The following is a 60948-nucleotide window of genomic DNA, read 5'->3' as shown; positions in this document are numbered from 1 at the left end:
CGTGTGTTTTGGTGAACGGCAGTTTTAAGGGCATAAAGGGTAAATATGCATTGATCGGTATTTCTAGAGTGTAATTTGCCATGAAATGAGAATTAAACTATATAATTAATCTGCATTTGATGGAATCCATATTTTCCTTCAAAAAAAAAAAACATTATAAAGGTGTAAAAAAAAAACTATAGTGACAGACATTATTTAAAAAAATTACTAAAATAAAACAGCTACCTACGATTACAAAAGTAAAAATGCCTTTCAAATTGTAATAGGGAGTGGATCTTCTGGGCAATATCAATGCAGAATAGGTCACAGTCTAAGACATTTACATTCACTTCTCCTGTGGAACAGTAAATTGGATCACAGCTTCTCAGGTTGAGATGCCTTTGTTTGCAGTTAAAGATGGGAACTAGAAGACATCCAACACTGAGGACTTACTGCAACATAACATGTTGATATCCATCGATCAGCAGTGGTAGCTAAGTTATGTTCATGACTCTTTGATCAATATATGGTATTTCTACAAGGTGATAATTGATAAATGCACCGGAATATTACATTGTTCTCTTCTGTAGACAGGTTTTTTTTTTTTTTAAAGCAACAAAATGGGTCCTGCACGTGAGCAGACCTGCTCTTACATTGAACTTCACACATTTTCTCTTTCTGTGGATGACAAACTTCCATCCAGTCTTTGCCTTATTTTTTAACACTCTTGTCTGGCACCAAATGGTCTGTGTAAATGACTTAATTTATATTTAGAGAAAAACAATTGTTCATCGCTACACGTTACTTTGTCAATCCTTGGACATGGGTGTAAGACGTCCAGTAATTGTTGTTTAGGGGTTAAGAAAGGGTATCACAGTTTCTGAACAGTATTGAGTTCATGCTAGTTAAGATCCAAAGCTTATCTGTTTTATTGTTAATGTTACTGGTTGTGGTTGTTGCTGCTCTTTGGTGGTTATGTCTCATTCCTATCTACCACTCACTGATCGGCCTTGAAACAGTAGACGCCGTAGAGCTTTTGATCCTTGTCTGGGAATCCAACAAAGCGCACAGCGGCTTCTGTGGGGCTGCAGTTCTTGCGGGGTCTGGAGATAGGGTAGCGAACGCTGCCGTCAGCCAGCCAACCAGCATCGCAGCGATCGAAGCCCTCCAGCTTCCACGCAGCGTACATTTGGCCCACCTTGGCGATCTCTGCTCCGTCATCTATGCACGCCTGTACAGCCTCATCAAAGGACAGTCTTTCAGGCTGGACCAGCCAGTAGAAATGTCCTGATGGGGGACAAAGCAAAACAGATGCTCAGGATAGGTAGTGGTACTGACAGTACTAGTAAAGTTCCTATGTACCAGTCCAGCCAACTTGTGAATGTGTCTCTTAATAGTGAAATCCTGCACCGGACCACACAGGTCAACAGCTGGCTTATCTCTGGCAGCCAGATGTGTCCCGCTATGTCATCCATGTCTGTCTCTGTTTATCCATCCATCTCACCTCACTCATCATACACCTCCACACCCCAGTTCTATTTAAACTTCACATATACAATTTGTTTGTGGACAGGCATGGATGGCAAAAGGAGACACACCTGGCCATTGGGTCTGGGCCAGCTGTGGACCGTCACTGGGCCAGACAACTTCTCTATGCAGGTAAAAATGATCATTCAAACTCACCTTTGAGTGCAGAAGCATAGCAGAACACATCGAAGCGGCTCAGTTTCTTGTCGCGCCTGCCGTAGCTTCTGACACCAGGTCCATTCTTGGTGCCACCACAAGGCTCTCTGGGATTGGTGATGGGGTACTGCACTGTGCCGTCATCCAGCCAGCCGGCATTACACCAGTCAAGACCGTCCTTCCAGGCCTCATACAACTGGTCGAAGGAGGCAACCACGGCACCCTGGCTCTCACAGGCCTCTACAGCTTCGTGGAAGTTCACGGAATAGCGTCGGACAAAGGGAGTGTATGGGAACACGACACCTGAGTGAAGAGAATCAGAGCAAAAAAAAAATTACTTGCGACATTTATGGCTTTATATCTGATAAATGCATGAATTGGCAGTCACGGTAGCGGTACTGCAGCGGTCGAAAGATCAGCCTCAGTCAGAAGATCTAATTGGAGTTATTCATGTCGCTGATTCACATCAGTTCCCGTCCGTCGATTAATGAAGCCTGAACAAGCATTACAGCGTCTGCAGGGAAACCGGCTTAGCTAGAATGTGATATGTTTTGTTTCATGTCACTGACTGTATGCCTATTAGTCAGCCAGGTCCAGTGGCTTGCAGAGTGTGCGCGTCGTCTCCAGAGGCTACCGCTAACTCATTAATTTAGCGTTTGTCGACTGCTGTGCATGCAAGAAAAAATTATCGTATGCAAACTAGGTGCTGCTTTCTGCTGCATTAAAGAACAAGGCTATGCGCTCTAAAATGTTGTAAGGGCATCATTCCAGCGAGACGCAGTTCCAACAATAGTTTCATTTCAAAGCCAATTTAAACATCATTTCAATCAAACTCAATAGAGTTCTGTTAGAATGGGAGAGGAGTGCAGAAATGATAGCTCAGTTACTGTCGAGACACAACACGTCATACTGGCGTGTCCAGTGCTCACCCACACTGATCCCTCACACGCGATCAACAACAGGTAGGTGGGAGCTTTAATAACACGCTGCGGTGATTTAATATGTTGTATATTTCAACAATTTATGAAGACATATGTAAATAACTGGCTTTTATAAAAGGCAAATTATCTTTGGATGAAGAATAGCAACAAAAAGGGTTTATTAATTATAAATATATGAGTAATTCAGATGTTTGAGCTATTTTAATTGTGACTAATTCATTTCTATGGTTTGGATAAATCAACAAAAGCTGTACTTATGATTTTCTTTTTCCACAAGGAAAAAAAAAAACAGATGTGGAAGTTTTCAATAACCAGGGATCATCTGGAACATCCTGAATACATAAAAGTCCAGGTGAAATGTCGATGTACACTCGTGTCAGAACAACTGGAACTTTCGCTCCATAGACTGAAGATTGATTATAAATGTGGATTTACCATCAGTGAGGCCACCTTCCACCTCCAAGAAAATCTCCTGAATGGTGTCTTCCATCCCGTTGATGATCTCACAGCGGTACCTTCCCATGTCATCCTTAGAGACGCTGTTCATTACTAGGGAGGCGTCTTCGTTGCCACTAAGGAAGACACGGCCATCGAAGCTGCCGTAGGTCTTCTTGTGGAATCCCATAGAAACCAGCACATCTTCGTTCAGATCCTCATCGTCTGCCAACTTGGTCCATTTGATTCGTAAACCAATGTTACCCATGAAATGATTGTTTTTGGTCGGGAGCAAGCAGGGCAACGTGACGTTGGCCCCAAGGTCAGCGATGACCTTAGCTGCAAAAGAAGAGAACATGATTGAACCAGACTATTATTTGATTTTGGAATTATACTGCAGAATTATTCAACAAAAACTAGAAAGTCCATTGCAAATTGCAATCTTGTTCCAATTCCTTTCAACATACTCTTATGTGGGATTGTTTTTGTCTCTCAAACCAACAAAATATCTCATCCTGATTTGGTTTTATTCCCTCTTGCACTGCTCTACCCATTTCTCTCTTCTAAGCAGGCCACCCTTTAACTTAAAATGGCAGGTCATTTGTGTCTCAGCATGGGTTCCCACAATCTCTATGACCTCCATAGTTAGACCTCACAGAGCTTGCTTAGTTAAGCAGACCTGAACCAGTGAGGGGTGCCCTGTTCCAGGCAATAATAGGCACCAGATGGGCTAATGTACACAACCTTTGACCCCTGGTCTCCACAGGTAGAGCCTTGAACACTCAGGCTTAAATATGATCAGGATCTGCAATGAACAGGAGTTTGAATCTTGCAATTTACAGGGCAGTCTGGAGAAATACTAGGTGTCTTTGGATGAATCCAGGTTCCATGCTTGAGCAGCAGCCTGTTTGTGTCTATACCACACAAACCAGCGATCTAAACATTGCCCAGGTGGGGTTTTTTTATGTTCCTCCCACTCACTTTGGTCATGTGTGTCTGCGCCAGCCTGTCTCACATTTCCTACACAAGCAATGCAGGAAATAATTGGAGCCACTGGCATTCTGCCCTCCACTCCCATCAACACACAAAGGAGTGACATTGAAACAACTTCCCATCAACCAAGTGGCCCGATCCTCCATTGTAACCACCCGGTAGATGTGTCTGGACTTCATTCATCGCTTGTCAGATCATTAGTATTGAGCCCCACTGCAGAAGGATTTAATTGGCAGAAGCACTGCTGACGGACCTAATCCACCTTTCAGTCACACTGCATGCCATGTTTTTTTTCTTTCATAAGGCTGCATACGCCAGAAAGTGTTGCTGCTGTTACTAGGAACCGCCCAGTAGCCTCACTTGTTTCTTGACGGGTCAACACGATGCCAGGTTTTTTTTTACGAGGTAGGAAACACCCTACGGTCACTGCTTATTACGTAGGTCCTCTCTGCCAGTTTTCTCTTTGATTATTTTGTCAGAAATGAGGCAACCCTTCGCCTTGCCTCATAAATTCTCTGCATGAGTTACAGTTGCATGAAGTGTGTTTTGAAAGCCGAGCGATTCAGACTGACTTCACAGCTAATCAAACAGACCTGGTGCAGCGGCAGTGACGTCAACTCAACAAATGTGATGCCATCCATTTCTGCCTAAAAGTTTCCCAATTTCTCATTTTTACCAAGATTTACTGGAATAAAGAGTTTCATTGTACTATGTGACATCAAAAAAAAAAGTTCCATCCAGAGATGGATAGCAAAGCCACCTGGGTTTGGATTAATAACCCTAAAATCTACATCGCAGTTGAAAAAAAGAGACATCTTGAACACATTCTGAACTTAAACTCTATTAATAACCACGATCTGGTGATAACATAACAAAGCAGTTAGTCTGTTAGAGATATTATGAATGATGCCTGAGAGACATCAGTAGCAGGAAGCTTCCTGGTGAAAGTAATTCCATACTCCTGCTCTGGCAGTTACCGGCAGTCACATATCCCACGGGGGAATGTTTCCCAACCACGTGGGGCACGCTAACCCCATAAATAAAGTTGTGTGTACGTAGTCTTTCAGGGACAGGGAAGGAAGCCTTTTTCATCTTTGTCACACTTATTTATATACAAGAATTTACATAAGACTCCCATGTCAAAGGTGCAGTCTAATTGTTCCATTTATTATACAAATGGATCCCCAAAGTCTTTGGAACATTTTCCAAAGACTGTAGCTGGCACAGTGAGAAAAAAAAAGTAAATTAACCCATGTGCATTACAATAAAAAAAAAAAAAACTACGCAGCTGCAGCCAAGACCTACTACCATTTTATGACTGAGCAGGCACAATTCTCTCTCCCTCTGTAAAAGGTTGCATTAGCAAGTGATTGGAACCATCTGCTCCTTTGTAACACTGAACTGTAAATTAACAACATTACAACGGTCCAAACCTACACAGTAACCTTTATATTCTCAAACTACAAGTTTAATTATGCTGTTAAAACCCTAAACATCTCTCGCCGGGTTACTGCTATCTAATTTACTGAATGAATGAAATGTTTAATCAGCTCAAATCTCTCGTCTATGAAAGGGTGCACGTCTGCGGCCACACCCTCTGACAGAGCAGCAAGACACAAGATGCTTTACAACATCTTCGCTCACTTTTTGCTCCTGGCCTGCTTGTGTCAATATGGAGAAAAAAATTAACAAGCACAGCTGGGACCAACACAGCGGGCCAACTCCTGCACACTAATTCCAATAAACTTGTTCCTGCCCTCTATCATGCACAAACAAAGTGGAGGGGAGAGCTCATTTTTATGGGAGCGCACACCTTTAATAGACTTGTCAGCAGTCATTTGTTATAGTTCACTCATGTTTAATTAACACATATGCGCTAAACAGGAATTCATCAATGTCTCTTCTCTCAGCCTAAAGACATGCTCAATTCAATCCCCCAACCTCAGCTTAATTCCAGCCAAGCCCCCTTTTCACCACAAGCCCTGGCAACCAGGCCAAGCCTCAGCAACCAGCAACCACGGTAAGCATTAAGCGACTATTACCTCACAGGGAAAGACACAGTCATTTGGCTGCAGTTCAGCATGGGGCTCTATACATTGACTGCGGGTCATTAATCTTAACTTTGCTCCTGTCAGGCTGCCTGTTACTGTGGCAGATTTCCAAAAGCTCTCAGCACCAGAATGAGTCAGTGGGCACAAGGACGGACAACACCCCAGACAGAGACTGCACTCCTGATCTGGTCCATGAAAGGATATACTGTAGGGGACGGAACAATGATTTTGAGGCGGCCTGAGCTGTGCAAATGCTCTGACATAACACGGACGGTGAAGTCTTGTATGCAGTACACACGCAGTCTCACCTGACCAATGGGAGACGTTTAAATGTTTGAATTTAAAAAAAAGAAAAAGAAAAAAAGCGTCATCTCCTCCCAGCGCTGAGTTAAACTATTTTTCCCACAGACAAACCATTTCCTCCCACCCTGGAAAAGCGAGAGCTCAGACATCACTAATTTGACGTCCACTGAGTCAGCTTGCTGGGCTGCTGAACGCACATTAAATATCGCTCAATACATGGAACATGAGACATGAGTTTCACGCCAAGCAAAGCAGCAGGTCTATTCTTGTATTTCTTAGTTTGCAGTTGCAGCAGTGTCATGATTCACGGTGTTATGATGGAGTCTAATGCTAAACAAGGATTTTATCTTCTGTCAGAGGAAGACAGAAATACAATAAAAAAAAAAAATTCACAATACAAATTCCAAAGGTTTTCATTTTTTTTCTTCTCTGTATGTGAGTAAAGTTTTACATCCTGGCTCAGCTACTGTGATTCATTTTAGAGTACAACCCAGACTATTAGTGGTCGGGTCCTCATTCAGTAGTGCGGGTAGTGAGCCTCTTTGACAGGGTGATTTATTCAGCAGTGGTGGTCGCACGCAGCAAGTCAATGAGCCAATGTTGAGTCACACTGTGTCTGTGAGTGTGTTACACCAGAGACGGCTCTCCTACCTGCTGCTGCTGCTGCTGCAAGGACCCGTCGTTACAAAAGCTTTTACTCTGGTGCTCATTACATGGCTCATCTAACTGTCCCTCTTTAAAGATTTATACAATCATAATGGCTCTCTCTCTCTCTGTCTCTCTCTCTCTCACACACACACACACACTCACACACACACTTGCTTTCAATCATGTTAAGAGACAATATACAATCATGACATGCGACTTCTATATTAAGTGAAACTTACCTGCGAGTGGTGGGGGGGTGCTCATCACCTGACTGCACACACTGCCAGCCAGGGTCAGGAAGATTAAAGTGATGCACAGCAGACTTGTCATTTTCTCTCTTTTTCGATACAAAAAGGCCCTTTTCAATGAAAATATAAATAAAAATCAAAAGGTTTGAAAGAAAAAAACTGCACTTGGTTGTCTAAATATTTTTGGGGGGGAATCTGATTTTAACTAAATTTCTTCTTGTTTAATTTTCTTGAATTTTAATTCATGCAGCCTCTGTCTTTCTTTCCTTGTTTCTTTCTTTGCAGCAGCCGCCTGTGGTGCTACTGGAAAGTTTGGGCTCCTCAGTGGTCCAGACAAGTGCCTTTTATTGAATCCTTGCATGTTTGAGACCACTCCCCCTCCCCTCAGCCCATCACCATGCACAACTCTATAGCTGCCACATTATGTAGAAAACAAACCCCCTCCGCCCCCTTGGGAAAATGCGGGATATGGTGAAGGTCTCCGATTATTCTATGGTGGCTGAAAGTTTGAGATTTTAATTACTCCAGTCATAAATCAGTTAAAAAAAAAGAATTTGACAGACACGTAGATTAATCCTCATTAGAGGAAACAGGATCTTAAACATTTACATGAATGACTCTTGGTATATTTCCACTAACTCTGATTTAAACTCCTCTGCTTCTTCTTTTTCCTTTTGTTTGTAAAAAAAAAAAAAGAAAAGAAAAAAGATCCGATGTATTGTTGAGGCATGAGCTCATCTGCTGGTAAATGCCCTGCAGCCCGTACACCCTTAACTTTTCAGCCTTGTTGGATTATGTATTTGATTCGAGACCATTTAACACAATAAAGTCACAAATCAAGTTTGTACTCTTTTTTTCATCCTCCTTTGCTTCCTCTATTTATTTCCTCCCCTCTCCTCACCCCTCGAGCGTTCCCTCTGCACATACATTACAAGCTACATTTTCTATTTCACTTTCTCTATTTGATAGTTGTTTGAAGTTGTTTAATAAACATCTGTCATGATGCAGGCAGGAGACCAAGCCCGCTAATGCACCCACCCTGACAGACATTTACACTGTGAGCACGCTTGCATGCTCTCATGCTGTAAAAAGAACAGAGGGAGGCAGGACGTGGATTTGCGACCAGTCATGAGCAAAGTGGGTCTGTGTGGTCCCTCCTAAACGTTTTCTCAGCCGCCGGATTGTCTTTGAAAGATAGCAAATCTGGGAGTGGAGCAACACTCTTTAGATGCTCTTCTTTGAGCTCTCCATCACTGGAGTTGTTACAGCTGTGGAAGCCCATGTTTCTTTCTCTCTGCCCGTCTTACCTCGTTCCTTCTCTGCCCTCTCTGTCTTTCCTTCAAACCCCACTGAGATGACAGCACGGTGGGCCTCTGTTGTATACTCTTAGCTTTCTGCAGCCTTCAATCTTCCAATCCTCAGGGGGTCTGAGGAGCCGTTCCATAACACAGCCTGTATGCTGGGTGGAATTATAAACCTGCACGAGCCCCGGAGTGAAGCCACAGGTTAAACCAGAGCTGCAATCCTTTACTTGACTGCAGCATCTCTGAGATGCTGTGATGCTATCAAAGCCAACACAGCCCTCATGTTGAACCAGTTCCACTCTTAATGATAAAATTGCTGCAGAAAAGCAAGAAGTTCTTTTGTTCCCAGAAACCAGTCTAATAGTCTGGCAAACATGTGTTTGAAAGAATTGTCTTTTGTGCTACAATAATCCCATTCAGCACTGCCTGACAAAGGATTTCAAAGAAGAATACATTACAGCAGCATTGGCAGCACTTAATGCAGAGTAAGCAGAGGGTGTATGTATGTTGGAGCGGGGAGGAAACCAGCGCAACAAAAAGTGTTAGTTGGCTTAACATGGGCTGCCAATCCATCAACAAATGTCAAAGCCACATTGTGTAACTGTAAATATTTGGGTAGTCAACATAATTACATTTCAGGCCTGGCCATCCGTGTGAGAACTATACACTGCGGTGCTGGATTTTAGGGGGAAGTGCATGACTTATACTCATTGTGGGATTCTAACTCAACAAAAACTCCTCTGTGTTCCCCTCAAATGAAACGTGAGCGTGATGAATTAGTCTGTCATATGTGGATATTTCCTCAACATGTATTTCCGTTTTTTCCCCCACCTCTGCTATTGGAAGCACAGCTACTTCCATCTGCATGTCCTTCTCATCCAATGGATCAATAAAAGATCTCTCATCATGTCGTGTTCCTCTAGCCATGTGCGATGGTGTAATGGAATTAATTGTTGTCTTGGGAATTTCTGATGAATTGTGCAGAGGCAGACCAGGTTAATAAACCTTGAAATGGAACAACTGAAAGGTGCGGTGGAAAAAAGATCAGAACCTCACATTTTATCAGAGAAATTACAAACACTCTAAGACCTTTACACATGTAGTAAATGAGAAAGATATGAATCCCAAATGCAGTCTTTCCTGTATGTGACAACAAGGGGTTAATTCCAGTGCTCAGTGGTGAGAAAGTGCGTTAAGAAAGCAACGCTGGAGATTAGTGGCAGCTCCATGAATACCACTTTTCCAGAATTGGCAACGTCAGCTAAGATTTTTCATTCAAGTCTGACCACTAAAGCAAGCATGTGTGTGTCCACTTTTGCATATTTCCTAATGTTGTGTGATCTTATGCGACTGTATACGTGCATTACTGACAGTACAGAATGTACTGGCCTGTATAGATGTGTATTGAGTGTCTAGAGGCTGAGAGGATTTTGGAGTCCCACCCAAAGGCTCTTTCACGGGTCTGCTGTGCCGGAGCCAAGTCTCAGGGCCATGAGCACATTCACAGCTGGCTCTCTGCAGATTGAGCTCCCAGCTCTTGGCCGGGTGGGATGATTCCTGTTAACGCAGAGCAGCTCCCTCGGTCCCGGACAGTGGAAGGATAAGGGCATGATGATACGTCGCATCTGAAGAGTGACTGTCATGTCCTCGGGGGAGTCTTTCAAATAAAACTCCCCTTAAGGCTGGACAGGAAAGGTGGAAGCTGAACAAGCATGGGTTATCTCATGTTAGCCAAATTCACATTGACTGCCGCCAAACATATGTTTCACATTATTTGCATCAGCTCAACACGTGAGTCAGCTCGAACGTGATCTATGATGATGACATGAGGACAGTGCATTGTTCACTCTTGGTAATGAGGCTCTAACAATTAAACAAGCGGGGGCTTTAATGGGTCCGGGTGGGATGAGAACGCTAATGTGCTGGATGTATACATACCTGAGCCCAGCAGCTCTGACACCACACAGCTGCTGTGCACCACTTTCATCCCCTCACTGTCAGAACAGGAAGGAACAAAAGGAACGTTTCATCCGATCCTGATTAGAGACGACTCAGACACATGGTGGCCTCGGTTCCTCTGCGGTTCTTCAACAATTTCTCTGCTGTTTCTCTGTGCCATCTGTGCGCGACGCCTGCATGATGCCCAGGGTGGCAACAACAGCAGCCCAGCAGGCTTGTGCTTAGAAATGTCATCCCTCTGCTGGCTTTGACAGAGATGCACACAAACCACACCGCAACAGTGATGGACACCCGAGAGGCTCAGATGTTCCCTCAAAGCCAACGTGTGCCTGATGTCCAACGTCAAGTTTGGCTTGATGCTTGAACATTATTTATCACTTTCCTTTTCTGCTGCGCAGGCAGTTTTGTGTTTGATTTCCTCACATATTTTCCTTCATTTTTTTTATATTTGGCAACTCATTGGAATTATTAATAATCTAAATTTATTCAGGGATTTTTGTACATAGAAATTTCTACAACTTGAGTACACTTCCAAGATGCTTGCGTCAATCCAATAATTTCATTTTCCACGCCACGACAATGTTGACGGCTGAACTTGGTTGTTTCTTTAACACGAAGCACATGCTTGTCTTAGATGATGATTATATATTCAGCATTATAGAAAGACGGTAAAATGAACATTTCAATTCTGCTACTACAACTCTTCTATTAATGATAATCCCAATAAGGCAGGATTCCCAATTACTTTGGATTCTTTGGCACATTTTGCTGGTATATTTTGGTATTTAAGAAGTAGCATGATATTTTTTAACTTTACCCTGCATGTAAGATTACTCCACCATCGTACATGAATGTTACAGTTCCATCTGAACAGTAATAATGTTGAATTTTGGACTGCATGAATAATTAAGGTTTTCACTTCTTCATCTTGATTTTTGCTTATTTGTTCCTTGTTTTAATTTACTTTAATTACGTCCCTCTTTTATGTGTTGGTGTGTTTTGCTTCCTGTCTTTGTGTGCTTCCGTCCTTGTTCATCACCTGTATCTTGTCATTCAATCATTTCCTTGTCAGCTCAGCTTTGTTCTTGCCGTTTGGTTCTTTGTCTGCTGTTATTCCAGCTGCTGTTAACATCTCATTAGTTCTGTTCCCCACTGATCCACTGTTCCCCCTGCAATACAGAAAGTGTGGATTATTAAATCATCCTACGTACTCAGGCCCAGCCTTGTCTGCAGTGTAAAAAAAAAAACCCAAAACCAAAAAAACCCATTTCTGAATAATGTTAGTTCTGTTTTGAGATAAGAAATCCTATCGATTAGTAATCGGAGCAGAATATAAAATGTCTTAACATAATTTGGATCATCATATATTGCAAGAAATTTATGTCAAAAGCAACTATTTGCTTTTGTTCCTCGCTGTTTCCGTTGTGTCTGGTCATCTCCGGTCATCATTGGATGGTTGACCTTCTCTTGGTCCAAGTTCTCAACGGGTGGGGAGCAGGTGGGTGTGCAGCTCCCGCTCCACCACAGCTGCAGTAGACAGCTACCAATATTAAATCAAGCAGACAACAATGGATGCCTGAATATTGACGGGAGGGATAAATTGTCGGCAGCCACTTGCATTGCAGAGCTGATAATATAAATTCTATTGTATCTATATTGTTTCCGATATCCAAACAGTCTTTTTTCTTACAACTACATTAGTAAAACTGTGAATGCCTTGTTACGTCAATTCAACATGTAAATCATTAATCTTTAATTATTCAGTATTAAGAGTTATTTAAATGTAAAAGCTTGAGTAACAACATGTGCGGCACAGTTGTACAAGTAGTTGCCACACCCTCCCAGAACACAAACAATGAAAAGACCCTTATTAGGATGTGACTCAGAGCAGCATACGTATATCTGAGTCATGCCTCGCAACACAAAAGCCCCTTGGTCCAAATGCATATTGGGGTATGACTGGAAGCTGTAAGTGGATTCGTCTGACGGGTGTTCTGAGGTGAGCTAATGGAGCCACAACATAGTGAGTAACATGTGGCGACTGCTGTGATACAACTGGGCAGAGCAACACACTAATACAGGCTCAGGCATCATGGATGGAGGAAGAGGAACAGATGAGAATGTTCCGATCAACGGTGTGTTTGCCCACAAAGCAACGGCGGTCCGGCCCAGCAACAGGTCACACAGCCGGCTCAGTTGAGTTCCACAGGTGGCTCGGATCCGATCTCCACACTGAAGTTTTCACAACTGCAGCACTAGTCTGCATCAAATTGAAATTATTTGCTCTTGAGCTAATTGGTTTCACAGGAGACAAATGTTAGCGGCGTGGAGCCAGATATGTGCTCACTGCAGCCTCACTAACTGGTGCACTGGAATAGTGACCAGATGTCTCATTCAAATCAGACTTTATCAGGTCTGGGTCGGTCGTCTTCCTGCATGTTGCCTGTCCTTTTACTTCATCTCAACAAACGCATTGCAAGAGTGATGCACCAATCAGCTATGATCCCAGTCTGCATGTAGGCTGAGCATAACTCACCCGCCTGCCAACCACTCCCTTGTAATTTCCACCGATATATAACCTGCGTCCCCACAGACAGTTCACTCCACCTGTTGCCAGCGTCTAGTCCGTATGGGAGGCTCAAGGTCATCAGCAGTGAAAAATAGTCTGTTGGAATCCACCCAGTGACACTTTTAACAACTGTTCCAACATCTTTGATGCTGATAATCAGAGATGGAAAAAGAATGTAAAGATAAAATCAGGTGATGGCTGCGTCTCTCCCTTCCCAGACTTTGGAGGGTTGTGAGACCGGGCTGCAGAATGAAGAACCTTCTCACTCCTCACTGATGGGGTTACTAGAATATTTAGCCCTCAAGCGTGCTGTCTAGCTCATCAGTGGACCCCACCGATGCTACTAATTTGGAGTCTGTTGCGGTGATGTCTCTGAGCGCCTCAAGAATTCCGTGAATGAAGAATGTTGCCTGACTTCCAGAGTCCTGAATTTATACCGGGAAGATCAGAGTTAGAAAAAGCTTCGAGTGACGTTTGCAGGCACAGCTGTCGCACTGCCATTAGCGTTGTGATTTCTCACAATCAACTGGGACAAATATTTCTTTTTCTTTATGATTAAAAACCTGTTAAGGTGCATTTTTATTCAGAAATCAAATCAAAATCAGTTACCAGGAATGTGGTACGCATGTAAAGATTGAAAAAAAAAAGAAAGAGTTAACACACAATAGAAAAGCCGGCAACATGGCCCTTTAAAGCAACAATAGTACATTTGAGTCATTTGAATAGAAAGCTATAAATTCCATCCTGATGCAGCTGTGTAAAGGTTAACGAATGGGAGCCGTGGAAACCCGGATGTAATTATAGTATGTTGTCAAAGCCCACAAATTTCTCTTTAGGTTTTCCTGGATGTTTTCACAGACCGCATGGGCACTTCTAGAGAATTTATCATTGCCCCATGTAATGAATATGGAGACATCATTATGGGAAACCAATCCGCTTTCAGTTTTCTTCTGGCGAGGGCACAAAAAAAGAGCAGAAAAAAACATGTTAACACTAATAGTGTGACCCGTGGTGTGTCACCGTAACTGATTACTGCCTTCTCCTCTGTGGTTCCTGCAAGCTATTTTCTTCATTAAGCTGCCTTTTCTGAGTAAGACCTGCTGAAATAACTGGAAGTACCATTTTATCAGGAATTAATTAATGTTAGTTCTACCGGAAAAAAAAAAAAAATACTGCACTGAAGGTTTTTTTTTTTCTAACCAGGAATTTCTTTAAATGTCATTAAGTCATTATTGCTCAGTTTATACAATTTTCGGAGTTGCATGCTTTGGTTTTAAATAAGAGAGAAACTGAAGCCTGGCGTACCCTGTTAAGCCACACTGATGCTGGATTCCAGAATGTGGTCAATGTGGGAGAAAATCGGCATCGAATGGCAAATAAGATATTACGGGTGGAGTGTGGGTAGATACTTTGGGTGGATTACTACACCCATACCAATTTCATGAATAACTCAGGACCCAAAACAAAACCAGCATTCAAGCCACATGTGCTTTTTATTCAGGGTTGATTTAGCCGTAAAAAAAGTCCTACAGTCTATTCAGACTTCAAGGTCCCAGCCGGAGCTCCGGCCAAGGACACGGGCGGGGTCACTCAGCCACCTGGCATTGTGAATAACACACAGACACTAACTTCAATCATTCCTCTGACATAGCGTTTACATTTAATTTGAAACTAAGCAGCGTTATAACACTTCTTCATGGAAGTGAATAACCAGCAGAGCATGGACCAACGCAGCACTGTCTGTTTCCAATTGGAAAAAAAACAACAAAAAAAAAAAACCAAAACAAGGTTTTCAGCATCTATTTACAGATTGGAAGCAGATGGTGTCCGAACTTCACAAGCGTCAGCACAATCAAAAGGATCAGAGCAGAGGGAATCACGAAAAAGAAGGAGCCAAACACTTTCAGTTAATCACCAGATCGTTTTAGTTCCGGAAAAATAATTTCTTGAACAGCAAGAGAGACATCAAGTGGAATCGAGAAATCTCTCCCACCCCGGTAGTCGAGTCAAAGATGTACTGCGATCATAGTCTTGGGTGACTTAAGGTGAAGGATTACAGGAAGGAAGTCAAGACCCCCCCCCCCCAAGTTAAGACTTAAAGAACCATCACACGTGGTACAGAACGAGTTCAGGAAATAGTGTGTGATGTGTTTCACTGCCTGTTTAACAAAGAACTCTGATTACTCCAGAAATCTTCCCTCATAATCAATAAAATATAAACCCATTTAATGAACCACATACACTGGAAAAAAGAAAACAACCAGTAAAAGCTGCCGTTTCTCAGAAATGGACGGCCTGTGAGACGTCTGAGATGATTACCTTCTGTTTCGTTTACTATTCAAACATTTGAAAAAGTTTTGGCAATATTGGAAGTTTGAGGATCATACGATAATATCATTGCTGACTCAAGTAAGAAGTCATGCTGAGTCACAGAGATGTCACAATCGTTCTAGCTCTGGAGCTCACTTCAGTCAAGACCACTCTTGTCAAAAAGAAGCTTCATTACTGTTGCACAAAAACGGATTTGGAGGTATGGCTCTGTTCTGGGGACCTCCCTGTACTTCCATGTTACAGCAAAGACCCCCCATACAGTCCAGAACCCAGTCTGCATCAGCAGTTGTCATGCATATTTGTGAACTGTGGATGTTTCTCAAAACAAACAGGAAATGAGCATTAATTTGGTTTCCATCGAGTGGTGTGAAGCCAATAAAAGGGAAACACTCCGCCACCAGAAGATGGCGGTGGAGGCAACATCCTGCATGCCTGCAACAAAGTAGAAGAAGTGACAGGCGAAGTCTGGCGGAATTACAGTTGGACAAGTAGTGTTGGATTATTGCTGCCTGCTGTCCAGAGACAAGAACAAAATTTGGGAATAACCTTTGAAGACGTTGGCAGCAGAAACAGTTTGTTAGTCACAAGCTGTTTAAGATCCGTTATATTGGCGCTGAATGGCAGGTTTCCACCTTATGTTTTATGCATTCCTGGTTGGAAAAATAAAACACCTCAAGCAAGAGTAGATCTGGACAGGTTTTGTTTTTTATTTTTATTTTTTTTACAGAACCTTGGAACATGTTGATGGAGGCTCCAGTAGTTCACATCCACTGGACCTGACTGGGGGATCCTGAGGTATTCCCAGGTCACCGCGGAGATGTACACCTCCCAGGGGGCTGCCCAGCTTTAACACAAGTGACGCAGATTACGTGAGATACAACACGCAAAGGAGCAAGTTGGGGAGAGGGTGTGTATGTGTGTGTGTGTGTGTGTGGGGGGGGGGGGTTGCAAAAAATGTTGACTTTGATGTCATTTGCAGAATCAGCTGAGCAAATTATTGTGGTGAATGAAATAATTGGGCAGCTGCAGCTGATTTAACATGTTGGTGAACTTAGTTTACTTCATGTTCCATTATTGGCGACGATACATAAACATGCTCAGAATGTTGCATTCCCATTAGGGCTGTAAGGTCAGCATCATGATATCTCCTGGTAGGCATAATTTGCTTGAGTTTACTGTATTAAGACGTTCAGTCTGATGGAGTAAAACTTTTACGCATCTGTTTTTGATCATCATGCCATTCTGCATAACTTGTCCCAACCTCTCCTGATGTAACTGACAATGACACAGAATATCTGGCCCTGGAGGCTGTCTCATCATACTGCAGCCAGGCCAAAGACGGTGACGCTGATATTAAGGGCGTCATTGATAATCAAATGTAGGTGTCGCTGGTTGAAAGCAACCTGCGACACACTCCAGCGCATTTCTCCTTACCAGCCAAACCCCTCGCCCCTGCCCTGCCGTGAACCTTTTACAGAGGAACCTTTGTGTAACAGGAACCAGGAAGAAAAGGGAGAAAAAAATGGATGAAGGAGTAAATTTCTCACATCCTCTTCTCTCCTGAACCGCTGTACCTCTCCTTTCCACACCTTCGGTGCAGGTCCACATGGCGACCTGGGTAACACCCTGCCTGCTTTCCTCGAAATGATTTACCACCTTAGAGCTTTTCTCCAGGAACAAGGTAGAATTATGAGTCGTTGTAATCGTAAAAAGCATGTAGGAAAATGAAAACACAAATAAACACCCTTGAATTATTAGTGCAAGGGCAGAGACTCCGACTGTAGCATTCGGATTATTTACTCAAACTGACTCTGATGACTGGTTTTATAGGAATGTTGGATCCCAGCATCAAAGGAGGCTCTCGGCTTGCAGTGTTGTTCTTATAGGCGTCTGGGATCACACTTTAAGGTCTTTCATTGAGACTTTGATGTCGGTTACAGAAAATGCAGAGGAAAAGTGTAACAATTCTGCCTTTTACAAGGAAGCCTTAATGCACCCCACCCTCCCTCCCGCAAAAATGACTTGCTAAACAGGATAGTTTTGTGGGAATCCTGAATTTCACTCCTGTAAACAGGAAAGCTTCCATCTGGACACTTACAGAAAGATATATCTTGTTTTCTCTCCGTGCTGCCATGTAAACACCATTATAATAGAGGTGCCTCTGAGTAGAGAATGGAGGAGGGGTGGGCCGGGGGGTGTTGAGGTTTGAGGCCCACCCTACAATACTTAAGCATCAGCATAGACAGGAAGGCCACCCTCAAACCCCATGAGTTCAGTGACAGTGTGATGGTACAGTGCCCAGCTGTTTTCCTCTGCGGTTCTTCTCCTAAGGGTCTACGTAACGGACATTCACCTCCAAATTCAGAAAATGAAAAATATATGCTGGAATTGAAGCTTTAATTTTAACAGAATTGACCCCTCTTGGTCTCCGCTGACAAACCGGGAACATTTTCCCAAGGCGTTATGCAATGTAAAACACAGAAGCAATGCTCTGTAGTCAGTTTGGATTTTAACTACAGCTCCCCCAGCCCACTCCCTCATAATCAACGCAGTCTTTTGCGCATCCACCCTTGGCCCTCCACACCTCCTTTCTTGTCACCCACAAAACACAACACGTTGACTCATGCAGCCCCACCTCTTTGGCCCAATTAGATAAATACTATCATGCAAACAAGTGCTTTAAAAAATGGGCCGGCGTCCATGCAGCTCCCTTTTGGAACATATAGCATTGCAAATCGAGATGAAAACTATATCAAAGATGGATGGTTCTTGAATAAAGTTTTGTCATTGCCCTTGAAATGATTTCATAGCTGCTTCCTTTGCATCTCTGTTTGAAATTGGACCTCTAACTGCTCTGCCATTGTACTAGTGATGTACATCTGCGTAGAGCCGCTTCCTTGTCCTGGGGTCTACACGGAATCACAGGAATACCTTCCACATGTTCACTACAGAGGAGGGCACTGAGAGCAGTTTGAGGGACGAAGAGCACCAGAGACACTGTAACAGCTCTCAACGTTTGGCTCGCTAGAGGACTTTTGTGTTTGTCTGATAACTAAGAAAGATTATTTTCGAAAATTAATATTTGTTATCAGAACCAGTTGTTATCAGTTGGTTCTGTTTGTTTGTTTGTTTGCTTTGTTTTTTTTTTGTCCTCTTTTTCCAAATTTGTTTTCAGTTATTTATTAGAGCAAACTATGATCATGCAAATGATGCCTTTTTTCATGAGGGAGACAAGAAATCTCTGGTTCAGCAATGTACTGGCTGGGCTTAATTTTGGAATTTAGAAAGTTTATTTCATTGTTATTTACTGTCAACAAAATTCACAATCGGCGTTGCAAAATTGTGCTTCGTGATGCGTCGAGGCCTGGTTAAGTTTAGACACACACAAGAGCTCGGTTTGGTCTTGATGAAACATTGTTGGTTGCTTTAAAAGTCGTGACCCGTGTCTTCACAAACAGGATCTGAACATCCGTCTCCCCCAGTCGGGTTTGCTGTTGGTTTAGGAGTCGGGTGTTTGATGTATATCAGCCACCACCAGACACGGTCTCTGGCGCTGACTTTCTTTGTTTTGCCAACCACTGCACTTTGTTTGCCCACCAAGACAAATGATTGTAATTGATTTAAATTCCCATTATTTCCACCACGCAACTTTAAAACAATACTCGCCACATCCACACAATGTGGTGTTGAAGGATCTGTTAAATCGTCCTGTTCCTGCTGGCACTTTATAATTCCAACATTTTTCTCCCTTATGCTCACCTTTATTTAATAAAATCTCCCTGAAATGTCCATATTTTCTTTAAATACATAAGCAAATTTCTGTCTGTCACAAATGTTTCCCTCTGGGTCTTACAATGAAAAAAACAACAACAAAAAACACCGAAACCCCCTGCAGCAACTTCAAACCACAGTTTCTACAAGAGAGAGCCAAATACAGTGTTTGCATTGGCAGCTTCTGTTGGCTACATGTGACAAATACAAGCCAATGTTCTTAAAGTATATAACAATGGACCACCATCATGATATTTCAAAATGCAAAGTTGTGTAACTGCAAACTTGTCATCCATCTGGAAGGGAGGGATAATCTCCCTGGTTGAATCACAGATGGCACTGTTACATTTTTCTAGCCATATCTGAATAATGATCTTTGATTTCATTTCTGGGATATCACCATAATGAGTATAGATATAAATGTTCAGAAATAAAAAAAAATAAAAATCAATCAATCAATAAATAAGCCCTTCAAAATTCATGTCAACGATACCAAAAGTCAGTCAGCAAAGGTAAACCTGGAGACGAAGGAAAAGTCCATCGTTCAAAAAGAACCACGCACAATTCTTTGTGCAGCGCTCGTGTACAGTATGTTAAAACTCCACAGTTTAATTTGAAAAAGCACTTAATAACAATAAAATGTTTTGTGTAAAGATGGGTGGAGGTCCGTCTTGCTTTCACAGAGTTTATATCAACAATATTTCATCTGTCTTGTATAAAAAACCAGATGCTGCTGCTGAAGAAAACACGTCACACTGAACTGTAGGATGAAGTTACCTCATGGAATTCATAAAGATATCCCTTGTGTACGATATGCAATATGTTTAAAGTTTGCTTCCAATATCAATATGATTTTTTCCTCTCAGGGGTCTACAGTATACTTCTAAAGGCTGTAATTCCCTTGGACTACAGCGGAGGATGGGGTATTAGGCTACTGGGCCATAATGCTCATTTTCTACTAGGCATTAAAATGTTTCCACTCTATTTCCTTTCTCACCAGCAGGCACTAATGTGATAGAACCACACAGTGCTGTAAAATACGTGACTGTTTGCAATTAAACATTTTATTGATGAAGTAGCATAGGTGGAAAACACATGGGAGCAACAGAGAGAAGACAGAGCAAGGTATTGACATCTCTCTCTCTGTTTCATTACCAGTTCTGTTGGCAGCCAGACAGCTTGGAGCTTCAGAGAGGTGATTTTTCTTTCAGAGACATATGACGCATTGTGGAAACTCAGAATGTGACTTTTGGTTCACATCAGTATCCCTGCATATGAGTAAGACAACATGCACTCTGATGTTTGGAATCTTTGCCGTGAGTTTGCCAGGGTTTCCGATAACGAGGTAAACGTATGTAAAAGTAATCCCTGTGAGGAAACTTTTCAGCTTTGAGGCTGCTCTGGATATGTCTCCAACGGTTTTTTTCCTTCTTTTGCAATGAGCTGACGTCACAGATGTCTTTATACAGTCATCTGCTCCAGGCACGGCACGCCCGTGAAGTCGAGGGACACGCCCCATCCACCCACTCAGTCTGTCTCGGAAGCTTTTCAACTCCTCTGCAGAGAACTACTCTTAAAGTTTTTGGAGGATGTTCAGTAAGTCTTGCAGAAAGTGCTTTTTTTCATTTGTGAAGGAAAATTGCAAAAAGGACTCCTGAGCGCTGAATTCTGCCCCTCGTGGGCTTTTAGGGAGTGTAGTGTTAAAAAGACAGCAGCTATAACACTAAGTTTCAGACCACAGAGACACTCCAGGTCTGAAAAGTGGAAGCCAATGGTCAGTGGTTAAATAAAAAAATTCAGATTGTATAGAAATCTATAAGAAAATGATTTGTCTCACTTGATTTATGACCTAGATAAATCATCTCAATCACTAGTTTCATGTTTTCTTCAGTACAGCGTGGCATTTATTTTGTACATTGTGGTCTAATTTGGATTAAAACAGGCGGTAAAGCAGGGTATATTGAGGCATCACACTGAGACAAGGCTACTTTGTGTTTAAAATTATATTCTTTTTTCAGCTGATTGTTACCAAACGTCTATTTTATGCTTTTCGATCTTACTGCAGCTGTTGATGCATTTCACCATGGGATTTTCATTAATCACCCTAAGCAGTGGGTTGGCATGTCAGGCACAGTTATAGACTGATATTATTCCTATATCAATAATAGGAATTTCTGTTTTGCCGTTGGTGGCAGCAAATCCTGCACCTCCCAGCTGTCCTACGGAGTACCACAAGGTTCCATCCTTGGCCCCCCCCCTTTTTTTTTTAATTTACATGCTGTTAGGTCAGAGCTAAAAAAATAAAAAATTGAGAACAAGCTTTCCTCGTCCAGGTCTCACAGCTACCTTACCAACCTGCCAGAGAAGATCAGGCACGCTAGTTCTGTTTCTTCGTTTGAATCTCTTAAAAACACATTATTCATTTCAACACTTTTTACTTATGGTCTGGTCATCATAAGATCAAAAATGCTAGGTCAGACTTATAAAGACATTGTGGCTTGTAAAGTTACAATTTCCAAAAGGTTTGCTTATGTCTGTTGTCACGGTCCCAGTAATAATCTTATTGTTAAGATTAGGAAACAGTCATGGTTTTAAAAGTGTGCCTCAACTTGCAGATGAACATGTGAAACTTGAATGTGAAAAAGAGAACCATTCCCTCCAGTGGCAAAGTCTGGTGCTTTACTTAAACATTTATCACCTCTCTCACAATATGGATGATCACTAGGCTTTCATCAGCACTAAAGAGGAATCTCTCTGACCCTGTCCACACTGGAGCAGTATAGTTGTAAAGAAGGTGGTTTTAACAAGGTGGAGATGCTAACCCTGGTCCCCAACCTTCCTCATTTATCTGGGTTTAGGATTGGAAAGATGACCCATAATGGATACCAATGTCACAAGGCAAGGGTCAGGTTGGGTACTGCAGTGGAAGAGAAGGTCTGGGTTGCCCGAGCAGACCTGGAAAGGTTAATTTAGGAGTGAAGCAAATACTGCCAGACTGACATGGGCCCAGCTGTGAATAATTGCCCAGTATGGAGACCACTAGCATTATGAAGTTTTGGCCATATGATTTGCTTAGGAGCCTGCAGGATTAGTGTAGTCTGGTCAAGGCCACTAGAGGATATATGTTACACACTGTACACCTAGCGTTAGGAGGCAGGATATGGCCTCAAACCAATGTTATGGCGAACAAGTGATAAAAATGAGCTGATATTATCTACACTCACGGCCAAAAAACACAATGATAGATCAAAACACCTAACTTGAGCCAAGGCTTCATAAACCAGTGAGGCAAAATCCACTTTGTATACATTCGGCTGGATTCAGTGGACTTGCATAATGTTTTTTGTTCTGTTTTGTTTAATTATGAAACAAAATTACCCTGCAAATGAGCTGCAAATGACAGTGAAAGATTCCCTTTAAACCTCTGAACGTTATTATGCTGTATACAGTCAGCTGTATCCATTTTGGTGTCCTGGGACCGTCTGCTTCTGGTTGACCCTGTAGCCTTTTGTAATAACCAGTTATTATGTGTCTATGGGATCCTTAACTCCCTTCCGTGTCCCCATCACTCAAACAGCAGGAGTCCAGCGTAGCAATCCAGACTTCTTCTCTATTGGATTAATTCCACGGCAAAACAGTCACGGCTGATCTTTAGGGTCGTAAACTGTCTCACCATGTTGTATGTTCCCTGCACAAATGTAAAGAAACTAAATCACCTCAGTAACTATTTCCCCCTGAAACCCATCACAACATTCGCAACCACAATCATCTAAATAGTTGATATCCTTTTCCATATTTTATGGAACATTCTAAAGAGATCTGCGTCATTTGTACAATGCTTTTCTTCCTCAGGTCAAAGAGATCGTCTCCTTGTGGACCACATGTATCTATGATTGATTTCATACATACAGCGGTGAGGGAGCAGCTCAGCAGGTGACAGCAGGTTCTGGCTCATGCTAGCTTATGTAAGACTTACAGCTGACTCAGCAGAGAACAAGTTCATAAATGTTTGTCTTCGCAGAGCCATTTTCATTATTGAAAGCTGAAGTTGAAAGGACACCCAGATTTGCTGTCAGTAATAAGGGGATCTCAGCAGGGCTCAATGAGTTTACATAGTAGATGTCTTGAAGTTCTGCCATACATCACACCACCAGCAGTAATATAAAGATACATATATATATATATATACTGATGGTATGCTTTGAAAATATCTTAAATTTCCCTTATAGCTAAAAATATGTGGGTGATTGCCAAAGCCTCTCAAGTCACGATGTTCCATCCTTTAATGGAAGACAGTCAAAGAAACTGTTAAGAAAACTACACTAAAATGTGTGTTTTTAGTACAGTAACTTTCTTACATATGTTTTGAATTGTCTTGGCAGCCCATCAATGCCAATTAATAGCTGATAGGGGGTACTTTTGTTCTTTAAGATTCATTGGCTTCAACCACAGACACAACTGCTACTCTGCTGTGAATAACCTACACCAACAGTCAACACTGACCCATTGTTATTAGAAAAATGGGGGGAAAAACATTTGGTTCCACTTATTTCTGAGGACTTCCATATGCTTCCTTTAGCATTTAAGACCGCGAGACAGGACACCTGAGATTTGTCTTTATCTGCTCATGTTCTGTGGGGATATTTATCTGATCAGAGCAGAAAAACACCAACAAATCGCTCATATCGATTCAGTCTTGAGGTCTGAAACATTGGAAGTCTGAAATGGTAATTTTTTCTAGCAGATCACATCTCACAATCCGTCCGTCCTGGCTCATTGCCCCTCTCTGCACTGTTGCCAAGCTGACAGCACGCTTGGAGACCGATGACAGGCCCACTGTACCGTATATGTCTGTATTGTTTGTGCTTCTATTCCTGTAGCTTACTTTAACGGTTGTAGTTACTGGTATACTGCACATTTTTTCCTTTAATGAGTCACACACTCACATGCTGGAATAACCTATATACTGGAAATAATAACGAGACCTGGCTCGATGGCCGGATTCCATGGGAAGACTCCCTTTTATGTTATTTGACTCGTACAGAAAACTCAAAGTGAGTAGTGACAGTAAAAGGTGGGACCGGGGTTGGTCTGGCGGTGGTGGGGGACAGGTGGGTGGGGATGTTGCTGCTCTGGGATTCCTTCAAGTTCAGGAAACAAGTACGAGTCATTCTGATTTCATGACATCCTGCAGGTTTTGTGCTTTGGGGTTTAGTGAGACATACAGCTGTAGAACTGGATGAATATGGTTGATGGTATTATTTCCATTAGACTCTAAGTCGCAAAAACAATGGTACATTTTTTCCCCCTCTGAAATAATAAATATCCCATCTTTCTGTACATATTCAAGTTTTTTTTTTCCAGAATAGAACATGTCAGAGAATAATGAACTTCAAACATTTTTTTTGTTGTCATAAAAACAAGGAAAACGAGCCTGAACTAGATTGTTTAGGACATCAGGTTTGGGGCTTTGGAGGGGGTCCCCGGTTATTGATTCAGTTTTTACCACTGGCTCTGTATCCTACTTGTCTACAGCTATAAACTCAATACCCTATTGCAGATGCAGAAATGTGACTGACCATAACAACTCTTCATTCTTTTTGATGTGCCACTTTGAAAGAAGAGGTCATTCATCATGTGACCTCATTCCTATCCTTCCTCAGGGCGTTCAAAGTCTGTTGCAATCAGTTCTTGCCCATTGATTGGCTGTCCCTCTTGTCATGTGTCCAGCACAGCAGAGGATAGTCAGCATCATTGAGTGGATGAGCACAGTTATGAGGAGAATGCAAAATTTTGATTTCATGTTGGTTTTCTGAACAAACTGAATTGGTTTGCATTGGACAAGAAACAGATCAGTTCAAATTGTTTTTTTTTTTGCTTTTGCCCGACACTGACTTGCGTGTCACTGGACTGTGTAGAACATGATCAGACGAACAGGGAACATGTGAACTCCATGGATTCGAGGTCAAGACGTTTGGCGGTGAGGTGTCGGTATAATAATCACTGAACAGCACCATCATAGGCATTCATTAAAATGTATACAGGGATAGAACAACACTTAATCCCAAGAGTCCTGAACTAAAATGGTAATAACAAGTTAATGAGTCATGAATGTAATTAGATCTGCCAGAGTGCTTCCTCTTAATACAACTATTTATGTGCCCTGGCCTCTACTGGCCCTATAGGTACACAGCACTTAATTAGCCAAGCAACCCCCAGTTTAGACGACTCTATAAATTATAATTATGATGCTGGCTGAGGCTGATGTTTCACTGGTTTCACTGGCACAGATGTATTATGGCTCATGGAGATCCCATTTATTAATCACACATCATTAACAACATGTTGCCTAATTAAAAAAAAAAGAAGAAGAAGAAGAAGAAGAAAGGAAAAGTTGTTTTTCCAGTCGCCTACTTTTGTCAGCTGTAACATGAAGCATAAACAACTCTTGGATACACATAAAACTGGAGGGTTGAACATTGAGTTCTGTTAATTGTACATGCAGTGAAAAAAACAGAAACCACAGGGAAGAGTCTCACGATGACGTCATTCCATGAGAGATGTACAAATAATATAAGCTATTTACTCAACATTGTGGTTAGTTGCAGGCCTAAATTAGAAACAGATGCTTCATTTGTTACAGTTAAAGACTGAATTCTGAATCAGATCTACATTCTCTAAATCCGTCATCACAGCAATGAGTAATGATGCTGTCATCATCATATTTGGGAACAAATGCGAATGAATGCTCCTTATCTTTTTTTTTTCCTCCAGTGGATGCAGGTGAGAGGATGCCACTCACTCAAGAGTTTGAAAACACATCTAACTTTCAAGTACACTTTTGTCTTTTAATATGTTGTAAATATATTTAGAGTCCAAAGCTGTTTCTACTCTCTGAAACTGCACCAATGTTTACGGCATGCAGTAACCATTATTGATTGCATTATTAGTGGGTAATGCATACTTTAATTTTGGGTGATTATCAAGTAATTGGGAGGGTAGGCCACTGCTTCGATCCCCATATACAATGTTTCAAGGAATAGTTCATCCAAAAAGTGAAAATTCAATCATTTTCTACTCACTTTGATACTGGTGGACGGTATGGATGAAGTTTTTTAGTCCACAGGACACAGGAAAAGGTGTTTGAGTAATCTCATGAACAACTGAATTGAATCCTTTCCAGTTCTTAAATGCAATAAATTAATTAATAAAGTTTAATAAAGCCATAAAATGCCATCAGGCATTCAACCGCAAGACCTCCTCCTGAGATCTGCCATCAGTGTGAGGAGTGACAAGTCATTTTCGTTTTTGTCCTTGATCAGAACACTGAGCCCCTGATACGTCCTGGTGAGTGGGGTGGCAGCTTGCATGGCAGCAGAGAGAGAATGGGAGTAGAGAGTATCACAAAGCTCGAGAAGCCACTGTAGAAATGAAGCCGAGTTCAATTTTCTTGTATTTTATGGCCCTTCACTGTTTGCAGTAAAGTTTGCAGAGTGACGCGTAAAAAAAAAAACAACTGTCCCCCCTCAGCAGAGGAAGGCGGTTGTAACTCCTCTAACAGCCTCCTGCATGGCCGTGCCCCTGCCAGGTGTTGCCCTTTGAATGTTTTATGTTGCATCTTTACTGTATTCATTGTACCTCTGTAAATTGCCCTCGCGACCTCTGGTAAAGAGGTTAACTTGGGTTTTGCGGACATCGTTAATCATTAAACCACCAGACATTTTAGTGCAGCGACGAGGCCTCGCTATCGCTACAGGGAGGGTCTGAACAAGATGTTATTTTCTGTTATTTCATTAACGTCATCTGTAAACTTGGCATGATATACGCTTTGCCTATGTGAAGATTTAACGAAAGTCATCTTATGGCTTGTAGCTCTTGCTAATGACTGTATGATGCAGTAATGGCTGATGTCATTAAACTAACACCCAACCACACTTGCTGATAAAGAACCGGACCGTAATTGTCGTAGCTATCAGGACACACAGTATAGGTGATGTAACATAGAATAAATATGCATGTAATGCTAATCGTGCGCTATTTGGAGAGCAGCCTGCTTCAACACACCGATGAAAAACATATGTGATCGCAATAAAGATATTCATCTATATTTTTACTACAAATCGCATTGGGAGAAGAATTGTGAAATGTCGAGCACACATTGTTCTTGGTCACACTATGTACCGCCCAATGAGATGCATTGCAAAACCCCAGCAGTGAATAATACATCGCATAATTGGCAGTTGTGTGCATGCAGCTGTGCCATTTATCAAAGTCTGCTCCTGTTCTGTCTTTTTCTGTGATTGTGCCATAAACTCACACAGCAACTATCTGGACTTGAAGCTAGTTTGCGATTCTTGTTTGAAATTGTTGAATATATATATATATATATATATATATATATATATATATATATATATATATTCTGATATATACCTGATATATATACCTGAGTCTCAGACCCTTTATAAAGAAATGATAAATGCAAACTTGGGATATAACAAGACCTTTTTTGTAGACTTGCATGGTGATATCTTTGTTATTTCTGTTGCACAAACGGGGCTCAGACATTCTGTGAGCATGTAAAGTGTAGCATGACTGTGCAGTGACCATGTGAACCTCAAGTGGACTTTGTGACGCACTGATACATTCTTGAGTGCTGATTTTAGTCCTTCGCTATCGACGCCAAACTTTTAAATTCAACATTTGGTTCAGTGAGATGCTGCTCTTTTACATATACGTTAATGGCAAAAACATTTTGTTGCTAAAATGAAATACGACTGTTTTTTTATGTGTGATTTTGGCTCAAAACCGACTGAGGAGACAAGATGGATTGCTGCTGTGACAACCAGCAAAACACACACAGGAAACCTCAGCAAGGTTCCTGACTGCAGAGTTGCAGCAGCACACATGGACATGCACAGACACAAAGCCAGAGATAGAGTCTTGCATGGATTTAACATATGTTTGCTTGGAATACACACATACACACAGCTTACACTTAAAAGTTTATGTTTCAGGATATTCATGGATGTAAAGCTCTCTCAAGAGCTCTCTACTCAGCAAAAGCAAACCACTGTAGCACAGAGGAGCCGCGGGTGAACCTGAGGGCTGCACTCATCGAAAGTGAAGTTACTCTACTATGCTAACTCCCTCGCGCTCTTCTGAGCTCAGCTCAATGTGCAAAGTGAAGCATCGCTGCAGCAGTGGCCAGCAATGCTATGAAGAAAACTAATTTGGACTGCCCTCTCCCACCAGGGGTTTCATTCTTTCAGTCACCCTTAACCTTTAGCTCATGCTACAGACATTAACACCAACAACTGTCTGGCCCACAGGAAATCTGAGCATGAAATAGGAAGTATTCACTTCTCAGATCATAACTAATGCAAACTAAATGCCTCATCGCAACTAATTCTAAATTCAAATCTAACAATCTACTCATTCACTACCAGTGCCACTGGTGTCACATTTAATTGAGAATAGAGGAAACACCATACATTTATATGTTGTGTCTTGCATCTGTATTTGTTCATAGTGCCTTTCTTTCCACGTGTGGTGATGGTGGGACTCTGAAAACATCCCTTTGTCCCTAAATGCACTCGCCTTGGATCAATAAAAAAGCCCTTATTTTATAGTGGAGGCTGTTCTCATTGTTTTCTGGATGCTCGAAAAGACAAACACCCTCTTCAGGCTAACGACCAAGAATGAAAACATGTTCAACAATAGAGAAATGCAACCAGCTTGACGTAACCACGGTGACAACTTCTTCCTGTTTCCCAGGGAAATCGGCAAGGGTGTCCCAAAGCTGTTACCCCCTCAATAACGAGTGCCATCCGGTGGTTAAGAGGGTGACTTCATACTGAGTGACACTCACAGCGAAAAGTGAGAGGAAAGGAGTCAATTTTGGATTGAGACAGAGAGACGGCCGGAGGCAGGGAATCCTGGATTAGAGCTAAAGTAAAATCTCAGGGTGAGAAATAATTCTAAGGCTGCAGAGGTGAAGAGGTAAGCGGGCAATTTGATGATGAGAGGCTCAGAGACTGGGATTCCTGATTGGAGAAGATGGAGAGCAGGTGTCCAGATTGCAAACAGGTGAGTGGAGGAGAGGAGGGGGAGTTAGCCACGCCCACTAAAGGAAAAACACACAAATACAGGCAGGCATGGGCGGAGAAAACCCGATGTGATGTCACACCTTGTGTGACTGAATCAAGAAAAATTAAAATTAACCATAAACAGTATTTGCTGAAACATCACATACTGTATGCATGCATACAATTGTAATTTGTTCAACGAATCAAAGCAAAATCCCCAAATCTGCTTTTCCTTAAAAAAATAAAATAAAATCAAGTACATATGGTCCATATCAATATTTCAGATAGAGAAAAACTAAAACTCTGATTCGTAATGAAAAACATTTTCATTTAAAAGAAACTGCAACGAAACTAAGCGGATACAAGCTGGAACAAACGAGAACCAGCCTTGTGAGTGTGTGTGTGTGTGTGTGTGTGTGTGTGTGTGTGTGTGTGTGTGTGTGTGTGTGACATGTTCACATTAAAACCCAAAGTTACCCTCGAGGAAATGACTTGATAATTGGAAACAAACTTCAAAACAAATGTCGAGTTCAAAAAGCCCCTCCCCTGCTTCCTCCCTGGGTGTAATGACCCTCCGTCACACTGGGCACAAAGGGACATTCATACCAACACAACATCAGTTTACCCCAGGTTGCTCCCCCTCCCCTATTTTTGAGGTTCGCCTCCACATTTGCAACATTTACTGTCAAAGTGCAGACATTAAGAGTTCAGTCCCCTCACAGTGACTCTCAATACAGTACAAATGTCATAATTCGTTATTGCACACGACCATTGTCTTTGTCTAAACTATTAGCGATTCAAAGCCTCTGTGAAAGTGTTCTTAAGAGACTTTTCCACTCTTCACTAAGTTGTTACTCATACCGACTGCATGGGCGAGGATCCTTCGGCAAAACAACTCCAGGAATAGCACCAAGATTGTTCCTCAACCTGACAACCAGAAACAGCTTCAGCAACACTTTTTTTCTTTTTTTTTTTTTTTACTGCAGCAAAAATAAGATGTTTGTTTAAGCTGAGCTGTGCAGTGGAGCCGAGACGAACCAGGAGACGCTGAGCTGAATCCAGGTGATGTTCTCTGGCTGACTGCCCTCCACCCTGGGGACTAATCTCACACATTTGAGAGGCTCCTGCACACATTTTTCAAAGGCAGGGTGGAAGCAGCTGGAATGGGTGGTAGCGTTTGATTTCCCACGTGTGAACCTGATGATAGGTCTGGTGTAGAGAAGTTTGATACATTATAGAAATTGTGAGTTTGCTGAAAGCTGCTTTCGCAAGGTGAAATTACTTCTCTCTGAGCAAAAAAGAGGAGACACATCTGGTGTGTTAGTTTAAAAAAAGGAATCTCAAAAGTATCTTTTCTCTTTTTGCACCTTTGTTTTACTCTTCCTCATCTTCCTCCTCCTCCTCCTCTTCTCTCAGACACTCAGGGAATAACAAGAGGAGATGACGGAATACACTGCAGATTCAGGAGACTCTGATACAGGAGTAACACCAACTCTGTTTTTCTGTCTGAATTCTTATGAGGATTATCTATGGTTATGTTTCAGCTATTTGACAGGTCGACTGAACAGCGCTAGTTTGTTTTCTCTCCAAAGATCGGACCCATAGCAATAGAGAATACACTGGCTGCTATCATCAAAGGCCACAATAATCCCTTGTGTTGAAATTCGTACAAGTGCTGTCATAAGAAAGCAGAGAAGAAGTGAGTGGACATGATATGAATGCAAAACTAAAACAGAACAGTGCAGAAAAAACTCCATTTGAATGTTTGGTAGAAAGAGTTTCCAGAGGGTTTCGGTGCTTTATCCACACGTACGTGACGAATCATTCTACGATAAAAACTCAACTATTAACATATATAACGCAAGAACACGATTGGTGCCGAGCAGAGAAAATCACAGCTTGTAGAATGTAAGAAAGCCCCTTCAGAGGCTCCCTGCATCCTGACACGGAGAACGCCAGGGGCAGAGAAGCTGCTGAATATGAGCTGGTGTTAGAATCCTTTCAAGCTCCTTGTAAGTGCCACTAAGGTTTGCGCTTGGGAGTGTTTGGTCCCACATGATTTTATATCTGTCAGTGTGAGAGGAGAAACACCAGCTGTACGAAGGCCTTAATGAATGAGCCCATTCTGCTCCGATTTGCTGCAGGTCAAAAGGTCAAACGCAAACATTTTGAATTAGTGGGCTGTTTGCAAACAAAGCGGCGTGTGAGAATTAAAAATAATGGTCGGGGCAAAATTGAAGTCAATTATCTTGATAAACAAATCATTTTAGGAATCTGTGCGCTGAAGAGCGAACGCCCGTTCAAAGATTCTGAAAGTTACACAACTATAAGCTGTACAATCCACACTTCCTTATTCTACCTTCCTGTTATGTCATTGTCATATCAAAGCTGAAATGTACGTAACATGTACTTATGTACTCATGTATTCTTTTACTCATAGAAGATGTATATTTTTCTTTGATTCTGTTCTCAGGATGTCCCAGGAACGCGGCAGTTTTTTCTCACCTTTGTCTCAGAGGTCAACTGGGAGTCAAGGATGAACTGAAAATGATAAAGAAGCAAAACGTCAAGCGTTGCAGGAACGCCTTGAGGACGATTCTTCAAATTTATTGCAAACATCCACCGACTAGAAGATGACTTGAAAATATTTTGGTGGTCAAAGGTTAAAGGTCTGTCACTGAGACAGACTCACATTCCGGTGGTGCACAACCATGATGTTATGTTTCTATTTTTGTTTGACGCACATCTCGGTGTCTTTTTTTTGCACCACGACTTTGCTGATGTGTATTTTCAAATCTCTGTCTACTCATTCATACATTCAGGAATAGCTATGTAAACTGAGTATCCTTGATATCATTTTTTACCGTGATTTATCTCATGTCCCCCTCGTCTATCAAGTGAATATTATGGATTGTGGGTATTTAAAGATGATGATGCAGAAGCAGTTCGAGGAAGAGGAGGCGGCTCGAAATGCCGCGCAGATAAAAGACAAGCCCTTTTAAGTTTCCCTGTCTTCCTACTTCTATGTATTTCCACCTCTCGTCCTACGCAAATTATTTTGGAATGTGCATGTCATATGTTGAACCCTTATTGATTATGAGAGATATTAAAAAATGTCCTCTGCTTTCATCATAAGACAGTGATTTAATATCGAATTTAATATTTAAAATGAAACTTTATACACGGTATAGAGCTTAAAACCACAAGAATGCTAATTAAAAATCTAAATCTTGCACAAGAGACCATCTTAAAGATATTACATCAGAACCGCTAGATTACTTTACACACCCAATGCAGTCAGTTCATCAACTTGACTGCAGCCAGAGTTTTTATTTGCTAAACAGAATGAACTTAAGATATACACTCTGAAAAAAATGCCATTCTTTTTCTTGAACGCACGCACGCACGCACGCACGCACGCAGACACACACACACACACACACACACACACACACACACACACACACACACACACACACACACACACCGGACACATAACCGGACACACAACACCTGAGAAAATTCCACAGTTAAAAGAGTTTGTGACCATACAAACACATGCGAGGAAGGTCGGAGGTCAAAGGCACCCAGTAAAGGTGACAAAGAAGGGGACTTGGCTCAATATTGACTCTCTGTCTGTAAATGCATTCCTCCTACTGGGAAACCTGGAGCTGACAATACAAGGACAGCACATTTCTCTTGACCTTTATCTCCCAGCGCACAACCCAGAGTAATAATGAAAGGCGGGAGACTTTGAAGCGAAAGTTAACCGGCTGTATCCGCCAGACGTGATTTTTTTTTTTGAAGAGACAGAAATCCTTGTCACTCGCTGAAGAGTTGACAATTACTTTGAGGAGAAGGTTGTCACAGTGTAAGACAAAGAAAAGGAAAGGCGACTGTATTTCTACAGCACTTTTGATATACCCAAAGGCAACTCGGGTGCTTTACATAATACACAGGCAAAGAGGACAGAAGCACAAAAACAAACATAAATGTTTGCTTCAAGAAAGCAAACAAAAGCCCACAGAATCAACACAATAAAAAAAGCATATAAATGCATTAAAAGCGATGGTAGACAGGAAGGAGCATTGTCTCTGGTTTTCTGGCAGTTTGATCCTAACGTACTTGTTCCTCAAACGTTTGTCCGCGCTGTGTTTGAACAAGCAAATGAAAGCAAGAGGAAATCACACACATGTCCTTTTGGTTACAAGCCACAAAAGAGCAGGAAACAAACAGCTGTGTAAATGCAGGTTAACAAGTTTCTTCCCATCTTCCCTCCATCCTCAAATCCATCTGTCCATCACGGGTTTTCGATCCCTGCAGGATCTCCAGACACCACAGGGACACACTGTTGCACCCAAATATACACACGTGCACTTTCACTGTGACTATTTTGTGTTTCTTTTTTTTTGTATGTTTTTTTTCTTCTTTCTGATTATCTTTACTGTTGTTGGCATCTCTATTTATTTATCTATTATCCCCGATCTCACCCTCTTACTCCAGACCCAAACACAATTAAACAGAAACAAATTAAACCATAACACCCTAGCCACCTCTCTTCGTCACCCACACAGAAACGAGCCTGACACCTTCCTGTTTAGCGTGGGCCTTATTGAGCTGTGATTGGCTGCTCAAACTGACCTCAGCACATCATCAATCACTGCCGCCTCCAGGTGCCCCAGTTTTTTTCTCCCCATATTAGTCTCTGAAGGGCCAACGCAATGATGGATATCACCATAAGGGTATCGTTTATCTCCTTTGGGGGGCTGGTAATGGGGTGGGACCACCCCCACATTCAGGCGCAGAGATGAAGAGATGAAGAGCATGTAGACAACAAGGAGGGGTGGGAGACGGGTTAAACAACAGAGTGTTTAGGGCTGGATGTGTTATGATACATCAGGGGCTGAGGGTATTTACCAAGGAAGATGTTTGTCTGCCTGGGCGGCGAGGAACAAGCTGAGGAGGACTGCACTCAGCTCCGTTATCGCTTACCCAAGGATATTGTGTTTAAACGAACTCAGACGAAGACAGATGCAAAGACAGGATATCCATTCAGTCCGCTCGGTGATTCAATATGCAACAGGGATGCGAGTCAATAAAGTTGAAACAGCAGGTGGAGCTGTCGATACAGTTAAAGATCCAGAAGAAGATGCACGTGTCAGGAGATGCCTCTCCTCTCAACTTCCTGTATCTCCTTTGGGAGCAAAACCAGATGTTGTGTATATTTAACTCTGCTATCAGGTTTAGTGAGGCTGTTGTGATGGGGCATTGAGTCAAAGAGTACTTTAACACTTTGACTTGATATAACCCAACACTGCTACGCAGCAACAATTAGATCTGCAGCTCTGTCTGACTGTGAGAGTGAACATCCCAACAGCTGCTAATACTCATGTCACCAGTGTGTGTTTGAGTGCAGTGTGACACGCTGACCACCAGATAGCACCATTGGACACATCATCTTCCACTCAAGCTTGGCTCAGGAGCTGTGTGTGTGTGTGTGTGTGTGTGTGTGTGTGTGTGTGTGTGTGTGCGCGCGTGTGTGTGTATGAGAGAGAGAGAGAGAGAGAGAGAGAAAAGGGGTAGGTGGATGCAGTCACGATTCTCTGCATGCACTAAATTTCCTTTTCATAAAACATCACCCTGTCTGCTTCAATTCCGATTTGTTTGATAATACTAAATACAATATGTACACCAGAAGCTCTGTGATACCTACAGTTCACGCGTGTTCCTGCAGGGATGAAATTTACAGTACATCAAAAGAAGCATGAACACCAGAGTGAGCTGCGCTGGGAGAAGGGAGGGATGGGAGTGGGGTGTGTGCGCGTGTGCGTGTGTGTGTGTGTGTGTGTGTGGGGCGGGGGGGGGGTTGATATAGACTCGGTGTACTGAAAAACACTCACTATGTGGTGCGTTGCATAATATTTCACTGGTGTGACTCATTATATAAATACATGTGTGCTGTAACAATGCTGCAAGAAAGTCAAAGTGTGAAGGCATGCAGTGAGGATGCACTCCTCAGATGTTTGTCAGGATCAGTTGTTTAAATACTGCAAAAATAGGCATTGTGCTTGTTTTGTTTTTTTCATAGACACAAAACTTCCAGCGGCACGTGCAGACAGGCTATGATGTAATGCTAGACAGTGTATTTACCTTAGCACTTGTGCAGTTTTAAGGTGCCGTAACTTTTTTTTTTTTTTTACGAGTGAGACATTGTAGGCCAACAGTTGTTACCTTGCAGATTGATTAAACATGATTATACTTTTTTTTTTAAATGCACGTTACAAATCAAATCAGGATGATCACAACAATTCATAAAATTAACGTCACCGTGACCACGTACGATTAATTAATGAACTTCTTACATGTCAAGCTGGGAGGTATTTGACACTCACATGGAAATGAGATATACAGTAATCAGTACTTTCACTTTTATCATTTACATATAAACATATTTTAATTGATAATGCATGTACTTTAAATTATTAAGGCACCAAAACTGACACACGATCTCTTTTAAAGAGTTCAAAATCAAAACCCCTCCTACTCATCTTTGTATTCACCTCACTATTTTTCAAGAGTGAAAGATTTGGCAAGTTTAATAATGTAGGGATAACAGCTTTTACCTGGACTGCCTCCGTTGTAGACGACCTTGACTTTCACGATAGTCGGTTTGTGAGCGAATGCAGAGTAAACTTTTCTTTAAATTCAGTTTTTGATAGTTTTTCGGATAGTCTCTGGAGACCTCCCTGTACGCACGTTGTTGTTCACTGCAAAGTCCTGAAAGTGCTGCTTTGCTGTCTGGAACCGTATTCCTGCTTTTATGTCGTCTTCTCTCTAGGGACCGCATGACAAAAGATACAGTTAATGAGATTATATGAAAAGGACAAAAAAATACATCGAATGGAAATTTACTTTATAATAGTGATGGGATGAAAAGGCAATAGCTGTGAATAGTGGCTTTCGGATAGAAAGCCTCTTCCTCTTTCCTTCATACGATAAAAATGTAATTTTAAATCTTGGACACTTTCAAACATTCATACTGCCGGCTGGATTTTCCTCTCATGAGATGGACTCATTGGAGAAAGAGACTTGATAAGCTAAAGGGAATGAGGTGTCCTTTATTCTCACAAACAAGCCACTTTATTAACAACAACAAAAAAAACCATTTATGATGTCTTTTTAAAGGCAACCCCTACGGTGGTCTGTCTCATAAACCCACACGGGAGAAAATACACGTTTGTTGATGTAAGTCAACATTTTGTCTTTTTTGCTCCTTCACATATTTGGACAACTTCTCTGCACTCACTCATGTTGTGTTTTGTCTAGAGCTTGTTAAGATATCCCTTTCCCTGCCTGATCTCTTCACCTCTCTCTCTGTTTGCTGAAGAAGGAGTGAAGTGGTATTGAAGACCCCCCCCCCACACACACACACACACACACACACCAGCCTCTCACTGAAGCCTCTCCCTGCATTATTGAACACGCTGCAGCACGACCAGAAGGCAAGATGCCAGGTCAGAGTCACAGAATCAGGATCAGTTGTAGGTGGGTAAAGCTATATTTAAATGAAGGGCCAGGACTGTTCTGAGACCAGCTTTCTTTACATTACCATTCGTTAATAGTCTCCGAATAGATCCTGTCTGCCTTTTTAACATTATTGATGTTGAGTTCAGGGGCGCTAATCCCTATCAACAGGAGTTAATGTGAAGAAGAATTGCAAAACAACGGATTAAAGAGCCAATGAAACTTTGTTTTCTTCATGAACGGAGAGAATCGAGTCCATATAGTCCTTCCAACAAAGAACATAATTCTTACTATCCTCGCCATTGATTTCTTCATCTTGTATGTTGAGCCAGGAATGTGTGCCCTCAAGAAGGAATATCAACTCAATCAGTGTTGCTGCCAAGCACGGCTTGGAGGCCACGAGATGCAGGAACATCAAGCTTTTCCTCCTAAACCCCTCCAGAGCTTCCCCACACTTTCACACATGAGTAAGAAAACCTTCCATTATCCAGCAAAGGGGTTCAGAATTCGGAGGTATCTGCACTGCACAGGTCATCTAATGCTACACTGCAGCTCTACTGATGTCTAATTTCTCTGTGTTCTTTCTTCCATCTGAGTGTTTTATTCAGGAATTCAGTCTTCGCAGACTGTGACTGGTCAGGTCGGCTATGTGATGCTCATACTAAAAGAACCTTAAGGTGGAAAAGGATCACTGGGAATGCCAAGGCAATTAATCCTGCGACCTCTTCTAGGTCACTGGGAGACAAAAACTAAAAGAAAGTAGAATTACTGCTTGATGGTTGCGTTCCTCAGCAGGCAAGGTCAGCTGACATCATGTTTGTCCAGACACATAAAATATTTTATGTGATGCAAATTGTAAAGGGATTTAATACAATGGTTATGACTTATTATTCCATCAAGATGAGGGATGACCATCAAAATACAGTCAATCCTTGAGTTCAAGTGAGCATTTGCATTAAATCTGAGGGAATTACCTTCAGATACTCCACATACATCGGGGCCCAAAAATGTGACCTTGATCTTTGACCCCTGAAACCTGTTGTTCATCATGGAAGCCCAGTGAACATTTGCCCATAATTTGCGGAGAGTCACCCCCAAGAAGTGGCAAGCAACCTAAAACCCTACTTCCTCCTGCCATGGCTGTTGCAGTGCTGAGCATCAGAATATGGAGAGGTGGCGAAAGGTTTGTTCGTAGAGGTGTTGGTCGGCTCCAGACCAGTAGAGGGCAGCATATCATTCGTTTGCCCTTTGCATCAATTATGGCTACACGTTTAGCAGAGGTGTGCAGGTTTATCTCACTCAACAAAGCGGCAACAACACTGCAATTACAGCTGACTGTCAGAGATCATTGTTCAGATCTGATGCAGTAAAATTACTCCCTCCTCACTTTTTATCTGCTCATTAATTCAATCATTCATTAGTTATGCTGCTTATCCTCGGGTCAGTGGGAGCGCGAGCCAAACCCTGCTGACATCACAAGAGATGTGGAGTTCAACCTGCACACGGAGACACACAACTGCATTGCCATCGTAAGCTTGTTAAGCGACAAGAGAAGTAGTTCAGAATTTGCAATTATCTGCATGTTCCTGTTCTGCTGGAAGAAGCTGAAGAAAACCGGAACAGGCACAGAGAGAACGTTCAAACACAGAATCCCCTTGCTGTGAAGCGCCCGCGCTCACCACTGTGCCAAATCTCACTCAGCCAAAGACTGTCCAGGGTTTTATCTAATATTCCATTACTGCATGCATTATGATATGTATAAAATTATTCAGAGTCAAGATGTTGAGATCTCACTGAGGAACATTAGCATGCCCTGACCCACTTATGATGGAACGTTCACAAGTACAGTTGCAGACCCTGGTAGTTTTCTCTTTACATGAATATGCTGGAGTGTGTTCTAAATGACCTTCCTCTCCACCAACTTAACCTACAAACAAAAAGCGTTGAATACATAACTTCCTTGTATTATCACATTTGAAAAGGTTTATCAACAATTTACTTGACAATTAAATGCAACAGATTCCACGCGCTGCCTTTGAGTAAAAAAGGGGTATAATGAGGCAGGACCCACAATGGCTAGCTGATTAGCATACTAGCTAACCTGAGTAGCCATAGCATCTCTGCAACACCATTCCTGTATATACAGACACCTTTAATATTATTTTATGGCTGTTATTGCTATACTTTCAAATTCTGTTTAGGTTTTTTAGTTTTTTTAGTTTTTTTAGATGCTGTAAATATGTTCAATGAAACCTTGTGTTTCCCTCAAGTGAGACTCCAAACAATCTAAGGAAAAATACCCAATAACACAATAGAGAAATCCATTTGCGGACCTTGGATTGCTGCCCTCCATTCAAGGACTAACACAAAAAAATGGGGATTGGACACTCTCTACCAAAGCAGATCGCTCATCTCTGTGGTGCCTACTGTGACAATAATAGCTGAAACAACTTGTGCCTAGATTTTCAAGTATTTACATATTAGTCGTCATTATCTAATCACCGCCACACACGAATGCACTGGAAGATGAGGGGTTTAGTGTGATTCACTGGGAAACACTGAGCTGGAACGTCTGTGAGTTTGGTGTGCGTGCGTGTGTGCGTGCGTGTGTGTGTATGTGTGTGTGTGTGTGTGAGCGTGTGATGATGCCAGCAGCAGTGACCGAGCTGTTATTATGACTGGTGGAACAGTTGGATCTAGGGGGGGGTGGTGATTTTTTTTCCCTCCTCTTCCTCCCTCAGATGCTTTTGTTTTCGTAACATCTATGTGCAACAGTCTGCTCCGAATCTGTTATCTTCAACCCAGCGACCAAATGAGAGAAAAAAAGAACGTCACGGCTGGACACCCAACATCATATGACCATGCTTCAGCCACTTGTTTGGTGCTTGAGGTATAATACACGAACTGAATATGTGGGTGGACGTTTTTACACTCACAGACGCTGACAGCCGTGATCAGACACCATCTTTGTCCGAGTCTCGTTTGTTGAAATGTACAATTCATGGCTTGATGCCGTGAGAATTTACCAATTATCCATGTGTGCCATCGAGCAACACTGTTTGACTTGGACATAACGCACCTGTTTGGCTCCACAGCCCTGATCTGAAAAGACAGGCCAGACAGTTCAGCCAGCATTGTAGCGAGCAGGAACAAGCAATTTAAATCAGTGTGTGTCCGATAAACTGGCGCTGCTGCGCGTAGACACTAAATACAGTACAATTAATGATGCTTTTCACTGTTACAGCTTGGCAGAGGAAAATCTATAGATGATGTTCCCCTGCATTGTGTCTGTCTAAACGCAGATTTTGTTTTATTTTTAAATGTAAAAATTGTGTACTTTGCCAAGGGAACACTGGAGTCCAAGGCTGCGGCTCTGCACAAAGAGCTCATGTAGTTTGGAGGAAAGGAATGCAAAATTATTTATAGTGACAACTTCAATGAAGATGGATCGATATTACCCATAACCGATGACAATAATCAAAACAAATGTATTAAAACCGACATTTAGAAACTCTCTCTCGAAAAAACTTATCAGGAAACCAGAGGAGAAAAAAACCAACAACCAACAAACATGAACAGAGTAATTGTACTTGTACACGAAAAACATGGTATCGGGCTGACATTAAAATTCTGAGCTCAGGGTTGTTATGGTAGACACAAGAAAACATGTACTCAGCTGTGCTCCGGATTATCAGCTTAAACCTCGTATCTTTATTAATGGAGCACTCCTAATCACACTTATGTGATATTCACAAATTGAAGAACCACTTAAATTTACAGAGGAATGTTTACTGTACACAGCCATCCATGCCTTCCTGCAGAATCCAAATATTAGTTTAAAAACTGTTTTGCTCGACAGGAACAACACAGTAACTGCCACACACCCCATTACGTTAAGTAGCATTAAGTTAAGTAGTGAAATAAAGTATAATTGAATACATTACAGGCAATTTGCTCCGATTAATATTGGAGAAACAAACAAGGAATTGTAATGCTCTCAGCCTTTTTGCTTGAATGCTTGATGGGATGTGCACGTGGGTGCAGCTGCAGGATTCAGCTGGGGTGCATGTGAGAATACCAGCAGGATTACACCTCCTGGGCCGTGCCTGGTCTCTTAAGTAGATTTTAAAAAAAGAAAAAAAAAATAGAAGTTGACACGAAACTTCACCTGGCACAGGAAGCAGATCACTTTAATAAAAAAAGACACGGCCGAAAACAAACAAGCAAACAAAAACAAAGGAAGTGAGTAACTGAGAGTGAAGTCGTCTCTGTACGCCGGTATGTTTGGTTTTGTACTTGCATGTCGATGTAACCAGTTTTGAAGAGCAGTCCTCTGAAGGTCAGAATATTCTTTGATACGGAGTGAGTTAGTTGCTCAGACAGATCACAGGTGACAGATATGCATAATGCATGAGAGCGGAAGGGAAGGCTGTTTATACCGGTAAGATATTCACTGTTACACGCTCATTTGAACAGAGGCGTACTGTACTGTTGCCTATGGCACTTTATTAAATCAACATGGACAACTACAGAAGATTGTTTAAAACACATTTACATAAGAGAACACACAAGTATATTGTTCATAAAAGCCACCCAAATTCTCTCACCGCCATTCAACTTCGTGCTCTGTCTCCCTCAGGCTCTGATGGCGGTCTGAGGCTGCACTCCGGCACCTAACGGCACAGAACAGCTCTGAAAGAAAAAGCTGTGCCCTCCATCTGGTGTTCAGTTCTGGGCCAACCAGAGATACATTAAAACAGCTTCAATGATCAAAAATTACAAATCCAATGTCAGCATTAGCATGGCGTACTCAGCAGTCAGCTGCCTACATCTCCAAGAGTCCCACAGAGAAGGAAACTGCCAGTCGAGTGTTAATTATCTTCGCTTGGTACAGGTGTTGATGATATTTTAATAAGCTATAGAAGATTAATGATGCAAATTAATTGGCTTTAGGAACATGAATATACTCCAGATGTTCTAAGCATCTCTAATGTCCGTAAAACGTAAATAGTTGCCGCATTTAAATCCAGTAAAAACCTTCACGCCAGGAAATGATCGAATCAACAGGACCTTCGCATTTGATTATGGATTTTACACAGATACAGTTATTCTAGGCTGTACGTTTGTTGTTGCAATATGAATTCTGAAGGCTGCCAAATGGTTGTACGAAAACAAGGTAACACTTTGGCTTTTTCTTTTTGCAACTGGCATTGATTTTACTGGGTGTAAAAAAAATTCAGTGGGCCTGCAGTTAAAACTAAACTTGAATCAACTGTTGAAACACTCTTTTAAACCAAGGCTTGACGGACTGTTAGGATATACTTTTTGCGTTTTGCATATTGTTACCTCAGTAAAATTGCAGTGTTGTTGTTTTAGGCCTACAGTACAAATGCTATGAAGGTACAGTCACTGAAATACATCTAAAAACACTAAAGTGAAAAAGTGAAAGCGGAAGAATGGAGTTCATTATTCTGTCTGTGGACAGATGAGTTACGGGCAGCAACAGGAGTCGCACATACAAACATGACCTCTAGGGGACATCGCTCAAAAAGGATGAGAACCATTAATATCTAATATTTACTGCGTCAGCCATCCATTTTCTGTACTGTTAATCCGTTAAGGGTCGCGGGGGTGGGTGGGGGGTGGAGCCTATCCAAACTGACATTGGGTGAGAGGCGGGGTTCACCCTGGACAGGTCACCAGTCCGTCACAGGGCCATCAGGAGCAATTAAGGGCTCAGTATCTTGCTCAAGGATGCTTGGACATGGTCACCCGGGGAAGTGAGAATTGAACCAGCAACCCTTTGGTTGCCACTCTACCTCTGAGTCACGCCCCCCCCCACCCCGCTTTGGTTTTGCTGGGGGGGGGGGGCATTATATGGGCACCGTCAATGAAGCGATGATCTCTACCAGCTGTGGGGGACACATCTGGATGCACCAGACTGTGAAAGGTGATGTACTGCAAGCTGGGAGATGCTGGCTTTTGGCTTGACTGAAAAAAAAAGAAAGTAAAACAAATGAAACAGAATCTTGATTCATATCTGATCAGCAGCCTAGTTTAAGGGTTTGATCTTAGCCTCATGTGGATAAAGTCTCAGATTGATTTTTCTCCAAGGTGTGATTACACAACTGTACGTTTGTTGAGGAGCTATGAATGACAGCTGAGCAGTAGAGTTGTGCTTGTGCAAATTCAGATGCAGTGATTGGTTCGTCAGTTCCTCTCACTGGATCCATCTTGCTCCTGCTCTGTAGAAAATGTACAGGTAATGTAACACATTGGTTTACAGTGGGTAAGATTTCATGTGTCTGCACATGGCTCCTACCTGAGAGAACCCTGTGTCTGCCAGTGAGTTAAAGACACACACGACAAAACCCTCTGCAGCTGATAAAAATCACAAGTTCCTTCAAAAAATCAGTTGAAAATTGTTTTGTGTACTTGAAAATTGAAAAGGCCGTCACCCAGGAAACTCTTGAACTGCCAATGAATATTTGTGACAGAGCCCACACCTGTTGGGGAGCATTCTCAGGTTACCTAATGAGGTAAGCATAGCCTTCAGCCAGGGCCAGATGTCATCAAGTGGTGCCCAACTTTCAATGAGTGTTTCAGCGTCAACAACAACACAAGTGGGCCTGGAAGCAGTGATGGCCAAATCACCGCCCACCTGCTCTTGGCTGCCCGCTTCCAGCAAGCGTCTCATCCCACCTCCTCCCCCGTCCTCCAAGCTGACCATTTCTTGTTCATCTCATCTAAGACCAGCGCCGACAACGACCTCAACAAACACCGACCTTAGCTGGGCAGACAAATCGTTGAACGCCTCCCTTCTCCTGTCCTTGCTCTCCTGAACTAAGACTTGATACGTCAAGACCTATTGTCCTTAGGGCCAGAACTATTTTCCTGTCTTTGGTTTGTCAGGACAAAATGTCTGGATGTTGTTGTTTTTTTTAATCAACCCCAATAAATTGCTTCCTTCCAATGTGGACCCTCATATCCCAGGACCTGACTGGTTGCAGCATGTTGAGCTTTGGTTTTTCTGTTCATGATGAGGGTTGCTTTCCTTCTTCAAACCAGCGCTGGTCGTCCTGCTCTTGTGTCTTTCCTCCCTTATCCTCAACATGGCACTCCCTGCTGTACAGCACTGTTGGATCAGAGATCTTTTGAAGCTAGACAGTAAATATATACCTTTTTTTGTAAGTGAAAATACTTAATTTAATCTAATGTCAATTTGTTAATTGGGTTACATTTCCTCTGTTTCCATCTTGTATTCTGTAACAAGCAAAACTCCACCGCAAACCGAATCAGTCGCACTGCGATCAGTACACAGATAAAGATAATAACATCGACCTAAATGCTTCTCCCGCTCCAGCAAATGAGTCACATGTTCATCCGGAATGTCAGCAAAGACAGAATCAAAGATCTTAGTCGTCCATGGAAGCGTAACCCAGAAACTGCCAACCCTGCCGACACGTCGATCATCGGGTGAACTGAGGCTCTTAATGATCGTGTGCCATCGCTTGCCTTCTGCTGCCCTGTCTGAACTGTTTTGTTTCACTGGCAGCACCAAGGAAAGTTCATCTGCAACTCTGGAGTCTTGCTATAAAAATCTCGCCTTTTACATTTCCATGGTTTTTCTCTCTCTGCTAGAGGTTGTCAAATGGGGGTGCAGAAGCACGGCAGGGTGTCAGTCATCTGATGAGAGGTGGCTGAGTGTGAGGCAGCTTCCTGTTAATGCACTGTGGTAGCAGGTACAGTAATGTTGCATGAATAATGTAGAAGTTTTAGAAAATTGTTGCTGTTTATAAAATGTTTAATGCCATGCAGCATCTTCAAGTAAGGGTAGCTTTGTGGGCTACAGTTTTCCATAGTAGCACTGCAGGAAAACAGAAGCGTGATCTCTGCTGATGAAAAATAAACTTCACAAGTATTTCTGAGTTAATCCTGATGCATATTGATGTGAGATGATAATCCGTGGAACACCAGGAAATTCTGTGTTGAAATTCATTTTTGCCCTCCCTCTGTCTCTCTCTCTCTCTCTGTCTCTCCCTCTCGCTCTTATCCCAGATGCCTCAATTTCAAAATAAAAGACAAATGGAGAAATTTGCATGAATGTGACACCAGCAAGACAAAGTAAACCCAACACACATCACACATCTGAGGACGGATGTGAAATGATGATGATGATGATGATGATGATGATGATGGGCTGTGAGCGACTAAAACCAAATGCTGAGAGAGAAAGAGGGGGGAATGAGAAGAGTTTCTGTGACTCAAAGTAGAGAGGAAATAGCTGACAAGGGAAAGCTAAGAGATGGAAGGTGGCTAGAGATAGAACACGTGCGCACTTGCACACATATAACACACGAGTGGACCTACTCCAGTCCTGTCCGCCTACCTACAGACGTTAATAAGTAGTGCCTCAACAGGCTGGGCGTTGTTAATCTTAATCTGTCTCTTATCTCTGGTTCCAGATGCGGGGAATTAGAGGCCTTCACCCCACCACTTGGCTTCTCTTTACGCCTCGGCCATTTCTCCTCATTACTGCATTACGGGACCATGTGGCCCAACACGATACTGCCGCCGACCACGGCTAGCTCGTTAGCCCTATTCTCATTTAGCGTGATGAATGACACGCGGCATCAGCGACCCACTGACATTGATTTTGCAGCTGGAAAGGTTCTTTAATCATGTTGGAATTGTAATAGAGATCTCATTTGGGCTCTTCAAGTGCACATTAGCACGGGTGTGTTCTTGTGTTCACATGCATGCACGCGCTGCAGCATGCGGGAAGCTTCACACACACACACACACACACACACACACACACACACACACACACACACACATACACACACACACTCTCACAGGGAAACACACATGTTCACCGTGTTCTCTCCTCCATGGATTATATTTGTGAATCCTCAGATTGTTTTCCTGTAATCTAACCTTGGTGCTATTTAAAGATAAATGATCATTTCTCAGTCATCATTTGCAACTGGCAGCTTCAATAAATATCCAGACAAAGCTAATTAATACATTGCATCCTCCTGCAAGCACACAGTGATATGTTTAGCTTCCATTAAGAATCAGCTCCTGCATCACATTTTCTCACAGGCCTATAGCGCTTTCGAAAAATCTGATGTTACATAGCAGCTCACAGTCATTACATTCACAACAAAGTAATCCCTGAACAGAGTACGGCAAAAAAAAAGAAAAAAAATCAAGATAAATAAGTAATGAAAAAGTGAGTGGAGGGAGAAACAACAGCGAGAAAGAAAGACAATATGGAGCAGCAAGTGAAAAAAGATAAAAGCGCTTGTGCATCTTATCTATGAAAGGTATTATCCCCCTTTCTCTTTTCAATTAAAGATATAGCCCTGGTCTCCTCTCAGGAGGATGACACTTTCAGCATGGCCCTGCACCATCTGAATGCAATTTCACTAATGTTATTTTTATGCAAATGGGGTTTTTCCCTCATCTCCTTTTTTTTTTGTTTCCAAATGGAACGTCTGCTATGCTGGCTGTGTTGCCCTCTCTGGCTACATACAGTAATATCACCACATACGTACGCGCTGCCTCGCGGGAGATGAGCCCGACATGTTCACACTAAAGCAACTGTGATGGCAGAAAGAAAAGAGGCGGTGCTGTTCTCCCACCTGCATGCAAATATGAAACATCCTAACAAAGGTTTTGTATTAAAGAAGAACACATAGTTATAATTTCAATTCCCTTCTTAGTTTTTTTTATCTGCAGCTTTACTCTGAAGACGCCCGAACACTTGGTCGTGAAGGCATGCTCATCGCTGTTGTATTTCGTATTTTGTTAAACAGATGCATTGACGCTTTTGACATGAAATTAAACCAAAATATAAGATAGATAGGAATGTATACGTGCACATGCTGTCCACGAAACACTGGTTAGTCCGTGGGTCCACAGAAAAGTGTTAACAGAAATCATAGTTTGTCCTCTCATTTCGGTATTATCTCCTAAATGACCCAGTTGAGACTCATCCCTCTGAGTGCTGCTGGTAAAAACACGAGGGGAGGTTGGAGAACGTGACAGAACCAGGGTCATCCGCAGGTCCAAGACTCGATGTAGGAGTTTAGTCATTGCAATAGTGAGAATAAAAAATAGAACTGTCGGGGAAATCAGGAAACACGATGCTGTTGATGAAGGAGCCCTCTCAAATCATCTGGAGCCATCACAAATCCTCCATGAGGAAAATCCAGCCGGCAAGGTATTTTGGATAAACAAGGCACGGTTTGAGATGAGCAAGAGCCAAAGACACACTAACAAGCTAACTAATCATGCATTTATGCCGCTTAACACAAGCTTGGTTTGTACGTGTTCATGATACAGCATATGTTGAATGATAGGTAAATACTAAGAAGTGGGAAGCGTGTGATTGCATGAAGTCACACGAGATGAGCAGACATCTGAGAAGTGATTATAAGAAACAGGACAGATAACAATGGATTACTGAGAGCTGACAATGATGTTGTTGTCACACATTAAAAAGATATTGATTGCCTAACAAATACTGTATGTGTCAAAGTCCCATTTGCTCTTTAACGGAGACTAAATGATCCTGTTGATTTATATTGACACTGTATGTTAACAATGTACCCTACGCTGTTGTCTTTTATAGCAGCAAGGCCACAAAGATGTGATAGGACATTGTGAGCATCTTTAATGGCTTTTTTAAAATACTGTCCTCCATATAAAACATCGTCAGAAGATCCAAACGGCTAATTAAAATGTCATTAATTTGCTGTGTCTTATCAGACCTCACAGACAGCTCTTAATGCAGGCCTGCTCGCAAGATAGAGTCATGTGGACAACACCACATGCTGCTACTCCAACGTCAGCTATCTCAATAATAGGATATGTGACTGTGACAGACTGCATCGTGTTTTGACAATTAGCCAGTGACATTTCATCTGTGTAATACCCCCGATTGCTTGGCAGAAATGGTTGCCTCAAATATCTCATTAAAAAGTAAATTATGTTTCATGATTTCTAGCTTTGATGATTCATAGCCATTTCCCTTCACATCATAGACACGCGTTCACACATGAGCAGGGGTCCGCCACCGCTGCCGCCGCTGTGCTCCTAAGCACACACATGGTTGTGTGCACGTACGCGTGCAGCTCCAATCAGATACATGTTAAGTGGGTCAGGACAGCATGCTAATGTTCCTCAGATTGCAACATCAGTGGAGCCCCAGTGTTATTTTCAATGAATAATTTCATACACGGTATGTCATATATTGATAATCTGGAGCAAACACCAGTTTTCTCAGGTTCCCTTTTCCACAATATTCTGTTGGGGAACATTCAGAAAAAAAATCTGTGAGAAAAACCCAAAGACAGAATACGTTACATGATCAAATAAGATGCATCAAAGCAGAAACCACGCCCACAATACGGGCACTACAATTCACACATTTACCGTTGCATTCACAGAGAAGCAACAAAAAGCGCTAGCCTGACATCCAGCAGCAGTAACCGTTCAGGTGACATTAGTTGTGTATTAGCAAGCGGCTAAGGCGTCTGCAAACACGAGAGTTTTCTGATGCATCCACATTCCTCTGTGCTGCATGTCAGAATGCTTTATTTTCAGTGTGTGTATACATCACGTATTTGGGTCTCTCAGGTACCAACTAACACACAATTTGTGAAATAAGAAATCCAGGTCATTTTGATGTGGGCTCACTTCCAGTGATTCAACTAGCCATTCAGGCTCTCAACACATCACCAGGAGCTTCATTCAAATTATAGCTGCCCATGAATCCTTTCAAATGCAACCACAAATGGGTTTTCATTTTAGGCTTCCTGTGAGCTTTTCAGAGGCATGGGCTGGGGGTCCAAGCGTTTTCCGTCAGACTGACAGAGGTGGGCGCAGTGATGGGCTGTTGAGCTATTTGATGATCATCATCCCATAAATACATGCCAGGATTGGTAAAATCACCACCGAATAAAAAATTAAAAACTGTTGAAAAGGGGCATGATGTGGCTTCTTTAACGTAGAGAAATGCAGCTGTCAAAAACATTTTGATATTTCAATTCACCACTTTCCCCACCATGCAGTGGCTTTAAGGCATTTTCCAGTTCTTAGCCATCAGACTTGTTTTTCCCTCCCATGTGTGATCCGTCTCTATCACAGGTAAAACGTGGCCGACAGGGCGATGCAGTGGTGTCACCTCACATCCACCAGGTTTTGAGTTGGAACCTCCTAGCTGTTCAGTGCAGAGTTTACGCGTTCTCCTGGTGCCGACGTTCTCCAGCTTCTTCCCACAGACCAAAATCATGCAGCTGAGGTGAACTGGTGACTCTAAATTGCCTGTGGATATGAACAATTATCTGTCGTCATGTGTCAGCTTTGTGATTGATGAGAACAATGTCAGCAGCTCCAGCCCCCAGTGACCATAAGCGGCACAGCTAATGAATGATTGAAAGAATGAACCGATAAAAAGTGAGGAGGGAGTCATTTTATAGCATCAATTCTGAACAATGAACCCTGACAGTCTGCCATAACTGCAATGTTGTTTCATGCTGCTTTGTCCTTTTAAATACCACATAATATCTTTCCATGTTCTAGTTTCTGCACTGAGTTAAATAAACCTCTGTTACCTCATAGACATCATATCGCTGACGTACCATGTACATCTACACTGCCATGCAAGAGAATTTGTTTGTTTTTTTTTGCCACAAACACATCCCATACTTTAATATTTTAATGTTTATAGTGTGTAGTTTTAACAGGACTCATAGCATTTGCTAATAGCGAGTGTTGCCTTGAGACATTCGCAGACGATAAGTGTCTGGTTTTTCTATTCTTCCAGCTTCCTCTGCAGGTATCTTCACGCGCATACATTTCCCTCTGCCACCTTTCCGGCGTGAGAATCCCGTGCTAGCTTTTAACACCTGAAAGCAGCACCAGCTAGTGGAAGTTTGGCACCTGCTTGGCTCAAATGGCGTAGAATAGCTCATCACAGTATCATCTAAGTGACACCGGATAGTTATTTCAAGCTACAAAAATGCTGCATAATGTTGCTTTAATGTGATGGTTCATTACAGATAAACACAAGCTGACAGTTCTGTGCTTGTTAGTGAACTGCCAACATGATCGGCAACTGCTCAGAAAGAGAAAACAGCGCAATAATTACTTCATCTACGATTTTTAAACACTGCACCAATCACATCACAGATCTGATATAGAGGGAGCTGCAGCAAAGAATTGAATTAATTTGACGTTTCAGCCATCTGATCAATCTCCTCTAAACATCCTCCCCATCTGTTTGACCCCTTTTAGCTGCTCAGGCTTCGACTGGGACCTATTGCTAACCAGAGCCGGCTGAAATAATGGGGATCAATCAGGCTGAGCGATGACGGGATGCAGCCAGGGCGTCTCACCAGTCCGAGCTGAACAACTGGCAGCATCATCCCTGCTGATGTTTAAGCTCCAAGCCAACCAAAAGGGGTCGTGGTAGGTGGCCTGACCTGAGCAGATGAGAGCACAGGCCAGGACAGCTGCCAGGGACAGATGCCACCATTTGGAGAGTAATAGTGGTTTTCAAGCGTCTGCGTTATTAGGCTGGGTTGTTGCAGAACCCCCCAGACAGGAATCACTGCTCGGGCAGCAAGTGTACAGTGTTTTCCTGCTCTGACAATGCAGAATGGCTTGTTCTAGGACAACAGACTGGGTTATTAGATCTACTCTAGTTTCTATGAGAAGGAAGAAGACAAATGTGTTGGACCGCTCAGAGTGTGACGAATAGCTTGTCCACAGGCGTAATAAAGTAAAGTAAGGCATATTACATTTGAAACCAGGAGGAGTGGTGACCCAAACACTGGGGATGACACCATGCCTTTTAATCGACTTTATTTCTGATATTTCAAAGCAGCATTGACGGAGAAAGTAGATGTGATTAAGTCCTGATCTCTACTGCAGATGGTTGCACTTATTCAACCTCCAACCATCCGGCGTCCTACTCCCTTGTATAACTTCCACTCCTCCCTCATTAACATATTTCTCTGTCTCTCTGTAGGAAATTAAGCAACTGCTGAGCTCCAGTGTTCTTTGTAAAGCTGCTGCACTGTGCCAATAAAACCAGGATTTCACAGCCACGCCGAGAGAACGCAATGCTTAAAATGACAGGTCACACTGAAAGTTATGAAAGCGAGCGGTCATCGTGGTTACAGCAGGCGACGTGAAGAGGAGCTCTGCGAATCTGCTCTCAATTGCTCTTCCTCACCATTGAAATACTCTACACTTGAGTCAAAGGTTAATAATAATAACTCAAATTCATTTTATATAAATGAAGCTGTAGGGACTGACGAGGCATTCACGATGACATCACACAAAACCATCTTTTCAGGCGTGAGCGGGCTTTAGGTGTGGCGAAAGCTAGAACTACACTACAATGGTGGCTTCTGAAGCATGGATGCTGCTACCAGTTTTATCACAACTGGAGAGTTTTGTTTCTCCCTGAAGGAAGAGACTGGAAGGACTGAAGTCTTCCCCCGATGGAGGAGGAGATTCTGCTCCTCTAATAACTGGCCGTGTAGTTTGTTGATGTCTTTGTTCTGACAGATGGTTCATCCAATCAACCGCCAAGTAGTTTTTCAAAGCTTCGGCCCTTTTCCAAACAGTTATGGTTGACTTCTTGGATTGTTTTGAGGACAAAAACCCATCTGGTGTTACTTGAAAGACTGATAGCATCTCTGGAATCCAGGAGCGATATTATTAGAACTATTATTATTATTATTAATATTATTGCATCTCTTTTCCGTCTGCTGCCTTCCTCTGATTGGAGCATCCTACCGTCACCGATATTTTCTGTGTCTCCGGCAACCCTTCAAATCAGTGTGACGCTGCAGTTCACTCCTCCAGAACGTTACAAGGGCCAGAGCCAATGTTCATCCCGCAGTTGATTTAACTGTCATGTCACATCTGCATCAGCAGCGATGGAGCTGAATCCTGTGTTGAAACCCGTCATTAGTCTCTCACAGCGCTCTGATTGCTGATTGACCAGATTGAAATTGCAGGCATCAAAGCCATTTCCTCTTCCCCATCACATCCTGCCCTATATTTCCTTTTTTAGCGTCTCCTCTCTGAGCGTTTGCTAGGTTTGCTTCAGGTCAGAGCTGATTTCCTTTTTATTCAACTCTGCTTTCCCTGTCTTTGATTTTCATCTTTTTTTTGAGTGTGTGTGTGTGTGTGTGTGTGTGTGTGAAATTTAAACAACCGTGGGACATGAACTCTAAAACAACAACAAGAAAAAAAAGGGCCTCAGTTTGTACAATCACAAAATGGCGGCATGGAACATTTCTGCAGATTTGGAAAAAAGTCAAACACAATAGAATCAAAGAGGAGATTGAAGGTAAATCAGCATTATATCTCCTACTAGACTACTCGCAAAATAACGTTTTACTAAAGATTAAAGCATATTTTTTCCTCTGTGGCCTTTTGACAATGTTTAAAATGAAAATATACTTTTCAAAAGTTTCCAGAATCTTAAATGCCACCACTGTGGATAATGCAATCTACCTGCTGTTCACAAGCATTTACCAGCAATCAACCTGACATTTTCCTCACAGGAAGGGGATAATATTTCTTATACTGCAGCTCCACTTTTATGCACTCTTTTTCAGTGTCGAATACACTTGATGTAGTGTAACATAAAACCGCAGAGATAAGATCAGTGCTTATTTCTTTTTATTTCGTCTTCATGTCTTCTCCTCCTCCCTGATGTGGGGCTCACGTCACAATTTCTCACTCCTGATAAAAGTACTGAGTGGCTCCTGCTGTTTTGGCATTAACTTTTAATGACATGCGGCATTCATTGGCAGAGATGAGAGGGCGGTCGGTTTGAAATGCTCTCTGAAGTTGAACGCTGCACCCGAATGGCTCATTGGCTTTCATGCCCATTTGGTAAGATCTTCTCTGCCATCTTAAAATGTAAATAAATAAATAAATAAATAAATAAAAAGCTTATGCAAATGTAAAAGGGATTCTATATTTCTGTAAGGATTAAATGTTTGTTTTCTCATGTGACTCTGAGGGAGGACACAAATGTTTATTTATATGAAGCTCGTAGTCAGATATATAAATACGCCTCTTTTTTTCCGGTTTGCTTATTTTTGTATTTGATTATGTGGTCTGTTTGCACATGAAACAGGAAGTAAAATCCCAAGGAAGACATAATTCAGTACAAAATGACAACATGCATATTTTTTTGTAAAAGAAAGAAAGAAAGAAAGAAAGAAAGAAAGAAAAAGAAAAACAAGAATTTAACAGATGTGTTTTACTCCAAGGATGAATGTCACACTGCACCTTTTAAAAAAAAAAAAACTAAACTAAAAACTAAATTCACAGGTTAATCAGAATTTGGGGCATCGCAGTTAAAGTACCTGCATTTCCACAAATGTAATACTTGTTACAGATTCTCATTGTTTCCAGTCCTGTATTGACCTGTTGCCTACCTTCAAATTACTATAATTATCAGAAATATCTCTAGGAGCAGTACCGCAAAGACAGAATCGTAGTAGTACAACTCTGTGCCATCACTTCAGAAGCCTCCATCCCAGTGACCCGGGGATTCAACCTGTGTCCAATTAATAAAACCATGAGAATGTGACCACGACAGAGATAGTATGTTTACCCTCTAGATGACAAGAGCAGCCGTCGGTTAGCGCTGATGTTAGAGAACCCGCCAATCATGCTGCGTTTATGGGAAGGAGCTCCCTCGGCCAGTTCTCAGCACACCTCAGTTTGTGTGAGTGTACAGTCCATTCACTGTAAAACTCAATACTCCGTTTACCGTACACACAAACAATGAATGTAAACACGTTCTGCAACCAATGCAGAGACCTGCTGAAGGGTAAAACCTTTTCACTGCACCTGGCTGCTGTACACCTGCAGAGCAGCGTGGAATGACACATGATGTTCACCATTCAGACCAGTGGAGACGTGATGTAACGGAGGCTGACACCTCCCCGGACGATAAACAGTGAGCTATACAGTAATGAATGATCACGCTGATGCGACGCAGCCGGAGTGTTTCTCTGGAAGAATCTCAGCAGATGTCAGACAGCAGAGCAGCTTTGCGTTTACCGTGAAAAATGCAAATTGCTAAATTTACATATTAGTTCGAAAAAAAAACAACAACAACTGTGAATCACAAGGACTCAAACAGTTCTGCCCTAAAAAAAACCAAAACAACAAAAACAACAATGATAATAATGATATTTAAATGTTACAATTTCATGAAGGAAAATGCAGGAATCAGAAAAAAATCAAGACGGACAATCAGATGAACGGTACTTCTCTTGAGAATACTGATTGAAAATACTACTTGGTGGGTCTTGTTTGTGTATTTGTTTGCTTAGTTGTTAGTTAAAAGCAACTGAGGTCAGTCTTAAATCTAAATGATGCAAAGCCAAACGTGTTGTTACAGAATTCAGCTTTGCAGTAAAATGCTTGAAAGCCCAAATCACTGCAGATGCAAATATCTAAACCACAGTATAACTACCTCGAGGTATTTTGTTTGTATTATTTAATCTTAATAGGGTCCACGGAGGGTCTGCAGAATCATGCATATTTATACTAGCAGTCAAAGAAGTAATTTGCACATGTTGGCAGGGTTTCACAGGCCTACAGGGTCAACAAAAGATATGACTTTTCCCAATTTAGTCACTAATAGCGTTCCAAAATCCTTGATGGCGAAGGAATGGATGTGGCCTTGAAAGTACGAGGGCGACAGAATGAAAGTGAGGTGAGATTTTGATTTTTGAGGTAACACGTCAAAGCATTTCTCCACATCACGCCCTCAATCTTCCATCTGATGAAACGCGCCATCATAAAAGTTAAAACGGGAGTGGACACAGGGACAGAGACGGATTCTGTTGTTGAAATGAGAGTCACCTGCTAGCTGCATCTGAGACGCTCTCACATTTGAATTAAAGAATAATATATTGTGAAACTCTGTCAGTCCTTCGGTGAATCGATGCATAAGAAAATCCTCTGACAGAGGCTGATCTTTGGTAAAACTTGTTATAGAGCACGTTTGTGCCACCCGATCTCTCTTATCTATATTTTCGCGCACCCTCGTGGCTCCGGGGATGATTTATCCAGACTTTGAAGCCGTAGTAAAGCTTTAGGCCTACAGTACTCAGAAGTTTAGACTCAAGTTTGGTGCTTCATTAAAGAGATGACTCTCCCACGACCTGGACTTTCATGTGCCTCTTGACACAGACTTGAGACTCGGGCTTCGCTCATCTAACTTTCATTCTGCAAGCTTCTCCATCTCCAAACGTCTCTCCCCCATGTCACAAAGCAGAAGCCTCCTCCCTCTCTCTCACCTGTCCTCTCTTTCACAAACCTTTGACCCCTAAAATCTTTTTTTCCCCCATTTTTCAGGGATTATAACTGAGTTACTACAACAAAGTATTGCTTATATAGAGAGCTTTCATAAAGTATAGTGGAGGTGCTCTGAGATATATGAGACTGACACAGCAGCAAAAAGCCAAAGGGCTTAAGACATTGCAATTCTCAGTGGCGATGTGAAGTCAGTCCTGTGTAATATTGAATTTTCCTTATCTTTGAAAGTCCTTTTAAGAGAAAATGTAGTCGAATATGAAGGCTGCTGATCAAGTTTAAACATTTAATCTCTATCTCATTCAATTTTCTCATTTGCTACCTGCTGCTCTGCGTTACTAAATTAGGATTAAGTTTCATTTCTTTTTTTTTAACATCGTCTGACAAAACCTGAGGCCGGACGTGTTGTGATTTCAGACATATTTACGTGTATTTATATTTACTTGTGACGAATAGGAGTTAGAATTTGTCCTGAAAGTCACCAGATTTATTACAAGATGCTTGAAAACAGTTGCATCTGACAAGTCAATCGTTGCCAAGTTGACAACAACATGAAAGGCATGAATGGAGTTCTGGTGAAAGACGCATCACGGGCTGCAACTTTTTGTTAGCTTTTAAAGCAGCACCAAGGACAGCGGTGGAGTTTCTTTGCTGTATTGGAGCTGCGGTCTGTTTTTCAAACTCAACACTGACACAACAATGTTAGAACACCGCCACCAGGATTTGAAGTTACTGCCGAGATGACAAAAAGTCATAGTGCTGGAAGCTGGCTGCAAATGATCGCCTTCACTTTTGTGATGTGTTCAATGCTGGCAGGAGTCAAGTCCATAAATACGTATCTTACTTATAAAAAAAAAAAGAAGAAGCTTGTCGCCACTGCAGAAAAAAGCCCCAGTGTTAGCAGGTGAGAGCACGGGGCTGAGAGACGACATGAAAGCTCGCTGGACGGTATGAAAAATGATGATGTGTTAAAACTTCACCGCTGAGGTCCCTGGAACTGTAGTTACTAAGTTCCCTTCATTCAGGCCTGAAGTCTTGGCTCTTACCCTTGCACCATACATTGATTTGGAGCAGACACACACAAGGTCACACAGGGAAAGCAGGACTTATCTAAGTGTCATCAGGGGAAGCATGTCGTCCGGCAGACATACTCCACCATGGAAAGGTTACATGCAATAATGCTCTAAGTGCCTTGAAGCACAAACTCTAAGATGTCCTTGATATTAGCTTCAACTGAACAAGGCTTTTTCTTTAGTTCCAGGGAAGAAGGCCTTTTTCTGTGTGCTGTTCAATTGTGTTCTGTTTTATCACATGGTGGTTTTTAATCTATTTCTACTGCAGAACACACCAGGCATTCGGGATGACATCAATAATAGATGACGAAATTTAGTCTGATGCTCCCAGATGCTTTTTAGTGTTAATTCCTGTTCCATTTCAATGTTCTATAGATACGATAAGCAACAAATACCCCCCCCCCCAAAAAAAAACAACCCACAAAAAAACAAAAGAAAACCAAAAAAAACCCAAGAGGTTAGCAGTGCACGTACAAGTGGCCTAGTTCTGCCAAAAACTCCCCACGGACGACGTCGACAACATAACCAGAGATATCACAAGACGCCTGAAACTCACTTGCCCTCAGCACTGATTGTGACAAACAGAGCACCACGAAGACAAATTTAGTCCATATGATAAGTGACGCTAAATATAACTCACACGTTGAGGGGGGGGGGCAGTAACGCTCTACATTTGAAAACATCATCCCAGGCCTTTCTCCCCTTCAGTGAAAACCGTTACGATCATGCGTGCATGCGTGACGTTGTTGTTGACTCGGTTCCACGGAGAGGTGATTATAAATGTATCACAAGTGTGACCGAAATTTGACTGACGGAAAAGAAACAAACAAATTGCATCGCGTCACTGGAGACGTTCCTTCCCAACATAATGAAACCCGTTCATCCATTTTCTATTCCGCCTATCCCAGCTGACATTGAGCGAGAGGCGGGACTTCCTCTGGACGGGTCGCCAGTTCGTCGCAGGGCCATCAGGAGTAATTAGGGTCTCAGTATCTTGCTCAAGGATTCTTTGACACGGTCACCGGGGGAAGTGAGGATCCAACCAGCGACCCTTCAGTTGCTAGACGGCCACTCTACCTCTGAGCTACGCCGTCCCTGCATAATGAAACCAGCAAAGTAAAAACAGTTGCTATCAGTGTGAAAAGCCTCTGGCATCGGTGTCAGATTTGATCTCTTTTACCATAAAAAAAAAGATTTTAAAGAGTTCAGTAAAATGAAAACTTTCTTATGAGGTCAAAGATGACTAAACGCCTGGTGAAAATGTCAGATTCTTATTTATCTCGGCACTTTTATACATTTCCAGTAAAGTTATGACCCCTGGGGGGGGGGGGGGGGGGGGCGGCAGGTCAAGAATCATGATTGACATTTATGTCAGCAAATAGCGGTGAATGTGTCCCATACATGACAGCTGTCCAGTGACTTTTACCGGCTATTTCTGATTGCAACGTATGTGAGTGATGTATTTAAACATGCACGTTCTAGAACTGCTATATTATTGGTGATCAAATCACTTCCTGTGCTGTGGGGATCAGCTGTAAAGCTTTAAGACCAACTCTTGTCTTGATTTTGTAAAAGATTTTTTTTACTGTAGAGCATCTGGCCAGTGCAGTCTGAGTGGCTCAGCACATTATCATTCTGCTGGAGTAGAACAAATGCTCTGGCTTGTTTGTGTTTCTCTAAGCCGATCTTAATCATTGTGGGTGGCGCTAAGCCCAGGATGCAGTAAGGGTGCCCTTGTGAAACAAGGTGGTTGTGGTGGTGCTGGTGGGGGACCATGCTCGGTATTTGAAACTTTTCCATAACTGGCGGGCAAATGTGCAAGAGAGCGTTTGAGATCAGTCCGGCCTTCTTACACAATCCTAAACTTGGCACGTTCGGTATGTAGTTTGTCGCTAGTTAGCTAGCTAGCGCCGAGGTTGTGGTCTTTTCACGTTTCACACTGAAAACTGAAGCCCAGAACGCAGAGAAGGCAGAAAATGGAGACAAATAACAGTCCATACCTGCAGCGCTGTCCTGGTTGAGTCCACATCTGGATCAGGATGTTGCGACATCTCCCCAACGACATGGACTAAAAAGTGTTTGAATCGTCAGTGAATGAACTGAGCTGCCGGAGAAGGTGTCGGTCGGACTCGCCTGCTCATGTCCGCTTCCTCTCCTCCTCCATGAATAAATATCTGTGCTGGAAATCATGTTTTGCGTAACATTTGCTGTCAACGCCTGGCGGGAGTCTGCCAATCGCTGCTCTGCAGGAAATCGTGGCGTCCTTGATAATGATAAAGTGAGTCGTAGCAGACACCCATTAACAAGCTTCCGCAGCCTGATTTACATGTGAATGTAACTTTTATAACCATAATGTTATCCATCATGGATCATATTTATTTATTTATGTATATTCATCCTTTGCATCATGTATTTTTATGGATTTACTGGTTTCCTTCTTAGTGGAAGTACATTCTGTCTCAGATGAAAGAATAAAGACAGGATTTTGACACAACCCCTCCTTCTGCGGTCATGCATTGTGTAGTACTGGCACGTATTCAGTGAGTGTTTGCCTTGTAACTGTATGACCACACAATGAACAACAAAGTGATTAAAACATTACAAACATTAACAGTACCTTCAACAATAGCAGAGACGAGGCAACAGAAATGTATTTATAGAGCTTTATAGTTTCCCCTGCATTGGGAAACCCGAAGAGCCTCACAGATCACGAAATAGAAAACAAACAAACAAACAAGAACGCAAAAGTGCAAACAATCCAAACAACAAAATTATTAAAAAAAAAAACATACAAAAACCCAAGAAAATAACCAGCGCATAATAAAAGATTTAGTTAAATAGTTAAAAGGAAGAATAGTCGTGAGTTTAGATTAAACTTTAATAGAATCTTTTATCCCTGGAGTCTACCTGAACCCTCTAAACCTTCAGAAAATGACTGTGATTGAAAACGTTATACATATTTATGAGTCAGGTGCTTTAATTCTTGTTTTATGTGTGTGTGTGTGTGTGTGTGAAAGCAAAATGCCCTTTCAATGTAATGTAACAACAGAAAATATGTAACGAGCAAATAGCCATAAAATCTCACATCTCATCAGTGTTTCAATGTCTTTTCTTGCAGCTTTGTCTCATCTGTAACATTCAGAAATAATGAGCTCATTATTTGAACTCATTCGGCTCAAGTTTTGGATGAACCCACTTGTCCCTCAAGTCATGTGTTGCTGCAGGTTTGTCACCTTCTCATCGACCTCATCTTGTTTCTCCGTCACTACAGAAAAAAAACGGTTACCTTGGAGAAGTGCAGGCTGGAAATGTCCTTCCAGCCGTGTCATCATCCCGAATGATTGCAGCTGCTTTTTGCATTTTGATGTGTACCCTCCTGCAGAAACAGTCACCACACACACACGCACGCACGCGCACGCACACACTTTCCCTCTGAGTTTATTACATAACCTTTTCATCTGATGGAGTCACAAACACAACCATAGCTGATGTTCTCTCTTTCACCTCGGACCATTCTGATGACATCAGCAGCTCCTTCAAGCGGAGGGAGGCCCGTCATCTATCTTTGGTGGGTGTCTGCTGCAGGTCGAGGGACAACAGGATCACTTCAGAAACGTACGGCACAGAGAAGCCCCTCCTCGCGGTATTTAACCACGTAAACCCCGTCAGACACGAGTGAACAGGGAGACGCATTCCCCAGGTCATGTGATCAATTAGTAAGAATATCAATAGAAATATCAGGCAAAAGCACTCATACTACACAAACAGTGGAGGATGTTTCCTCCGTCCCCACCCCGAAAAGGTAAAACCACAGAACCATGACAACCATGTCTGATCTGGTGGTTGAGCTCACGTCATGTGATTGTCTTCTACTCATAAACGTCCCGAATCCGGTTCCAACAGTGTGTGATGCTGCTTGGCAAAGAACAACGATTCATCTGCCCACTTCTTAAGAATGTCTGATTTTTTCTTTCACCTCTGTTTCGGGCCAGTTCCTCATCCACTTCTCTATTTCTTCGGTCTCCTTTCGTCAATCCTGTTAGAGCCCAGTCAGTCAGTCAGTCACACATGAGAACAGCAGGACAGCGTTTAATGGGATCTAAGACCTGTCATTTTTACTCACTTGATAATGCAGCATTTAAGGGGTGGACATGTTCCTGATGGGAACAAGACCTCTAATCTCTGCATTTCTGCAAATAGCTTTGCACACGAACCGCAGACAGGCAGTCAAGAGAGACTGCTTTTTACACTCCGTTCAGATTTTATTCCACATTCCTTCAGTCTTTTTCAACCTTTCTGAATCTTTTCACGCCACTCCTAATAACTGTAGTCTGCATTAATAGGGTGGATGTCAGAATGAGCACCACCCTGCCTGAAAATGTAAAAGAAATAAAGCGTAGTTCAGCAAGACCGAGTGCATATTTGATATCATTCAGCTCCCTCTTGCCGCTATTTCAATACAAATTCATTTGGAAGTAAAAAGACTTAAAGCGCTTGTGTTTTTTGATACCTGCAAGTCAGTAGTCAGACTCATGTGGAATGAAGGAGAGAAAATAGAACTGTAAATCTGCATTTGGCTGAAAAGTTGTTGAATTTTCCCACATGTATTCTGTTTCTCCTTTGTTTGTTGGCTTTTCAGGAATCAATAGATGTACACAAAATCAATTTGCAAG

General features: G+C 42.2%; 1 protein-coding gene across 1 annotated transcript; it reads right to left on the bottom strand.

Annotated features, from left to right (window-relative positions):
• Window positions 1-511: 511 nt before the first annotated feature.
• On the bottom strand, window positions 512-7587 carry hapln1a (hyaluronan and proteoglycan link protein 1a). Its single transcript, XM_086205961.1, has 4 exons — window positions 7273-7587; window positions 3039-3377; window positions 1663-1965; window positions 512-1266 (listed from the first exon to the last, which is right to left on the bottom strand). Exons 1-4 carry the CDS (start codon window positions 7361-7363, stop codon window positions 977-979), a joined length of 1023 nt encoding a protein of 340 aa, XP_086062087.1. The 5' UTR covers window positions 7364-7587; the 3' UTR covers window positions 512-976.
• Window positions 7588-60948: the final 53361 nt, after the last annotated feature.

The sequence above is a fragment of the Aulostomus chinensis genome, chromosome 6 (assembly GCF_037954235.1).
Source record: "Aulostomus chinensis isolate RoL2024-O1b breed Wild chromosome 6, RoL_Achi_v1.0, whole genome shotgun sequence".
Lineage (NCBI taxonomy): Eukaryota > Metazoa > Chordata > Actinopteri > Syngnathiformes > Aulostomidae > Aulostomus > Aulostomus chinensis.
The sequence above is the reverse complement of the archived record's forward strand: the minus strand, read 5'-3'. Positions and strand labels throughout refer to the sequence as shown.

What these genes read in the sequence shown, in the direction of transcription:
- hapln1a (XM_086205961.1), bottom strand. Translation starts at nt 7,363, where the DNA reads ATGACAAGTCTGCTGTGCATCACTTTAATCTTCCTGACCCTGGCTGGC. An exon ending in CACCCCCCCACCACTCGCAG is followed by an intron (nt 3,378 to 7,272) that starts GTAAGTTTCACT and finishes CTTCTTTTGCAG; the next exon opens with CTAAGGTCATCGCTGACCTT. An exon ending in GGAAGGTGGCCTCACTGATG is followed by an intron (nt 1,966 to 3,038) that starts GTAAATCCACAT and finishes CTCTTCACTCAG; the next exon opens with GTGTCGTGTTCCCATACACT.